Source organism: Calypte anna, chromosome 3 (assembly GCF_003957555.1).
Source record: "Calypte anna isolate BGI_N300 chromosome 3, bCalAnn1_v1.p, whole genome shotgun sequence".
In the NCBI taxonomy this organism is placed as follows: Eukaryota; Metazoa; Chordata; class Aves; order Apodiformes; family Trochilidae; genus Calypte; species Calypte anna.
Window position 1 is genome coordinate 31,093,914 of NC_044246.1, and position 72,089 is coordinate 31,166,002.

The 72,089-nt window shown below is 41.4% G+C and overlaps 1 protein-coding gene across 1 annotated transcript; it reads right to left on the minus strand.

Annotated features, from left to right (window-relative positions):
* Positions 1 to 7,001: 7,001 nt before the first annotated feature.
* Positions 7,002 to 58,709, minus strand: PPP1R14C (protein phosphatase 1 regulatory inhibitor subunit 14C). The gene is made up of 4 exons (XM_030447624.1): positions 58,338 to 58,709; positions 16,648 to 16,731; positions 15,244 to 15,276; positions 7,002 to 8,320 (listed from the first exon to the last, which is right to left on the minus strand). Exons 1-4 carry the CDS (start codon positions 58,632 to 58,634, stop codon positions 8,246 to 8,248), a joined length of 489 nt encoding a protein of 162 aa, XP_030303484.1. The 5' UTR covers positions 58,635 to 58,709; the 3' UTR covers positions 7,002 to 8,245.
* Between the last annotated feature and the right edge of the window lie 13,380 nt (positions 58,710 to 72,089).

Consider the following 72,089-nt stretch of genomic DNA (forward strand, 5'->3'; position numbering starts at 1 on the left):
TATAAATAAAAACTGTAAGAAATACAAGTACTAAATTAATTAGGAAGCAGTTAACAAGATCATAAGTGAAGAAGTCCTACTATTTTCAGGAAGCGCTCAGATCTTCATATGTGAGAGGTAACCAGAAAGGGGACAATTTAAACAATTATTTCACTCCAGCCTGATTTAAAACTGCTAATTTTTGAAGAGCTAACATGTATTTTTAAAGACATTGTCCTTGTGCCAAGGACAGAAAATCCAGCCTCAAAGTGATTAAGTGCTGAGCTGAATGTACAGCTTCATAGACAAAGAAATAATCAATACAATATGCTAAGTGGCAGCTCTTGACCAAAGCACATCAGAGGACAAAAGAAAGAGCAGGCACTTAAGGTAGACTATTAAAATTCAAAGAATATACCATTATAAAACACACACTACTGTGCTACCTTGATGATATGGAAACAGAAACACCTTCAAGACAACTATAAAGAGGGGAATCTTGCAAACAAGTTACAGCTTACGTTGCCTTTTTCCAAGATGCAATCATCTTGGGCTTGTTTTTAGTCTAAACCAACACCAGAAAAATTCCCCAAAGAAATGCATTAAAGCATTTCTGATTACTCTGAAGCTCTATTAAAACAGCTGGAGTTTAGGAGGCATGAATTAAATGGGTCCAGATAAAAGAACATTAAACTACTTCATTTTCCTCTCAAAACCAGACGTCAGTTGGCAATAGCATATGTACAGCTATATCTGTTTAAAAAACCTTGCTTTTTAGGTATATATCAGAGGAACAAAGTTATTTTTATGTTTGTGTTGGCAACAAGCCCCTGCCCCTCCCAAATGAAAAATATTCTTTTTCCTAATTTCAAGGCTGAAAAGCTGCAGTATTCCTTTTCTGGCAGTAGACTACACACATCACAGCCACTGCAAGAGAGAGAAGGGTAATGATACATCTTACCAGTTCTCTGCCTGACACACTGGCTTATTAGCAGCCCAAACATAGGGTTCAGAGTTGAGAAAGTTAGCTGGTACATAACTACACAAATATGTTTCTATCTACATTACACCTGAAGAACCAGTACTCACCTCTCCACTGGGCCGCTGCCTGGACACAGTGCAGAGCTCAGTGGAGCCTGATGGGATGAAGGTGATCTCTGTGATACAGCACCCAAGTTTAAGAACACAGGGATGTTTCTTTTTCCAAAGGACAAAGGTCTCCATTTAGTGAGTTTCTGTGGCTTTTTTACTTGCACTATGCTCTTAGGTTTCTAAACAAGAACATTTATAGAGCCCTGCAAGTGCTACTGAAGCATCTTGGAGTGTCTTGGGACAGCAAAATAAAAAAATAGGGCAAAAAGTGAATAAGCTCCATCAGTGCAAAACTGTATTTCAGAAAGCACTAACATTTGCAGCATCCTTTCTGGTTTTTGGACTGGCAGCAGAGCCTCTGTGGCAGACATAGCACCAGACAACACATTCACATTTCCACTGAGTAGTCAAGGTCCTTAAAAGAAATTATCAAGCTGTTAAACTTGAAGGAACAAGAGAAAATAATGCAGACTGTAGACAAATGCACCATGACAGTATTGGAGGCAGCAGCTGCTAAAACTGACTTAGTAACTACTGCTTTTGAAATTAAGACTGGAGAGAGACAACAAAACCATGTAGTTCATTGAAGACTGTTGGAAGAATGAGGTACCCACCTGAGGGTCCACTGAGGGCACAGCTTAAGTTGTGATCCTTTACATTCCTACAGGCATTAGCTGGTACACACACCATCACCTTCTCCTCACAGTGCTGAACAGGTGTAGTGAAATGAGGTAACCAGGTGCCACTAATTGCCAGGTAGTGGGCATGAGCTTGTGTTAAGCCCACCTGTGCCTGATTAGGGCAGGCCCCAACTGCGCATGAGCAGGACTGGGGGGCCAATAAAAGGTATGGTTTCTACTGCCGTGTAAGTACCACTTGCCAACCAATTGTGCCACCAGAGCTCACCCAGGGGTGAGGCTCAAGTGGCGCAGCCGATTGGCATGTGGTATTTATACAGCAAACCCAAGCAATGCCAAGGTTGTGAGATCAGGAATGAGCTGAGCCTGTGTCTCAGGCCTCACCTTTTATTGGCCCCCCAGTCCTGCTCATGCGCAGTTGGGGCCTGCCCTAATCAGGCACAGGTGGGCTTAACACAAGCTCATGCCCACTACCTGGCAATTAGTGGCACCTGGTTGCCTTCTTTCATTACAAACAGGTACACTGGAAACAACCCACAAAGCAGCATCCAGAAATCCTCTCTGCTGTTGCCACTCATAAGAGTTCAGGACACCCCTGAAACCTACATCTCCAGCTTACCCCAATAAGTCAGTTCTAATGCCTTTGCCTCACACAACATCTGTAGGCTTGAGATCACTTTGGCTCTCTGTTGCTGGGCAAGTCTGGGGCATCTGTTGGTCTTTTCATTTGCTTTACTTTACAGCAGTAAGTAGATATTGCACAGATAGGAAGGCAGGCCCTGGCCCAAAGCCAGGCTCAGGCAGATGTCTGCCACATCTGCACAGCCAGCACTGTCACAAATTGGCTTCTCATACCAGGGACAGCAGTTACTGATGGGAGTTTCAACATACTACCTCTATTGGGATTTCCTCTTTGTTGTAGAGCAGTATATTTAATAGAGGTTATGCAGTCCTGGTTTTGCCTCAGGTCAAGCAACACGAAGGGATACACCAAGTCTAGGTAAGCACAATCCTGTCACAGACTTGCATGCTCTAATTCTTCATATATCTGGTAGTGCTCACCACTCCAAGTCCCATCAGGATCTATCCACAAAACCTGTCTGACACTTGATATGAGGTCCTCAAGTAGGAGGTAGGAGACCTCCTTGTGGTCTTGTCTCCCTGTGCCTCCACAGGGGGTGGGGAGGCAAGTCTGTGTCCTTGAAGTGGATCAGCTCCTATATTTTTTGGTAATTAGTTATTTTCTTCAATTCAGTCCAATTCAGTACTGTACAGTTAATCAAACACACTGAAACCTCTGCTAAGCCCTATATCTCAGGATATTTTTTATTTTGAACTTGGGGAAAAAAAGAATTCATTAAATAAATAAGCACCATGCAGGGAGAGCAAACAGATGTTTAACTTGGCTACCAAACTAAACCTATTACCTGCTCTTCTAAAATAAGTTTCAATCTTAAATACATATTAAAAAAATAAATAGTAAATTCGTTGTTTCTTTAATTATAAATAGCTAATGTTATTTTTTGTTGGAAAATGAAAGTCTATAAGTAAACTCAGAATCTGGTCATTATTTCTATCAGTAAAAAAATAGAGCAGATAAGAATCCTGTCAGCACTAGGAAAGATGATTATAGTCACTTCAAAACTTCAGGAACACTGAAGGAACACTGTATTTATGCTGTTGACACAGTTCCAAAATGGAAAGAATAGATTTTGAAGCACTAAGTACTTTACTTCAATTTCTCTCTGGCTTCCATCTGCAACTTGATTACATTCACACTTACCTTTTGCTTACTGCCAAGTAACAGAAAGGGAAAGTAACGTGGAAGCCAATTAAAAAAATAGTAGAGAACTGTACATAATACATTTAATTGGTATTGGTGATTTGACCACTCCATAAGCATAATACCTAAACATAAACTGATGTGTATTACTTAATTCATCTGCTTTGCACTGTTCTAGAAAAAAATTGAAGCAGATGTAGAGTTTTAAGGCTTTTAATTATCTTAATTGAACTTAATAACTCATCTAATGAGAACTTATGTAGAAAAGCATCCAATTTAATTTTGAATATATTAATAGATCATAATCTTACCTATCCCCTTTGTAGCAGGCTCTTGACCCTCACCCATCAAGGTGCTCTATCTTCTTCCACACTCAAAGTTTCTTTTCTTCCTTCATCTTCCAGGCACTGCTCCTTATGCTTTTCTCCAATACATAAAAACCTTTACACATCTCATTTTCTTCCCATAGAGAAATGTATGCAGGAAAGCAAGACTCTTCTGTTTTCTTAATAGCTAAACATTTCACAGAGTTATTTTAGTGACTCTTTTTTTCTAGACTTCTTAGTATTTGATTTCTCTACCGAATCTTTCCCAAAACCTCAGTATTATTTAAAAAGCATTGCATGCAGTCATCCAGTACCTGTTCAACACCTGTGCCTGATCCTGGCAATAGCAAACCTTATGTAGCCAAGAACAAATTAATCCTTTAGTTACAGCACTTAACGGAGATTTTAAGTAACAAACAACAGTTCGGAGCAAGACCTGAGTCTTCTCCCAGTTTCCAAGCAACAGACTTTCTGCTGATGTGCCCACATTATTCCCCCAACACCCCCAGAAGTGTATATTTACATTAAGGCTGTCTTAAATCAGCAAAACCATCACAGAAATAGAACACCGAGTAATTAAAATTTTGCATACACTACTATGCCCACCAGGGTAAAGTGCTAAAGACTTTTACCAAGACTCAGTGTCAAAGAGTTTGAAGCACACAAAAGCAGCAGATATTTTGTTTCTGCTTTCGTTGGTCATGTTCTCTGGCAAAAGAGAAAGCTTTCCTCCCACATTTCCCCCAGATATTTCCTGCATGAATGGCAACTTTAGAAGTAAAACCCTTCCATAGGAATAAAAAGGGGGAGGGGGAAAAAGACAAGGCTAGCAGGAGAACATATCATCTTTCTTCTGCACTATAGGAATATAGAATCCTGTCACTGCAATATCATGAGGCACACCAAATACGATTACAAGCACTTTCCTCCTTTTTCTAAGCCAAGTGGAAGATCAACCACAGGAGACATCACACTGTCAGCTCCTAATGTAAAACACGCAAAGGTTAATTACACCATGAAGCAGACCCCAGAAACAGAGTCTTGCAGGCAAATCTTTGTACACTGGAGATGCACTTCAATACCAAAACAAAAACCCCAGCTTCTTTAGACAGATGTAATAAGGAACTTCAGTTCCTTCCACTAGGCACTTTAAAAGCTCAGAGGAAATTCTCATTACAGCCAGACTTGGCCTTTCATATGAAAGCTTTCCAGCCAACACAGTGAAGAGCCTGGTCTGTAAGTTTTCATTTCAAATTGTCCCAGTAACAGTGTGCTATTGATATGCCCCTTAAATATAGCCCAGAGCCAAGAACAGCTATGCTGTATAAAGACCTAGAGCACAATGAAATCTTAGATGAATGACTTAACCCTCCCTTCACTTACACCAAGGCCAAGATTATCTCCATCAAGTAAAAAGTAGTGAGGACAACAATGAAACCTGAAAGTCTGAAATCATGCCAGATGCACACAAAAGCTCCTTAGAGTTTGGTTTCACTCACTGACACTTCTAAGACAGTGAAACACAGAGCAGGAGGAGAGGAAGTCCTTCACAGAGATGACTGTTTCATGTACACAAGATGAGACAATAAGGACTGCCTCAAACTCAGTTGTCTCTAGAAGCATTGATTTCAGAAGGGGTAGATTGCTATCTTCCACAATTTCTTCAATGCAAGAGGAACTGGAGTAGCAATACAAATGGGTGATGCACACAGTTTGCAGGCCCTTTTAGCCAAGTAATATAAAGGAAAAATACATGTGTGGTAGCATTTAGTTGTAGAAAGTAAGAGAACTGGTGTAATTGCCATTACAGATATTTCTGATCTTGCATACCATTATTATATGGGAAGAAACAAAACTGTATTTGCATTTTTAGATGAAATCATAATGAGCCTTGCTGATGTGGAAATTGTTAGAACCTTGATCTTCAGGCTTGAGGGTGTTTCCAAACACTACATGCAAAATACAGGCAGCTGTAATAGTCTCAGAAAATGAAAAAGAAGTATTGCATGCTCTCAGTTGTTTCAGCCCATGTGTTAAATGCACATGAAACGACTTATGACTCCAGGTACAACACCCATGGGGGAACAGCATTTCAAGAACCAGCTCAAAACTCTGAATATTAGTAAAAAGTCTCAAATTGAATTGTTTGGGGTTTTTTTCCCATTTTAGGCATAATAAACTTGGTGCTTACAAAAGGCTCTCAATGGTTTACAAACCAACAGGCTTTCCAGAAAAAGGTCTGCTGGGAGACTACTTGCCTAGTCAAACATCAGAAGCTTGCTAGTAACCAAGACTTCTTTATTTTAATGCCACAGATTCCTGCCTCTAAAGTTGAGTGAAAAAATCTAACAAAAAGGCCCCTTACCTCAGGAGTTCAGGAGGCTTTTCCTTAACTCTCTTGCCTTCAAACAGTTATGTTGACCCAAACTTGGTCATTCTGATCCTCTGCAAAGAGCAGAAACCAAGGACAGAAAATCTCCGTGTGGCAAGTGAGGTCATGCATATGGCACCTCTTCCAGAGGTAAAGACATCCTTCTGGTAATGCTGACAACAATAATTTGAGATCTCAACACAAGAACTGATGAAATCACAGGCTCCTCCACCCCGATTTCCCTGGAGCACAGGTTTCACTTCACAATTTTAAAAAATTTTGCTGGAAGACTCCTTGGGAAACCAGAGCTGAACTGTAGCTTCAGGGAAGTACAAGATTTAATTGTAGGATGCTGCAGGCAAAACAAACAAATCTTTTCCTGGGGCTGCTGGAATTTCTTGAAGAGAATTAAGAGGGGTGCAGAAGGGAAGAAATAGAATGTCTCTTGCTGAGACACCCTCCTACTACACCTGCAGTAAAGAACTATCACCCAGTGTAAGCCTTCTCCTAGTCTCACCTCTGCTGGAAATAAAAAGAGGAGGAATTTCCAGTCTTTTTTTTGTTTCTTTCTTTCTTTTAAAATTCCCCAGGGCACAGGGAAGGAAGGCCTTATCTGCTGAAGACTTCTGAAAGTGAGGCTAACAGGCTTCAGGTGCTTGGTTAAGTGATACTGGGTAAGGGTTTTTGTTGCACACTAAAAGCCAGTTAGGGTCTATAATAGGGTCTATTCCCATGTACTTACCATCTCACAGGCTTCTCTTTCTGGTGGGACAGTTCATTTAGCAACCTACTTAGCAAAGTGTACAGGTAACAAGTCACAAGTTGTTCCATTTATTTGAGTAAATATCTGGTAAATAAAATCATCAGTAAACATTACAAAATTAAATACATTAAAAAAGCTTGCCAGTATACATAAAATTCACAAACATGTACTTCTTTTGAAAAATAAAATATGTTCAGAGCACCCTTGATATAAAATGCCTGACTAGTGTCACCTACCAGCATATGGTAGCTTACTGAGCATTTTAGTTAGGACATTTTCCAGGAGGGAGCAGGAATCTCTCTTCTGTTCTTGCTTTTACAAGTAAGAGAGCCCGAGTTACGAAGTCTCCCCACTTCTCAGGGCAGAGCTGTAAACAAAGACTATAATATTCTTTGCCTACCTTAATAGGAGAGGAGTCTGCTTTTGATTAAGACCACATCACTAAATGCAGACCAGTGCTTGTAATAAATTTGGGTAGCACTGCCTTTCCTCCAGTGTGAAGCAGCTTTTAAACAGTGATGGACATGTATCTAGATATGACTGCAGGCCCTTTCCAGTATAGGTTACCACAGTTCCAAGACAGCATGAGGTGGAGAAGAAATGATCTGGCAAAGCATCTGTGTCAATCAAATAATTTTAAGTCTACAAATTAAGCCCTAAAAATTCCCCATTCTCATATGCTGCAGTCTAAGCAAGGAGATATGATGAAATTCTTCACTGGGCTGCTTTAAAGGTATTTAGAAAAATGGCAGCACTTACTTTAGGAATCTAAATCGGTACCTTCTGGTAGCAAATTTGCAATAACCACCATTTAAATAATTTACTGTAACTAACCTTTCCTTCCATCCATGTGAAACAGTATTCACAACCCACTTTATAATTTATGTACAGACAAGCACAAGAAACTTGACATCCATGAGTTAAATGTACAACCAACTTAAAAAAACATCATCCAACTAGTTGCAAGGAGAAGTCTCCTAGCTCTGTAAATTTACAAGATCTTCTGTTTCACCATGTAGGTTTGCTGCCCCTCATCACTAACTCTTGGATTCTTCACTTGCTTCAGTAATCCTCAAATGAGAGTTGAGCAGCATTCAAATTGTTGATATCCTTGATTTAAAAAATTGACACTTAAAAAAAGAAGCCTTAAAACACACAAAAGAAATTCCTTGAGTCAAAACTGAATGAAATCAAAAACTTGTGGAGAAAGACAACTGTTTGAATAAAGGTCTTGTATTCAAAGTCCCGTTTCCCTTGCCATGTCTTTTACAGAGTGCTACTATTTTGAGCTATTTATATACTCTTCTTTTGAGGGGGACTGAGTTTCCTCATTCCTCTTATCCGAGTTAGCAGCTCTTTGATAAATTCCTAGGAAAAAAAGATTAGAAAATATGAGCAATTTTTATGATCCCATAATACCATCATTTTGAGTTAAAAAAATATGATAAATAAAATCAAAGCAATCTAGACATTTTTATTTAAGCTTCTACTGCTAAGCTGGAATTTTTCTGCCCTGATCTCCGGGAACCTTATACGCATCACGCACTGGAGGTATGAACAACAACCTTTTCCTCTGCATGAGGGTTTAAGCTGAGTTGCTGGACATCTAAGGACTTTCCTACACAGGGCCTTCTACCAACTGTTGAATCAAGCAAAATCTGTGTCTGGATACAATGCAAATAATCAAAGCAGACTTTCCCAGTTTAAGCCTGCACCAAAGTAAGCAGTCCTGCCAATAAAGGTGTTTCTCTCACCACTCCCCATGCCTGCATTAGCATTTTGTTTGTCTGCATACCCAGCTGGAACAGAAAGCTTATCTGGCTAAAAACTTCACCATTTTTCCTCTTGCCCTGCTAACTTTCTGAGTTGGCTCAGCTCTCCAACCAGGCTCATCACTCAGCCCCACACCAACACTCTTGTCAGTCTGAGGCAAGGCAGGAACACGTAGCCAGGGGTAGCACCACTGGCTTGTGCTGGGTGAAATTACTGTTGGAGTTCAGAGAATGACATTATTCTGAAAAAGATATATATATATATTCATGGACCAAGTCTTTACTGGCAGTGATTTTTCCCAGTTTCAGCAGATTTTTCTCTTTTTAAATAGTGGGGGAATTACAGCTAACAGATATTTGCTTGAAGATTTCAATATTAACACTACCATGAAACTGCTTAGCACTGACAAGATCAGCCAAGCTGTAAGGGTAACCTCCTAACCCGATCCAAGGTAACTGAGGATGTTCTTAAGGCAGGAAAAAGACACTATATTCACTGAAGTAGTACATGTAATAATTGAAAATGTTTTACCCCTCAGGAACTATTTTTCTTGAGATAAAGGTCTGCAGTACCAAACAGTAATACCCAACAAGTGCATTGTGCATGTGGCAGACATTTTACATCATGCTGTAGTGTTGTTGTGCACACCCTATGGGTCTGCAAACCACAGCACTGGTTCAGTACTTTCCTGATTTAAGTATCATTTTGCATCTGAAGCTCACATAGCACTAGCAGTCACTAACACAGCTGTTCTCTGATGCTTGTGTCTTCCCTGTTTTGCAGCTCTCCATCGAGGAAAGGCAGCATTCTAGAAAGGATTCACATTTTCCCTCTTGGTGGCAAGAAAGGGGACTTAGCATCATTTTTTAAGTCTTCACTTTTTAACTAAGCAGTTCAGCTTTATGATATACAGAAATACCCATTTGTTTTCTTCAAACATCACTCAACATTTTCAGTTTTACTTCTTTTGGACATCTTAGTTGATGCTAAATAGAAGGCTTAACATCTGCATGGATCTCAATTTCATACACAAAAATCATTTCACATGGAGCATTTTCTTGAAATCTCCTCTAGAAGATAGGCTAAGGCTTAGCACTGTGCATTTGAAAGCTGATCATGTACCAATCTATGCTAAAAGTAGTTCTGTAACACAGGTTGGATTATCTACTTATATAATACATATTACACTCACAGACTTGGAAAATGTTTAACAATAATTTAGCTAAAGACTAAAGAACTTTAGAACTGAGCTATTCACTGGAGGACTACAGCCAGAAATACACAGGTCACATCTACTTTTAATAGAAGAGAAAAATCTCACACCAGCACTGTGGCCTGGATAAATGGGGAAAGAATAAAAAAAGCAAAATGTACACAAACTCAGTTTAAATTATTTAACAGAATTTTCTGCAGGGAGGCACCTTTTAATATAGTTTTCTTAGAATTATTGAGAATCTTGGTAATTTATAATACAAAATCATTGTTTCTAGAAGATGTCTTTTTAATTAAAGGCAAATTCAAATGAGAGACAGACTAAATCTATAGTTCATTTGAACTTATCTATACTCAGCCTTAGGCATGTCTTCTCATTTCTCTAATGCTTTCCCTTGAATCAAAGTCATTCCTTTCAGCAAAAACATTTGTCTAATAGAGAACAAAAAAATAAAGATGACAAACAAAGGTGAAATGATAATAAAAAGGAAAGAAATAACTTTGCTGCTTTGGAGGTGTGATTCATTGTTTTAATGAGCTCATCTGACAATGAATTCCAAGTCTCCCAGTACATTCTGGAGACTTGACTCTGTCTCTCCAGATTTCTCTTCCACAAACAGTACACATGTAATAGGACTAGTTCCTAAATCAAAATGTAGATTTTCCAGTCTTCATGCTTCACTAGAGCATGAAATGAATACTAAACCAGTTTTCCTTCACAGCTTTATTTCCCCACATACAAGTCATAAAAGGTTTCCTTGACTGTTTCCTGACTGGCTGTTTCCTAGACAGTGTCTGATCAGTTAGATATAAAAAGTAAAGTCATCCTGGAGAGCAACCCCCACAGACACTTTGGGAAGAAACTAAACAGTAGCTCAAAAATGGAATGGGAAGGGAAATAGAGGAAGAAAAAAAGGAAACCCTGCTGCTGAACACCTTCCATTCCTCAAAGGCTCAAACCTGAAGTTAATCATACAAGAAGAGAACTGATGGGATGGATGCTTCAGGAGAACAAGGCCAGAAACTTCCTTCTAGGAACAAGAACTGGTGCAGCATTTCTGTGGCCTCACTGAGCACTTCCATGAGCTCAGGCTTTCCAGTGACACCACAGAACCACCAGTGCCCAGAGGAGGACAATACCAACAGTTTAGCCTCTTGGGCAGCCCTGTACAAGGTATTGACTACTTACCACCAATGTTAGCTGTGGTCAACACATGCATTCTAGTTATTTTCCAATTAGACAGTATGCAAACAAGCACAGCCTAATTCTTTTCAAATCATCATTTGCTCATCCATTTTTTGTAATATCTATATGGATGTTTTATAAGTTGTATGAATGAGTACTTGCAGAAATGCAAACATGTAAGTTTAATTCCCTCTGATGCTGTAGTACAATATAGGGCAAATCTCAGCAGGCATGTACACAGTTTTAGTTCACTGAATGCAGAGTGATCAAATGGATAAACAAGAAATCATGTTTTTTCTAGAAATTCTTCTGCGTGCAGTGCTTGAAATTTGCATGTTTCTTAATGTTTTTTCTCTACAAAGTGTCTGATTTGATTCTGAATAACATGGACACATAATACAGTTACTGTAGCTTATTAATTTACCACCCTTCAGCTGAGCTGCAATAAATGACTGAGCTCATAGGCTCTCACAGATGTAAGGCAGTACAATGCACGGAGGGCTTTAGGATACATCTTTCTTTACTAGTGCTTGGAATGAGGATCCTCTGTATTGCTGCCTTGGAATTACATTAGAAAAACAAATACTAACATTAACTTGAAATAATTCATAACGTAAGAGGACCAAAAACCCTTTAAAAGTTTAGAGTGTCCATTTCAGAAAGGTTGAGCTTTCTATTAATGTCTGCATACTAAATGCATACACAATCAAAAAACATGCCCAAAATATTTTTTAAATGGACCATGCTAAAAAGCTGCATCACAAGCCTGAGAATTTGCTCCAGTTAGGAATTAAACTTGGGGAAACATATTTAAGCAGATGTATCAAGAGTCTCCTTGTCATTTTTCCAGTCCCACTATCAGAAGCTCTAATTCACATCACCACAAATATTTCAGATTTTTTCCAAAGCCCAGTCAAAATGGGTGGTCTTGCTGCTACCAATAGCAGAGATACAATAACATGGATTTTACCTCCTTCAAAGGATATGTCTTGACAAAAGCTTATTGATTAGACTCCACATCCCCTATGACCTATATTAAGATTCTCCATCACATAGCCAGAAAGGAGACCACAACTTGACAAAGGTCTGGATGGGATTTTCCACAGGTGATGCATGGCACTGAGTGAAGCACCAGTGGCTTGGACACATGGGTGATGCAGGAGGATGCTGCTGCTCCCTGCTCCTTTGCAGCCACAAAAGTTGAGATTCAAGAATTGGCTATGGCACTGATTTTGCAGATAGAATACTCTTTAAGTTGGTACAGTCTTAAAAATTAATTGCTGTGCTCTCACATCAAGCTTCCTCTTATGTCAAGACTGCGTGATATGTAAAGCTTTTGAACTAGGTATGATACTAAATATAAAAAAGCAGGGAAAGTGTAAACTGAAGAATACTTCCAGAACTGTTTAATTTGGCATGGTGGGAAGGCCATTATCAGGTGTCAAAGCACTCTCCACATTTGAGTCCCCAAAGCCCATGCCTTCAGTCAGGCAGCTGCTCAACTGCTCTTCAATAAATGCAACTTAGCTCCATGGAGCAAGGAGATTGCAGCTCAAGTAAATAGATAGAAAGGAGAAATAAAATGTGCATGGTGTAGTGATTAACACCAATAAAAACATACTCTTTACAATTTGCTAGTTACCAAATTTCTTTCTTAAGACACTGTTTTAATTATTATGTTTTTTCAAACAGCCAAGTCGGCAAATTGTGCCCAGAAATTATATTTAGTTTCTGGCATATGTTACAAAACTAACTTTTAATGACTGACACATCAGTCACATTGCATATGAATCTTGATTAGCAAATCAACCCTTTAATTTAAGGTTCATTAATGTAAACTTTAATAGCACCCAGAAATCATACTGACAGTGTATACGATTTCCTGATTAACCTTTAGTTGCTCTGTCTAGGTGAACTACATGACTCTTTACAAGGTTCCCACATTAAGAAAATGCAAAAATCTCCAAAACCAGCCATAACTGCTACCTTAGAAAAGCTTTACAATTTTAGAGTGCGTTCAGCAGTCTAGCTATTCTCTGAGGTCCCTTCCAGCCTGGCTAATTCTATGATTCTATTGGTCTAGCAACTGCTCCGGTGGGTCAAGGGTTGGACTAGATGATCTCTGAGGTCCCTTCCAACCCGGCTAATTCTATGATTCTATGATTCTATTTTTCCCTTCGAAGAAAGGTTTCATAGCAGTTCCTTGTAAGTTCCTGTCAGTTCCTATATTTGGCCAACTTATTAAAGAGGCTGAGAATTCCTTCAAATTCATACCCTTCAAATGATCTGGGTAACTCTGCTCCTTCTGAAGAAGAGTCAATCCAGAATACATACAAAAAAATCCCATAGTCTTTTCTTAATATTTAGTTCAAGTGGCAGACACTAAGCAAAACTGATTTAAGTATACATTTTGGTCGCTTTTGTTGCCTTTTTTTTTTTTTTTTTTAACAGATGGAATAAGAGCTTCAACTTATTAAGGTTTCTACCTGTACTATTTGTTCTTATGTTCTGAACAGTGGAGAAATCATATTACATAAATTTTTCCTTAGTTAGAGATTACTGGCTTTTGCAAAGTGTAAAACTCTTGATGCTAAAATCCCTGGCGCCCTTGATTGACTGTATTTGATTGGTCAAGAGAAATTCTATCAACTCACACCCATCCTCCACAAATCTTTAGAAATCCTTTCACAAACCAATTACCTCAGTATTACTGAACAGGTTAAAAATATGAAAGGACTGCAGATTTTCTAGACAAGATATGAGTCTTTATATTGCAAATTTAAGCCAACTTAAAGGCTCTTCTTAGTCCACACATGGCAGGTTTAAAAATTGCTATTTTTATGTGGCCTAAGTTAGCAGTCATGCAGTACTACTATGCTTATCATGCTACAGATGAAGAATAAAACCTGCTGTTGAAAGCAGTCCTGGGAAATTACTCCCATTTTGGCAACCATCCTCACAGAGGGGTGGATTAAGTATTCCTCTCAAGTTGGCCATCTCAAAAGATTGTCAAGGGAGATGGAGGTTCTCCCAGGTAAAGAAGTATCCTCCATTCCATCAGCAGAGGACTGAAGAGATAAGTCACAAGATCAGCATTAAAATCTCATCTGGACCCACGTGCCTTGAGGGCAGTAAAACTCACATGTCCATGATGGAGCTTCCTGCAAACTGCCAAGCTAACCTAATTTACCTGCATTGCACAAATATTTTCTGCAGTTCTATGGCAAAGGTTTCTAGTGAAAAACTCCCTAACATCTGTCATGTCCCCATGTCACACCTCTGAAATTTGTCATTGCATTACATGTCAGGCTCTAGAGCTAAGAAAAATAATTCATATTATTTGTTCAACAAAGGAAGAGAGGTAATTATTTGATTCTCTGCCTTCCCCATCTGCCTGTAGATAACACAGAGGTTCCTCTTGGCAAACTGCTCCTCCCAGCCACTCGTGACCCTCGCTTTCTCCCACCAGCCCATGACAAGAACTGTATCTGACTCCACATGCCCTATCAGTCTTCACACTTATCTTACAAAGAACAACTAAGGTTCATCATCATGCTTATGGACGTGCAAGTTGAAAATTGAGAAGCTAAACTAAATTAAAACCTGCTACTTCAGGTTATCTGACAATTGTATTCAAACCCATGCACAAAATAAAAACAATTACCTGATCTACATAACAGTTCCCCAAATAGTTTCACTGACAGATAAAATTAAATGACTTCACCCTGATGAGCACAGAGTCTCTCTCTCAAGTGCAAATCATGTGCATGTATTTCATGTAAATACAGTAGGGTTTTAACCATCTGATGAGAATTGTGTTCAGCACTTTTGTAACATGACAGCCTTATACATCAGTATAAGGACATTACATCAAGGAGGACATTACAGAAGACAATATTGATACTTCAGCTGTAAAGATCAGCACTTCTCTCACAGGTCCCAATCCTATTCCTGCTGTAGTCAAGTGACAGGTACAAACATTTCCAGGATATAAAGTCCCACCCCCACTAGAACGCCATTAATATTCCTATAGCTTATCATAAGTATATAAAAAGTTACTTTAGATTGAACATAGCTATACTTTCCACACTTGAATAGTATTTAAGAAAAGTCTTTTTACCTCTGTTGGTTTGTAGCAATCTACAAGAGTTTCCTAGAAACAAAATATGAAAGTGTCAGTTCCGTACAGAATATAACAGTGAACATAAACAAGTCTATAGTATGAAACCTGGCAAGGGAGTGGGGAAAGAAAAGCATGAACCAGGAATCACTAGGTGAAGATGGTACTGAAAACCAAGCATTACAGAAAGCTGCTTTTGCTCTCTAGGTGGATCAGAATGATTTGCAACAGGAGAGAAATGATGGCTTCTTCCTCCAGATTGGAAGTTTCAAAATTCCTCTCTCCAAGAAAACTAAGAGGAAACATCAAGAGCATTTCTCCCAGCAACACCCAGGTGAAAGGTGGCTTTCAGTGAGGGCACCACAGCCTCTGTAATGCAAATACCCAGCCTTGAGCTTGGTCAGCATTCCTAGCAGAGAGTCCTCAGCAGCTGGTTCAGGCCAAAGCAGCAAAACTATTTATGTATGCTGAGCATCCAGCGTGGGATCCTGCCCCATGTCTGAGTGGCTGGGAAGTGGGCATGGAGAAGGGGGTGCCCATAGGCACTGCTAATGGGCTGTGGGGCATCTAAGCACCAAGTCAGTCACCTCCCTGAAGTGAGCTGAGGGCAAGCCACGGGGCCAGGCTTCCTTCCTCTGTGTTACAAAGACCCTCATATTGGGTTTATATCTTGACTTAGATTTATCTATCTCTAGTAAGACAACTATGTGGTTTTTTTTCCTCTCATTCTTTCATTCATAAACTTTTATGTCTTTTAACAGAGAACTGGAGAGATCCTTCGAATTGTATAATTTCAGCAGACAGCTTCTGAATTTCCCTCCTGTTGCTGAACATCCTGTCCTTTCCTCATTCTTTTAGACAGTTTACTCCAAGATACTCAGGGTTCTCCAATTCCTAGCTAGTATTCACAGAGAAACCATTTCCAGTATCTTAAGAATAGGGAAGGCTTTCTAGTCTGTATATGAATGCATGTATATGTGTGCTGCTGTGAATTACAGAAACCATCTGGTCATTCTAACTGACCCTCAGCCACATAATTTTTCCATGTGACTGTCGTTTATTCTTTATTTTTAATGCTTTCTGTTCTTTATTTTCTTTATGTGTAAAAATCAGAATGTGTAATCTATTCCGGCATATCTCCCTCTGCTACTGGATTCTTTAAACTTTTATTTACTTCTGTTCCCAGCTACCTTCCAGAAATTTTCTCTCCTAAATGATTCTTATTACCTTCATTCAGTCCAATAGATTATGCTAAACTCAGACCTGGTGATGTCAGTTTGGGACAACACTAGGAACCTCTCAGTTCTAATTCTATGATTATAGTGGATTTAAACACATACAAGATAGGGATCCAGATGTATTAAATCAGCCACATTCTGATTTTAAATTAGATAATACTATTACCTGTAATTTGAGAGCTCTCTCCTCTTCATTGGCTGCATCAAGAAGGTCATCAATGTCAATTTCTACATCTGGCATCTCTTCTTCCTGAAAAGCAAAAAATCCCACTTAATCCATAGAAATACCCTTTAACTAACCTCAAAAGCAGTCAAGTGACAGCATGCATAACCCCATCTGCCTGGAGCCAGACAAGAAAGAAATCAGTAAGGGACTGTGGGTTGATTCCTTGCTCCTGAGCTAGCCAGAAGGAGGCCAAGATCCAGCAAAACAGGAGGTGACAGCTCTTAAGCAACCCTTCCCTCACAGTCAGGACTTGTGTTACTAATCCATGCCCAGCAGCAAAAGTCATGCTATTCTCACAATACAGGATAAAAAAATTTAAAAGGTAAGGGAAGATGTAGGTAAAAGCTGTAGCCACAAAATTACTTCGAAAACATTCTTAATTGGATTGCTTGTTTTGTTACACTGTGGAATATCTCCCTTGCTTAAAGTTGGCTTACAATGATGACATAAATGCCCCACATCAGAAGAACTTAGAGTTCCACTGTCTGCACTGGAGCATGAAGTCTAAGGCATAGTTTAGAGAATTTTTTGAAACCTCCTCCACACACACACTTTTCTCTTTGCATCACCAGCACATCAGGCACTTTGTTCCCAGAATCAGAGCAGCAGTCTACACATTTTGAAAGACCCCCGACCTCTGAAATGCCGATGACAACTCATCATTTACAAGAAGCACTATTTATTGCACTTACAATTATAAAAATTATTCTGCTGGTCATTATTTGCATCTTCTCATCATAAAAGACACTTAAAAACGGTATAGCAGCACCTCACTGCACATACAAAGCTCTCTGGTCTCACTCAACCTCCCCTCACACCAAGTCTCACCCACCTAGTGCCCCCTCAGTGCCACAGACACACGGCTCCTCTGTTGCCCCTGCTCTGCCCAGCCCAATGCATGGGCACTGGGAGTCTGTCCTCTCCCACAAGTACAAGATGCATATCTGCTCACTGACACTGCATCACCTGGGCACCTCCTGAATGAAAGCAGAGATCTGAAAGCATCCAAAGGGGAGGGTAAATTTGAGAATCAGAACGAAGCAACAAAACACTTTCTCCAGCAGCAGCTGTCTTCTCATACTCCACCAATGCTTAAAGATCCTTTAAAAAAGCATTCTAAAAAAATGTGGCAGTCCCAGCAATTGAAAAAAATTTCAACAATTGTGAAATAATTTAATAGCTCCAATAGCAACTGCCACAGGTAACACCAAAACTACTCTTATACTGAATAAAAGATGAGTTCAAACATTATCAAGGAAATTAACAGATTATCTTGAGTTAATCTAACAAAAGTTAATTACCAAAGTGCCAAACTACTTCTATCCTAAGCTCCAGCTAAAATGCCAACTGTTCAAAATGTATTTGAGCGTAAGGAGAAAGGGTAGAAGGATGATTAAGTTACCCATTCCCCACCTCTGAAGAAAAGAGTGCAGGAACTGAGTGCAGCCCTGCAGGCTGTTAGACCTGATGAATAAAAATACACAAAGCACACCCTTTGCCCAATTAGCAGGTTCACTCAGTGTGTTTTTTAGTCAGAAGGAAGTGTGGGCATTTGCTGAGATGAATCACAAAATATTAGTTATTGTAACACAATCTGGCAATAAGGGAGTGCTGTTTGACATCTTTGTTGGTGACACGGATGGTGGGATCATGTGCACCCTCAGCAGGTTCGCTGACAACACCAAGCTGTGTGGTGTGGTTGACACGCTGGAGGGCAGGAATGACATCCAGAGAACCTTGACAGGCTGGAGAGGTGGGTCCATGCAAGCTGCATGAAGTTCAACAAAGCCAAGTGCAAGGTCCTGAACCTGGGTCAGGGCACAAATAGAGGCTGGGCAGAGAATGGCATGAGAACAACCCTGAGAAAAAGGACTTGGGCGTGGTGATTGATGAAAAGCTCAACATAAGCTGGCACTGTGTGCTTGCAGCCCAGAAAGACAACCATATCCTGGGATTTATCAAATGCAGCACAGCCAGCAGATCAAGGGAAGTGATTCTCACCCCTCTACTCTGCTCTTGTAAGACTCCACTTGGAGTACTGTGTCCAGTTCTGGAAGAACTGCTGGAGCAAGCCCAGAGGAGAGCCACAGAGAAAATGAGAAGGCTGGAGCACCTTTCCTATGAAGACAGACTAAGAGAGTTGGGGTTGTTCAGCCTGGAGAAGAAAAGGCTCCAAGAGAGACCTAATAGCAGCCTTCCAGTACCTGAAAGGGTCCTGTGGGAAATCTGGAGAGGGACTTTTCACAAGTGCATGGAGTGACAAGACAAGGAGTAATGGTTTTTAACTGGAAGAGGATAAATTTAGATGTTAGAGAACAAATTCTTTAGTGTGAGGGTTGTGAGACACTGGCACAGGTTGCCGAGGGAGGCTGTGGCTGCCCCCTCCCTGGAAGTGTTCAAGGCCAGGTTGGATGGGGCCATGAGCATCCTGGTCTGGTGGGAGGTGTCCCTGCCCATAACAGGGGAGTTGGAAACAGATGTTCTTTAAGGTGACTCCCAACCCAAACCATTCTATCATTATAAGATTCTAATGCTATGGACTCATTAGCAATTTAAACAAAAGGAGGGAAAGGAGAGGAAAGAAGTCTTTCAGAAACTATACAGATACTAAGTAAAAGCCATCAGAATTAGAAAGGATAAAGATTAAGCAATAACAGAAGTGCACTTGGTAGCTGACTATCTCAACTTTACACTAATTCACCTATCACACTAAGAACCAGAAATTCCCTAAATAGACAGTAAACCTCCCATACATTTTATCTAAGCAGCTCATTATAAATACTGTTAAGACAGAGTGCCTGGAGTTATCATTGGTGCTGTACACTTACAAAAAATATGCATCCTGGGCCTGTGGAAAGGCCAATTGTGCACCTTAAAAGTGCTGTTCAGCACATTAAATATTTTGTCAGATACACATTTTGAACTTTTGCTTATCGGAGGAGCATTCAGGTTCACTGAAACCATGTTAAAAGGCAACAGTGGGGAGGAATTCTCTAAAAGGTACATAATGCTCTTTTGTTAGCACAACTCATTGAAGCTGAGCCCTCCTGAAATGTTAGTTTTACTCTGATTGGTACCAGTCATGTGTGAAAAGTCCTTGCTTCTATCCCTCTTCACTCTAACCTTATTCAAATCAGCTTTCTCCTACATCTTCAAAGCTCACACTGCCATCAGGGCAGAGGGCAACTGCACCAGTGATTCAGTAAGAGGTAAGACAGCCCCTCTTATGTTAAGGAAAACCATAACAAAAAGTAAATTAGGAATATTTCAGAAAAAAAGCACTACAGTTGTGTCTGACGTGCTGGCATGCTATTATGTTACAGTTTATGTAAAAGACCATGTGTATCTTCACAGCTGATTTCAACTCCAGTACATAACACAAACGGAGGGGAAAGTCCATAATGGTAACTCTTGCTCTTTTGGGGTCTGAATTTTCCCCCATCTTAACAAATATGCCTGCATGATCTCAAGAGCTTTATGTTAGGCATGAAAAATATGTGCTTAGGTCAGAAGCCTGAATGCCCCACAGCAGCTGAAATGAGAGGAGGAAGGAAGGAAGGCACATGTCTTCTGTTTGCCTGATTTTATTGGCCAGTTAAGTGTGGCTGACCCTACTGCAATTAAGCAGCTAGACTGGGACCTGGCATGGGAAGACAGTCCCATGGTTATTTAGACTGCATGAATTCTTTGTAGGCAAAAGACCCTGGGGCACAGACATGTAGTAAACAACTGGAGTTGTTTACTACATTATCACCTCTCCAAATGCTTGTTATTTAGCCTCTGGCAGAGGTATCACAGCCCCAGCAGTGATTGGAACAGAAACAGGTAAATAAGCCTGAATGAGACCGGGGAAACAATTTGAAAGCCTCTGAAACAACCTCCTCCCACAGCAGCTTGAGCCAACGAGCTGGATTTTGCAAGGGCAGCTGAAGAACACTCTGGTCTGCTGACCCTGAGGACAGCACCTCCAACACAGAAAGAGAAGGCCTAACATAGCTTCAAGTACTTACTCATTAAACATTTATCTGAGGCTTTAAAATTTAAAGGGTAACAGTTGCCCTGTGGCTAACTCCCCACCAAAAACCCAACTCTCAAACTAACCTCCTGCCTCTCATCCTCCCTGCCCGTTCACTGTGCATCATCTCATTTGCAGTGCTAGGAAATAATTATAGAACTGCTCAGGCTGGGTAAGTCCTTGAAAATCAATGAGTCCAGCCTTATCCTAACCCTATTACGCTATTTCTCATGAGCCGCTACTAAAACATGTTCCCAAGCACCACATCCAGAAGATTTTTCAACGCATTCAGGGATGGAGACTCAACCACAGTCTGTTCCAGTGCTTAACAACCCTTTCTGTAAAGAAGTGTCTCCTGATATCCAACCTAAATCTCCCCTGATACAACCTGAATCCATTTCCCCTTGTCCTGTCATCTGTCACCAGTGAGAAGAGACCAACCCCACTCTCACTACAACCTCCTTCAGGTATTTGTAAAGAGTGATGAGCTCTCCTCTCAGCCTTCCTTTCCCCAGGCTATACAGCCCTAAACCCTCAGTCACCCCTCAAAGGAAATGTTTTCCAAACCCTTCATCAGCTTTGTTGCTCTTCTTTGGACTTGCTCCAACACCTCAGTGTCCTTTTTGTACTGAGATACAAAAAAACTGAACACAGTACTTCAGGTGGGGCCTCACCAGTGCCAAGCACAGGGCCAGGATGACTTCCCTAGTCCTGCTGGTCTGATACAGGCCAGGATGCCATTGGCCTTCTTGGCCACCTGGGCACATTGCTGGCTCATATTCAGCTGCCTGTCAATCAATGCACCAAGGTCCTTTTCTGCCAGGCAGCTGTCCAGTCCCTCTCCTCCAAACCTGTAGCATTGCCTGGGGTTGTTGTGACTGAGATCCAGAACCTGACACTTGGCCTTACTGAATTCCATGCAGTTGGTCTCAGCCCAAGGATCCAGTCTGCCCAGGTCCCTCTGTAAAGCCTTTCTACCATCCAGCAGATGGACATTCCCTCCCAACTTGATGTCATCTGTAAACTTACTGAGGGTGCATTCAATCCCTTCATCAAGATAATTAATAAAGATGTTAAATAGGAGTGGCCTCAGCACTGAGCCCTGGGGGACACCACTCATGATTGCCCCACAATTGGATTTAACTCTATTGAGCACAAAATGGGCCATCCAGACAGTGGAAAATGAATTAATATATAATAGTCATAATAATAATATAATATAATAATAATAATTCACATAAATAATACAATGAATGAACAGATACTGAAATAGGTTTCACTGGCTTTAACTTAAGATTTTTCAATTTAGGAGAGAAAGTAGTTAAGTGCAGCAAGAAAAGTTAAAGCCACAATTTGTAAAGTGAATTTTGAAGCTACCTGAAAGGACATCAAGAGAAAGATGAAAGAAGAGGAGGGAAAGAAGACCATACAATGAATGGAAGTGTCAGACCATTTGAATCAAGGATTTCTCTCCAGATCCTGGAAGATGGCCAGTGCAAGTGATCAAAATCAAACTAGCAAATAGGACCAGTGCTTCCATAAGTAGCCATTTAATAAAATAAAATATTTATTTATTTATTTATTTTAAAACACATGCTTGCTGGAAATCTAATACAGTTAGCTCTAAACAAGTTTATCTGCAGATATGGATGGTCTGCAGATACAGATAGCACTGCCCCAGTGTAAGACATTGATTTAGGTTTCCAGATGATAAATAAAAGTGACATAAATTACCAGTACTAGAAGTCATTGGTTGCACATGTAACCTAGTGGGATTATGAATGGATTGCACTTATTACAGTTAAAAGAATACTACAAGATAGTCATTTGTATGAAACATAAAGGAAAAACCTATGTGTTTCTTGACTTACGGGTCAGGGAAAAGCAATAAATAATAATAATAATTTAAAAATCAGAATAAAAATAGTTTAATCCACCCAAGTCAGAATCAAAATGAGCTTTTCATCTTAAAGCTAATCCTAGTTAAGTGGAGAATCAAAATACAACAGCTAAAATAAAGCTGATTGCAACATAAAAAACCTGTTAGTTTCTACAGATTGACAGGAGGAACAGAAGATTAGGAAAGGATGTTAAAGACAGCAAGAAGAGACTCAAAAGTGCCAGGGTTTGGGAAACCTGAAGTAGGAAAAGGAATCCTCTGTGGTACAACCCAATTGCTAAATATTCTTATGTTTTCTCCAATACTAAAATATTAGCAGCAGTACTGCTGTATCAGCCATGATGATTTAGTGTTAGACACCAGAAAAAAAAAAAAAACAACTCATCTCTGATGGTATAGGTGAAGTGGTTCATACAACAGTGAGTATTAGTTTGCACAGTTGGTCATCAGTGAACACATTCAGGATGCTGCTCCCAGTGTGATACAATCCTTATGTCACAGAATTACCTTGGTTGGTAGAGACCTTCAAGATCATCCCGTCCAAGTCATTACATCCTATTTTCTCCCCCACTTACTTCATTAGCAACCATCCAGTTGAATGAACTCTCAAAGGCAACTGAGTGCAAGGTTTCACACCCCTGAGCATATGCCATCCAGTCTTGGCTACAATTAAGAGTTCAAAAAGCCTGATGATCATCATTTACCCCTGGCTTTGTGTCTATTTACAGAAACCTTCTCCTGTGCTGAGCTGGTCTTCAAACCTGACCTCACGTGGACCAAGTCAAATGCTCAGAAAGGGAAGGACACTAAAAGTGCACCTGTGAATAGAATGGCTTACAGAAGTGGCCTCACAGGAACACCAAGTGCATCTGTATCTACATAACAAGGTGTAAATGGCTGGATAAAAGTCAAACACAGTTGTAATTTATCTATACAGTCTAGATGTGATCTACCATCATCACTGGAGCTAACAGGGGACCCATAGCCTTGCACACACACCACTAGAGGGAGGTAACACTTTACGAACACATCAAGGGCCCCTGAAGCTGCTGGTAGAGCATGGAAAAAGTTTTCCATGACCTAGATTCAGCCCTCGGGTCATGAGAACAGCAGCCTAACTTTTGTCCTCAAGCACTCATTCGCCCCTCTGCTCCTATTCTTAAAACTTTAGTTCTCAGCTTTTATTCTCGTGGCTTAGCTGCCGCAAAATCCCACCTCTGCTGCTCCTGGTTTTTGGGATATTGATTCCACCTCCTCCTTTCTCCTCAGCTGGGGGCCAGAGGAAGGGTCTCTGCAAGCAGAGGAATGAGCAGCTCTCAGCTCTCAGGCACCGACCAGGGATCCCTGCCAAGAACAACTGCAAGAGCCCAACCCCGCCTCCTTCCCTGTAGTGGAAGCTTGATCGCTCAAGACATTCTTTGAGCTAATTGCCAAACGTTAACAAGTTTGGGCACATGACAAGCACAAGTGAAAGAGGAGTTTAAACCGAGAACACTTTCATAAACTGGTCACGGGCATCTCCAACACAAAGCAAGTCTGCGCCCTCCTAAATTTCCAAGATAAGGATACTGGAGTTTCAATTAAGCTGTTGAAAGTCCTCGTGCAACATGGAAAAACCACTTTTTCCTCTCCTGATTTTAGTCTCAGCATCAGAAATAAATAAACTCGTATATAAAAATCTTTCCTAGATATCCAGCTGAGGCAGGCACCTACTGCAAATCTCTACAGCTCAGCTTACTTCAATTCAGACATGTTTAACATATGAAAAGTGTTGTTTTCTGGTTATTAAGTCCAGGGTAATGCCAAGACCTATGCTTATGGGCCTCTGAATAGAGGGGTAGATTACCTAGGAATCATCAGTCTTGGCAATAAAGAGGATGTAACAAAGTTGAAGGGAAAGGTTAAGCAGCTAGATGAGAAATATGGCCAGACAGACACTCAATGCTAATGTCTACACAGGTAGGTACAGCTGGACCTTAGCTTGCTCAGCCACTTTGCTGAGACTGCACAGTAGTATTGCATCTTTAAGCCCAAGAGAATAAAGCCTTTTGGCAGAGCATTTACATTCAGGAACCATAGTTTATTAACACAGCAATCAGATTTCTAGACAAAAGCTTACCCACATCCACCTGGCTTAGAGAAGAGCAAGCTAGACAAAGCCCATCTGCATCTGCCAATTCAACCTTTGTTGATTAGTAGGTAGGTGGACAAATAGTCTGAGGCTGACAACAAGAAGACCACATCTTAGTCCAAGGAAATACCAAAGAGAAGACCTGTGGTGGAGGATACAACAGTGGCTAGATCTCTTTACATTTTCGAGACTGGTACTTTCTGCACAGGACATCCCTTCAATACATCACTATGTCCATACACATCACTTTAAGCAGCCAAGCGACTCGTGCTGAAGCTTCCAAGAGCAGGAAGCAAAGAAGACTGAGGCTCCTTCTTTAACTTTAGATCAAGAGCTCATTTATTCATCCTGGTGAAGAACTACATAGCTTTCACAGTACTGTCAACTGCACATATTTGAAAAAAGTATATAGGGCTGTGAAACTACTGTCACAAGGCAACTAACCTGATGGTCTAACACACTCATCTAGATGGACAAACTCAGGTATGCTCTCTAATAGACAGCAATAGAGTCGAAGGAAAAAATTAGATTAAGGGTGAAAAGAAGTTTTACTCCCATTTCACAAAAGCCATTTGCAAGCATTTTAGTGAAGTACATGGTTCCTTTTATAGGCTCTGTAAGATGTCCTAAAGTTAACCCTAGTTAAAAAAAATATGCTAGCACATGGTGCATCTGAAGCAAATGGTTTTCTTGGCTAAAATACAAAAACCAGAGGAGAAGGATCCTGTGAGAATTTTTGTATTCTGAATATTCAGAAACACTTATTACCCCCTTTTATAGTCTTTGGAGAGGAACGTAAGCCAAGACAGATACAAAAGGAAGAGACAAAAGCTGAAGTATAAGAGTAGCTTGGCCTCCTTCATACCCACCACCACCTCTATTATAATTTCCTTTCAGGTAGCAGACCAGTTTAAGCAGTATGTCCTTTATAGGCAATAGAGGGCCCCAAAGTTTGGATTTAATGAGCCCCCACAATGACAACTTGAGATTTTTAAATTTTAAAGGGATGAAGTTAAAAAAAAAGGACCTGCTCCCTCTGTGAGTTACATGCCAGGAGTCAGGTACAGCTCTAGCTTCAGAATTCAAATGGAAATGCAAAATATTCTGTCAGGGTAATGTACAGCATACACACAAAAAATTAATATTCAAGCTATGAACTTCATTAAAGCCATTAACAACAACTGGCATTTTTAATAAGCAGGGGAGGAGCACCCACTCAAGCCAAGTTCTTCCATCTCATTACCCAAGCTGCCTCTCTCTCCTGCCTCCATCACCATAAACCATTGCTGTTTGTTTCAGGCTGGCACTGCTACAGATTGGCCTCTCCTCTTGGCTCTCAAGCAACCGCAGAGCAGATGAAGTGGGCAGATGCTATTCCATTTACAAGATCCATTCAGAGTCAGCCCCTCTATAACAGTAAATATGCAACCAAATTTTTACTGTAAAATAGTGTGTAAGTATACCAAAATAGAAACAGCACAATCCTGGCACTTTAGTGATACAAAAAGAAACAACTCTTGTATCCTAATTTCAGTTGGGCTGCCTCTATCAGTGTGGAGGAATCAGGGTTCTGGACACAGGTAAGAACATCATGCCTCAATGCAGCTCCTGAGAAATCACCCTTTAAGGGCAAGTCTTTGTGAGAGAGGATAGGGAAAAGACCTCCACATCCAGAGCAAAGGAAGCACCCAGCTTCACTAAATGTCTTTATCCTTCCCCAGAACACAAGCCCGCCTGCATTGCCACTTGACTCAGAGACATCTGCAAAGACAGCAGCTGCCACTGCAGTTTTGCTTTGCCTTCAATTAGAAGGCTAGAGGGCAGAAAGATTATGGCAACACACCATCATTTCCTCTGGACAAACTCCTTACAGCTCTAGGCTGCCCAGATGCTAAATTTAAGTCAGCTGCTTAGGTCCTACACCAGAACATGGTTAGCACGTATGACATTTTATTCCATATAAGGGGTGCTGGAGAAGTGCCAACTGTGTCAAGAGAAAGAAGGGAAAGGGAAGGTTATGTTAAAGCACAGTGAGACAGGTACAAGCACCACCAAACTATTGACTGAAGTGAAATTACTCAGAGAAAGGGCCAATTCAAGAGGACAACTCAATAGATAGAGGTCATGTGACTAAATGTTTTTCAAATTGGAGCAATAAAAAACTGGACCACTCTCCAACTCTCTCTGCTGAACTGCAGACAGATGCTGCACATCACATCTAAACTGCCTTAATGCCAAATGGTTATGCCAACATGAGGCTTGGAATAAAACATGGTACCACTTTTGCATACGATAAAAAAGCGGGTAGTTGAAAAAACACTGACGTATTTACTTGAAGCTAGCACTTAATAATGTTAGTGGCTTGTAATAGGCAAAGCATCAAAATTTCCATGAGCTGTTTCAATGTATGTTCTGGCCTACCTCAAAAGTGATGGCAACACGATTTTCAAATGGAAATCAGGGGCTCTCTTTAATCAGTAAAGGCTAATCAGCCATTCAAATTCACTGTATCTTTCTGCATCAATGTGAGCACTACTGTCTGAGACACCTCTGTATTTCTATATACCATATGAGAATGTCGTGGTCATCTCAGTCAAATGCTCCAAAACTCTCTCTGCAGAAGAAGAAACCTTGGTCGACTCCACTACTCTCTGTTCTGCTTGCTAGCAGGGCCACAAAGCTGCTATTGAAAGAATTACATGTTAGGGGAGCTCAACTGTGTTTTATTGCACTTTAAACTCTGCCAACTCAGTCCAGGCCGGGCTTGCCCAGCAGACACGTTGGCTACTGTTGGTCATGCACACACTTGTCGAGTGTTCTTGGCTGGAAGGAAGACTTTTTGTGCTCTTTCAGAAGGACGTGTCTTTTTATTTAAACACCCTTAGAGACAGCGTGGGCTGGCTGCCAAATTTCCCTGCATTCTCCCATCAGCAGCAGGGAGGTAACTTTGCACATATGGATGCAGCCTGCAGCTTCATACACAGCACTGGAGGCTTGTGCAGGCACCTTGGCCAACAAAGATAAATAACAGATTCTTTTACTTTTCTTTACCCTGCTTCTGTTTAAGAATTTTTCCCCTCTCAGTTTTTGGGGTTTTTTAATTATATGAGAGCTAAGGAAGTAATTTGGAAAGAATCAACACGAGTAACTTTTCCTCTAATTAGCTGCTAAATGGGCTTTTGTAAAAGTAAAAAAATGCATGCACACTCTACTTAAGGGGGTTTTTTAGCAAATTAATTTCTTGGTATCCTGTGTTTTAACAAGTTTTCAAAAAAGACTGTAATGTAGGTGACTGAAAATACTTATCCTGGGCCCTGGACTTACTATTTTTAGTTTGGCATTTATCTGTTGCTTGAATGGGTGACTGAAACACTAGTCAGGGGTCACACATTTGAAGTGCTGTCTCTGGTCTGTCCAAACACAGTAGCTCTTGTATGAGCAGCTGTTTAGGAGCACTTGCTCAGCTCTCCTGCCACAAAGCATCCAACAGTGAGCAACCAAAATAGGTTCTGACTTGGAACATAACAGCTTCCAGGAATCCCACACTGGCCAAAAAATACAGCTTGGCAAGTCTTGCTTGGTTCAAGGTACCATCATTCATTTAACCACTTCCACTGGTTCACTTGGGAAATGGAAGTGAGAGCCAGATACAACCATATGGGTATTTGACAACATCAGAAAAATTGTGACAGCCCTTAAAAATCAGATGGTTTTAACTATGACACTGATGTTTCTGCCCAGTACAATGGAAACATGGCCACTTCTCTGGAACAGGCAGAATACCTCTTTGTGCTTTCCTCTCCTGGCTGGGAAATCCTTGCCTTGTCTACAAGGAAAAATCACCATGGCACCAATGCAGACTCAGCTGTTACCTTAGAAAAAGGCATCTTTCTCCAACATTTCTCTACAAACAAAATAGCACAAGCCAAAAAAAATAGCACACCCAAAAAAAAAAAAAAAAGAAAAAAAGCTGTTTCTCTACCACTCAATAATTTAATAAATATCTCATCTGATCAGTATCAGTCTGTATCAGTAAGATAGATGAAATGAGTAACTGCTTGGAGACATGAAGTGAAAGTTGGACATATTGGACATAAAGGTCAGAATATATTTTCTGCCATTCCTTAGTAAAGGTGTACTAATTCCTTTTAAAATGCAGATTTTCAGTGAAAGCATTCAGCTTCCTTACATTGAAGCACTGGTTTCCCAGATGGTTTGTAGACAGGTATTTCTATCTTGAAGCATCACTTCTCCTTTACACTTGCAAAAGCACCATGTCACTACCTGATACACACACTCACAGTTCCTATATGTCATCTCATCCTGCTTTACTTAATAACTACTTGCCAGTAAGTTTTAGCTCACTATGTTCCAAACCCCTTGTATTACATCCAAATGTTGCTGATTTGAAAGCAATTTAGGCTTTAGGCTTTGTTTTACAATACTGCCATTTGAAAGCTCCGAGAAGTCTGGCAAAAACATCTTCCCATTGATTTATTTTCAAGTATATACAGTCACTCTTGCCTAAGAGTCTCTGAAAGCAGGTTGTAGGGAGACACTGTCTCCACATTAAGAGCACATTCTTGCAGCCAGAGCACTGAATGCAAGAGAAGAGTTTACCATAAAGTCCAAAGCACCACCAGAAGAAAAGGTTCTGGTAAACCCTTCCAATTCCCAGCTCCTTCCACATTCTTCTACCCACTTCACTATGAAGCCCCCTATCCCAAGGGAAGTGAACCTTTGCTGACTGCCAAAAACCTGCCATAAACAGCCACCCAGCCTTATAAATGATGTTGCCATCCTGAAAGTGCAAACTGAGCAAGTATCATTTGACAGTCTGCAAATGATCTGCAACAACTGTTTTAAGAATGGATACCAGCCTAAGTGCCTTCCAAGGTAGCCTGCAGCATCAGCTCACAGGATCCTTAAATAGTGTACTTTTTCAGCTGAATTCTCACTTTCCTGTGGTCAGCCTAAAATTTGTACTCCTTCTCCTGCTTCAAGATTTACCTTTCTTAAGCAGATGTCATAAGTAAATATTAAATATTTTCCTCCACTTTTCAGAGACATAAAGAGGCAAAGTCAGGATTTAACAATTCTCTAATCACCTGAATTGTTGGCACTAATCACAGGCATGTGTGTTTCCCTTCTAATGGACATTTCAGGAGAATTAAGTGTTATGACTAATATAATATATTTCTTTTTTATTTGGCTGGCCAGCAGGTCAAGGAAGGTGATTCACCCCTCTACTCTGCTCTCATAAGACTCTAATTGGAGTACCATGTTCAGTTCTGGAGTCTTCAACACAAGGACAGGGAGCTATTGGAGCAAATCCAGGAGGGCCACAAAGATGATCAGAGGGATGGAGCACCTCAGCACCTCTCCTGTGCAGACAGGCTGAGAGTTAGGGCTGTTCAGCCTGGAGAAGAAGAGACTCCAGAGAGACCTTACAGTGGCCTTCCAGTACCTGAAGGGGGTCTACAGGAAAGCTGGGGAGGGACTTTTCACAAGGGCGTGGAGTGATGGGGCAAGGGGGAATGGTTTCAAACTGGAAGAGGGGAGATTTAGGTTAGATATTAGGAAGAAACTCTTTAGTGAGAGGGTGGCAAGACACTGGAATAGGCTGCCCCCTCCCTGGAAGTGTTCAAGGCCAGGTTGGACTGGGCTTGAGCAACCTGGTCTAATGGGAAGTGTCCCTGCCTGAGCAGGGGGGCTGGAACTATATGATCTTTAAGGTCCCTTCCACCACAAACCATTCTATGATTCTATGAATAAAAGATACGTGGCTCCATAACCATAGCCTGAAGAGTCATTTAAGGCATACTGAAGGAGAAAAGTATAATGTAAGGCAAGACATTTGTTGGTTTGGCTTGTTATAAAAGTAAAAAAACAAAGTAATTTTGAAGCTTCTAATTTACTCAGTTTTACTTTTTAAATGTTAAGGAGCCCATCATCTAGGACATGCTATCTTGCCAGCAGCAAACAAAAAAAAAAAAAGTAAAAAAAAATAAAAAAAGGATCTTTTCTCATTGGATAATAAAAATTTGTGGTGGGCTACGTGATCATGACAATGTTAGTTAGCCCAAAACAGAATGGGGTCAAAGAACTGAGATGCCCCTCCATTCCTCAGATGCACAAATAGGCAATATTTTCCAGCACAACTGTAAAAATTCCAGGTGCTCATGGAACAGCTGCTGGTCCTCATAAATCACTGTAGCTGAAAGATGATGCAGGCAATCAGAGCAAGTCCAGGACTAAAGTGAGTTGAACTTACAGACTGACAAACTCAAGAACAGAGAAATTGCAACTGAGCTAAAGTGAAGGCAAAGAATCATAACAAGCTGCTGAAGGATGAACACTACTAATTCCACCTCCCACTGCTCCCCTTCTTAACAGCACAACTCCTGTGAACATACTGAAGAAAACAACCACTTAAACTTTTTTCCTATGACTCACATACAGCTCTGGGAAGGGACTTCTTTGGAAAGCTACATCAAGCCTAGCCCTTCGTTACTGGGCTGGAGCCCTGGCAGAAGTGCTAGAGTCCTCAGTTTTAAAGTTAACAGAACAGTAATAGACGCCTCTTAATTATGTTAATTAACACACTAGGGGGAAAAAAAAAAAAAAAAGAAAAAAAAAAAAGTGGGGAGGGGAAGAATGTTTAAGATGAGTGTAATTTTCTTAAGTATCCCTTAGACGCCGGAAGGAGCCACCTTCAACTACCAGAGAGATAGCAAAGTTGATCAAAAAGGAAGAACTCGAATGCATGCTAAAGATACAATTTCTTAAATAGTTTCCTGGTTCTGTAGAACACACATCAGGACTACCAGGGATCCAAAGCACTTTGGTGTAAATCCTAAAAATCCAGAGCACAATCAGAGCAATGCTTCTGGTTCGCACTGAGTTTCTGGAAGCCAAAACAAGAGGTATCAGCAGGGGCTTTGTCTGCAACCGACTAGACACAGCTTTTCAGACAGAAACCAAATGAGTACTGCAGTCTTTAAGTTTTCTTCTTATTTACCTACTATGCAAAGCTCCCACCAGTTTAAGGCATACTAAAACCACAGCCAAACAGTAGCTTCATTCAGTTTGATATTATTCTGAATTGCAACACTATTTCACATTACATCATCCAATAGCATACTATATACACAGTGTATACACATATATACACACACTAGTCCTTTAGAGGCCTGTTAATAAACCACAAATATGCACCTATAAACACATATGGATGAACAGTTAACCGTTTCAGAAAGTCACCAGAAAAAACAGAGCCTGTATGTAGATTTCTGCAATGAAAGTATAGGTAGCAAGGCCTTGAAGAAGCATGGCTTGCTGTAGCACAGCAGAGCATATTAACAAGCCATCTGTTCATTATAACAAGCTCAACAGGATTCATCTTGTAGCTGTGGAGATGCTACCTACAGCACATCCCTTGATCAAGCAGACAGTTGTTGGGTACTGCCAAAGCCTTGCCACATCCCTTTTGGAGAATGTGTTACATGTCTCTGCCACCAGCACAGCCTGGATTTAAAAACTGCTTTCCCAGGAGGCTGTGCCTTTGAGCAGAATTAGTCACACCAACAAAGTGCCCAGAGTCAGGTTGCTCCAGCTAGAGATATGCAGACATAACCAACGCTGTTTGCTTAAAGCTCCCAACTTCTGCTCTCACCTCAGAAAAAGACACATCATGTTTCCAGGAACACAAGCACTGAAGAACACGAAATCTGTTCTCTGAAGAGATAATAGCTCTTGAAAAAGGCACAAGAACAACATTTCTCCCTAAGTCCTTTGCAAGCAAGATGACTAGTTTTTCCATCTCTTCCCCATCCCCCCCTTCTGCTTGCTGTGCTTCTCCTTTCAAACAGAGAAATTATGAAACAGCTGTTGCTTTTGCCAGCTTTGTGAGAGGCAAAGAGCAGCAGTCAGAAGTAGCAGCAGGGGAACAAGGCTGTAATATACTCCAGGTCCCATCTGTTGAGAATGGCTCACAGAAGACAGAGGGCAAGGAGACAAATAATGTACAAACAGCTCCTTCCTCACTAACTATCTTTCATTTTTTGGCTCAATAAGCAGTGGCTGCAGCAAAGGAAAGAACAACACTCTTCAAGTCAAATGTACAGCATCAATCAATTTAGTATCCTGATAGCATTCATGAGCAAGTCCTTTAATTAATATACTGTGCAGCCAGTATTTTGGCTTAGTTGTTACTCTGCCATGTGGCAAAGTAGACAAAGCAGATGGTCAATAAGCTCTGTTAAACTGTCAGGGCCAGCTATTATGAAGAGACACAAAACAGCTCTCCACTAGTTCCAAAATTTTTAAGCTAACTCTCAGCAATCTCTGTTCAGTTCCTTCCCCTAGAAAAATTGGCCTCAAAAGAACCAAGACTAAACTAACAATTTTCCGAGGCTCCAATCCTGAAACTTAGAGCATATCAGTCCCTACCCTAAGAGATGCTCCAGTTCATTAAAGTGTGCAAAAATGTGAGAACAGTCAGTATCATCTGCACTAGGTTAAGAAACCACTAACTTGTGAAATCAGCTGTTCTGCACCTTTAAAAAAACCTGTAGCACTTAAGTCAGGAGAGCTAGGATTGAAGTTGAACATTAACTCCTCAGCCTCTGGAACTTCAAACAGGGAGACCTGCCCTGAGCATGAGTCTGACTTAAAAGGAGGAATGAGTTAACAAGTCAAATTTCAAACTGCTTTTTGTTCTTCACCAAAAATTTGCTGCTACACTTCAGCTCTCCTCGGTTATTTGTTCAGAATGTATGCTCATGTTGTCAGGATTGAAGTGCTATCTGTGAGATAGGGTGTCTGAGACTGTTTCAGAGTTTGAGGCTGGTTCAGCAAGCAGCACCAGCTTTGCCAGGTGAGAGGAGCAGATTTCTGGCAGGGCACACAGCTACATCTTCTTTTGTTCTGCTAAAATACACTTCTTCCTGCTACGGTAGCCTCTGCTCACCACGAGACATATGGGTCCCTACCTATATGGGCCTTTGTTCTGAGGCATGTCTAGAGAAAAGTGTTTGCATTTTGACTAAAAATGCCTCTACCTCCCCTACCATCTCCCAATGACACCACGCTTTTCTTCAAGACCTTCAGGTGGTAGAGTTTAACTTCTGTGTGTCACCCCAGGAAAAGCACACCATATAATTCTAGAGCAGTGCACTATTATGACAGCCCTAATCCCAGCTGCAAACAGCCAGGAAAACACGACATACATGCAGCCCTGGGGCTCCACAAAGCTCTTCTGAAATGAAACATCAAATAAGGAGACTGATATTTCCATATTACCCAATCAAGGTATGATGCATTTTCCCTGAGGATGGGAAATTCTCTCTTCTTCCCAAATAAAAACATCTGACCAGGAGACTAAGAACATCTAACTCATTAGTCTCTTGTTAAACAGACCAACACCTTAAGCAGAGCAAACCAAATAATGAATGTGTTTGTTTAGCACAAAGTAAAAGTGAAGCTTGATCATAATTTAAAGCAAACTCACATCACTTGAAAATTCATGCATCTACAGTGATAGGCTTCAGTCCCACCTACACAGGGTATCATATTGACTACCACGATGCCATCATGTTTTGTTCCCAGGGCCAGAAGGAAAACAAGCACTGCTTCCTGGCCTCATACTGGCTAAGCACAAGACATACCTTCTACTCTAGTACTACATCAAGATAGAATAGCTACAGATGCTTAGAACTTTAAAGCTTTGAGCCTACTTTGCTTTAAGCCCCTTTGAGGCTAGAAGCTTAAATGTCTCGTTCAGGCCCCAGAACACACAGAACAGTGTTGCAAAAATACTGCAGTTAGAAGTTGGCTTGATGATGCCATTTTTTACTACATTTTAACATATTTACAGTAGCTGAAAGTGGTCCCTTAAGCAGCAAACTTTATTAAGGAGGCTTGAGAGACTATCAAGTGAGCTGATGGCCCAGTCTCTGCAAGCTCATGAAAGACAAGTTCTTGAAGAGTCCTTCTAGAAAGCCACCTTTGTGTTCACAAGCAACATACTATCAGTTAAACCTTCTGCCACCCAGAACCTTTTCAGGATCCAAAATGGTCTCATGTTTAGCATGCTACTTTGAGGCCACACACCTCAGACTGAGAGCTCTAGACTACCAACAGCTTTTGAATGGACACTGCCTTACAGTCACTCACCATCACTCCACAACTCAGCACCACATTTTTCAGGCACCACTTTCTCATTTGTGCTTGCAACTAAGTGGCTATCACAATAGAACTCTAATCTTCGTTGCCCGATCTTTCAAAAGATCCTGCAACAACCACCCAAGTAATTTTAATCACGAGTTTGCTGGCACCATTCACAAGCTGCTGGCAAGAAAAATTAAGGAGACAAGAGACAGAACAACTTTGTCTAAATTATCTCAAAATTTGTATAATATAGGCTTCAAATTTCTGTATCTTGAACTCAGCCTATACAATATATTTACAGCAATGAGCTAGGCCAGCTTTAGAAAGCATCAGGTAAGGCATGGGTTCCCTCCTTCTGAACAACATTGGCTAGTTTCTAGCCTCTGGTAGACTAAAGAAACCACTGAAAGAATTAACCCTGGATTCACAATTCAGCCACTCATTCCAGTAAGTTTTGCTTGCTTTCTGCTATCTTACATCTTGGAAGCACTTGGAGGTTAAGTTTTCTTCCTTTCTTCATCTTGCCTACTTTCAAACATGTTGATCACACAAAATTCACACACATGAAGCCTCTCAGTATGGGAACAGGCATACCTAACCCAAGAGCACCTTCATTGGATCAAAACCATTTCTGTTGGGCAACATTTTACAGCAAAGATACAAATTTTATTTTTTTTTTAAAAGACCAGGACTCACTAGTTGGTATTTCTCTTACCTGGCTTTCTACATCTAGCACTTTCTATAGTAAACAACGGGAGACTATAAAGAAAGGAACAAGAAATTATAACATAGAGGTCTGTCTCACTGCAAATTAATTTTACTCATGATCTCTCTCATGTACCTGCATGGAAGACCTTTATCCTTCCATTAGAGGAGAGGCTGAAGTTCACTGCTACTATTTTGACCCTGAAGGCAACATTTGGCATTACCCTAGTTCAGGAGAGCTGAAGCCAATGCCTTTCTTCAGATCTTGACAAACTTAACCAGTGTACCAGGGTAAATGTTCAGTCAGAGCATAAGATTAAGGACAGACTGTCTTAGTCTTGCTGATTGTATTACTCATATTGCTCCATTCTCCAAGAGACATGTTACAATTCACAATTAATGTAATTTAGTTTTTCCATCTGTTACACTGCAATTAAAGGCTACATTTTTTACTATCAGATCACATTAAACACATCAGAAGTTTTAAAGGTAGACACCACCAACTGGCTAGTTTGACCACCTGACAAATGTTAATTTCAGTGAAAAAACCCAAAGCAACAACAACAAAAATACCACATTTAGCATGGACAGATTTCAATTAATTCATTAACTCAATTAATTAATTAACTCAATTAATTAACTCAACATAGAGCAGTAATATTTTCTGTAGAAAACTGTGTACTTCCATATACCAAGAAAAGGAAGTAATATAATCTAAGAACCCTTTCTGCTCCAGTTCTTAAACATAACTTAGCTTTTTCTCTGTAGCACACCTTTGTAAAAGAACTATTTTCCATCCTTCCACATTTCTTCACCTTTGAAATGAAAAATAGGATTGGAAATGCAGGAGAAAAATAATGTCAAAGAGTTAAATATTTTAAGCATTACAATTTACAATAAAATGGTAGATGTAGAGGACAGTAGTGTTCTCATTGACACACTATGCTCAGCATATACATTCAAATCCAGAGTCTTTGGGTTGAATCATCTATAAGAAGCATAACATCATTATCACACAGGTTATAGATAAGGAATTAACTCCTAGGAATTCAAAATAATGTCCTTCAGTGCATATAATCCAAATAGCTGCAGCAGCCTATTTCCATACTGAGGACAAAAATACAGCCATAAGCCTTCTGCAAACACAACCCCCCTTGAGCCTGACCTCACTGTCACAGGATGGAACTGATGCCATCAAAAGGAATCCAGAACCACTCCTGCCCATCATTAAAGTACCAGTTGAGTTAGTCCATGTTTAATACAGAGCAGTTCAAAGGAACTTCAAATTCAAAGTATGATACTGAGCTAAACAAGTTATTTTTAACTGGCTACCTTTCTTACAAATAATACAAAGTCTAAGATTTGAGGCCCTTGTAGTGATCAGCCTGGACACAAAAATGTGCATAAGGGAGACTTCTATAACCTTTGCTTCTCCAGATTCTCACAGGCTTGTTTCTATTTCCAGATCTACAGATTTTTCTCAAACGAGATATATTCCAGGAACACCAGAGACAACAATCAAGTCTTCAAACATGAAACTGCATGAGCATGCACACAGGGGCAGGTGGAAAGGAAGGGAGTAAGATCAAAGTCAGACACTCCCTTTCACTCCCTGGGGGAAAAAAAAGAAAGAAAAAAAAAAAGATAAGAGAGGAAGCTGCTCCTGTCTCATATTTCTGTTGTCAATAGTTTTCAGCACAGATAGTATCAAATCCATCCTGAAACAGTTGACTTCCACAAGACTTTTTGTAAGAGTAACTAGAGTTCCTCTAGCTCCCAAGGCAATACAGGGAATCATTTGGGGCCTGGGGGGGGAAGCAGTATTTTGGTGACCTGTGTTGTCCTTTTGTTTGTTATTTTATGCTGAGGAAGACAAAAGAGCAATGACTGCCAATGAAATAGCACACCAACAAAGTATATTCTGGGGATGATGAGTAGCTTGAAAATAGTGTCACATCAAAGTCTGATTTGTTAATAACAAGTTATTTTCTTTAAGACAAAATCCACTTTGAAGGGAATGTTGTCTCCCATAAAATAAAAATAAATTAAAAAATGGCACGATGACCTGCTATGAGTAGCAAATTTCTGTCTAGTGTGCCAGAGCCCAACATAGGAGCTGCCTACCACATTTGTGGTTGGCTTCCTCCTGTCTGTGTTTACATGGAGCAGAAACAAATACACAGATTAGAGAGCACCAGAAGATGGAAGCACGGGTTTCCTGTAGTTCATGTCTTGATTCTCAGGTGCCCAAACAAAGCTCTTCCCTTATTAAAATTATATAGGAAGCTATAACACCTTACTGTGGGATTCACTACCATGTAAGAAAGTATCAAAACCTTCCATCAGTAAAGATACTGGATCTCTTAAGTTTTGTGAAAATAGGCAGCTAAATTCCAAAGTTATCATCATGCTTTCATACTATCTTTCTGGCCAGTTTCAAGCAGTGTTATAAGAATTAGCATGGCAGAACACACACACACATTGATTTTTCCTGCCAAACACTTTTAGCTTGCCAGTTTAGCTTAATAATGGAAATAAATAGACTCAGTGCCTTTAAAATACTACCAAGCCTCTTCTAGTGTCAATTCAAAATGGTATTTGCCAGAGATGCAGCTCTCAGGATTTGTATTTTCATGGGCTCAGCAAGCTGTTCTGAACTTGGGAAAAAAGTGTTTATACCCATAGAAATAACCTGCTCCTGCTCAGCTTTTAAGTACCTCATAGCACCAACTCAAAAGGCTTTCTGTAGTAAAAGAGGACCCTTTTAAAATTAGTAGTGGTAAACCAGTGCTTGGGTAGATTATTTTTTTTTTCCCCAAAAAAATTAAAAGCCTGAGCCCTAGAGGACTCCCCATGTAGCATCATGATTGCATACACCCTCTCTCTGTGCAACCTGCATTACCAGATTTTTTCAAACACTCTTTTTAGGCATTCTAAAACCTGTTAGCATACCACATTAGCCACAAGCTGCAAGGGATGCACATTTCTTTAATATTTTCTCTAATCAATGAACAAGGAAAGAGTAAGCATAATCAAACTGACAGGTGGATTTTGAAAATCACTTCAGGCTACAGCTAATAATAGAATACCCAATTTCAAATTAAAAGTTTGGATGAGTAGTCTGATGCCTGCAGATGCTAAAGAAACACCAGAGCTTTCCAAGAGCTGGCCAGGGAGAAAGAGCTTGCCAAAATACAGGAGCAGCAGGAGAATTTTCTCGTGCAGTAATTGACCTGAATCCAGCCTCCCGGATAGACCTTTTCCCCCAACTAAGAGGAGCTGGACTGCACACATACACAACTTCTAAAGGCAAGCTTTGCTCCAGCAAACCCAAGCCAAAGCATTCCCAACCTACCTCAGAAGAGGCATTGGCTGGCTCTAGGTCATACCATTCAGCACAATTAACATGGTAACATCAGCTCTTTGACATTGGCTTTCACTTGGTGCTCGCCACCTTAATAACTCAAATGGCCAGAGAAAGTAGAACTTAAAATTCACACTGCCACTTTCAGGATGTCCCCAGCATGGTTAGATAGTACAAAATTCCCCCAAGAACAGCAGCAATCACATAGGTGGAAACCTGCACATCATTTTACTGTGCTTCACAGTCAGAGCAATAGCTGAATTGTCTGACTCCCTCCTATGAGACAGGACTTGGACACCTTAGGCCATCTCAATAGAAAGGATTAGGGGAGGGAGAACTGTTTTCTGAGAATAAAAGAAAATGTTCAGATGTTTGTATTTGTAGATGTTTGTATATGTCATTTGTATATGACCCTGTCTGAAGACCTCACTTTAGCATCATTGCCCAAAGCTACCGAGTACCTACTTTTAATTGTCCTCAAATTCTTCCAAACCTGGGTGGTTTGGAAGAGGAAAGATGGAGCAACCTCCTATAAGCCATGTTCACAGCTTGTAGGAGGTACATGTAAAGGACACCTTACCCATATTCCTCCCACAGGCAGGCAACATTGATAGAGCATAAAGGTTCAGTCCAGTCTTGTACACATGGTGCAAAGCACAGAATTCATATCCTACATTCATAATAAGCAGTGCTTCCTTCCATAACAAGAGTTCACATGATAAAATCTACTGAATATGGAGCTGGTGCAGCAGTCATTTTCTTGACATTTTGGCATAGCAGAATACAGGCACCCAAGGAGCATTTTATGATCAAGAAAGAGTCAAATCCAAGCTTTTCAGGTGGCCTATGGGACAGAGAGTTAAAACACGGTGGCAGAACCCATTGACACTCACTAAAATCTAATATATTCAAAGTCTTTTGTTTGAAATCCACATTAAGTACAGCTGCAAGCAGGAGATGAGCTGTGCCAAGAGTCCTTTTATGTGTATTCCACTTTAAAAACATTTAAGGTCCTTCGTAGAATGCCTTTGGCATCTACCACTGAGTAAAGACAAGCCAAGTCATAAGACACTTTGTAACACAAAGATTTTCAAAACCAAACTACACAAACCAGCAACACAATTTTCCAATCCAAACAGATTAAACAATTATGTACTTAATTAGAAAAATTAGGACACAAGTTTCACCTTCTTTCTACAGACCAGAATTCATTTCTTGCTGTGGTTTAAAATGTAGCTCTGGATGACTACTGATGTGAAAACAGTAAAGGAAAGCAGGTGATTTTTTTAAGTTCCTGCATGTTTCTGTTCTCAGCAAATAAACAAATAGTGCACACAGAGAAAAAAAAAAAAAAAAAAGCTTTTTATAATTTGAAGATAACCCAGGATGTATGGGATGTATGCACTCAAACAGGAAATATTCATATGATATCCTAAAATACTTCAGATAGAGACAAAGGAGAAATAATGGCTGGTTGAGCTTCCAGTCTACAAGGGAGATTCCAAATATACAGAGGAGCAAGCGAGGGTAAAATAAAGCTGCAGTTAAAAATCACTCACCCACTGGTAAACACAGCTTAGCATCTTGTGTTATATACACCTTCAGCCCAGCAATCCAACTCAGGTGATAAGAGTTGTTTTGAGCACTGGGCCAGTTTTACACCAAAGCATCTTCACATTGCCCTAGCAGCCAAGGCAATGGTATCCGTTTTGTTTGGGTTTGGTTTTTTTTTTTTTTTTAATTCATAAGAAAAACTACTCTGGTCTCCTTGTAACACTGTTTTACAGCTTTGGCCTTTACTCATGCATTGCTCCTAATGAGCTCCTACCCACACAAGTAGTTCGCCAAGTACTTGGTGCTCCACTCCCAGCCACCCTGCCCTATTGCAGCTACAAGCAAAACCCTCACTGCTGCTGACCTGTGGGCTGGTGTTCTTCCACCTTTTGATGATTATAGCCCTTTGATTACAGCCCTAGAGCAATTTCAGTCATTTGATGCTCTCCCAGCATATCCTCCTCCCTTCCCCCTCAAAACATGCCCCAAGGACAGACAAGTTCCCGCCATGCACTGGGAAATAAAGAGCAGCAACAAAACTATGGGGATAAGACACCCCCAGTCCCATTTGCCCCTTGCTAGGACTGAAGTGCCTTAAGTACACAGTGATCCAGTCAGCTTACAAGTGCCTTGGACCTGGGAGCCCAGGTTAGCCCACCTGCTCTGCATCTGCCACTCTTTTACATGCAAGGACATCAACACCCCAGAGGAACACCAAACTCACCCTGTACACCACAGGGCTTCCAGAGAGAGCTTCCAGAAGTTGATAGTTTGGTTTACAAAGCGTGTTCTCAAAAAGCAGGAAGAGCTCTACATTTAGGAATTTCAGACTGTGAATGAAAGTAGTCCTGCAATTAAAGTAGATGAACAAGTCCAACAGTGGTGTGTTACCACGAAGTATGTGTGTGACGTTAAGCAAGTCACAAAGGGGTTGTTTCCACCTCTGACGTTGAGGAAATACTTACCCAGCCCTTAGTTCTGAAGCTTCATTAATTAACCTTTGAACACTTGAGACTGACTGCTTCGGAATTAAAGCAGTGCAAATATTTATCTGGGAAATTGGAAGAATAAAATTCAGTGAGTAAGAGTCAAACTAAAAGTTAACCTTGGTTTTAGATACCTCTTTTCCAGTTGCTTGACTGTCCTCAACTGCACAGCCTCAATGTTACGTTAATGGGCTTCTTCCTTTTTAACTGCCTTTTTTTTTTTTTTTTTTTTTTTTTGACTTGTGTGTTTAATACTGACAGTAAAATGGATCATTAGGATTGGAAATGTTCATCTCTCTGGAGCTGAATAGGATGGAGCAAGGTAAGTTTCTGTTTTCAAAATTGACATTATCCTGTTTATAGTTTTCTTTAAGGCACCATTAACAGAGAATCAGCCAAGACTGGCTGACATTGCTGCAAATAAACAATTATTCAAGAACTTTAAGCTTTTTTTTTTTCCCTATGAGAATCTTTGCAGGTCAGGCAGTAATCAGAATCTTAGGAAGATACAACCAAAAGGTCATCAGTTCCTGTATTTCATTTATTGTGTTATCTGTCACTGCACTTCCACAACAAAGTGATTTAAGGGGGTTGCATGGCTGACTTCTGAAGGAATACTGGATCAGAAACATCTTTCCTCCTTTTAACACCTCCAGCCAGCCCCCAACAGGACTACAGTTCCTCCACACAGAATTCACAGGCTATTGGCTCAGCCCACCTTTTCTTCTCCCTTCCCTTGTCCTTCTCTGCCTTGTACAGCAGCACTTCCATCCTCAGCACTGAGAGCTTGTGGCATGCAGAATCTTTCAGCATATCAAACTGTTGCGATTTGAGGAAATTAAGAAACATCATTCCATAAATTGACATTTAATTGGGCTTCACAGCTGAACAGAGTAATTTCAAAAAAATGAGTCTTTACATAAAAACTAAACTCATGGTGCAGCAGATACCTTAGAGGCCATCCATCCACTTGGGCTATGATAAAACAGCTGTGTCTGCACAGACATCTTCAAACATTCAGTTTCCAACATGCCCTTTAATATACCTCACAGCCCCTTTTGTAGACCTGGAGCTCTTTCCACAAGGCCAAAATTCCCACATTTGCCCACATCAGCCTTAAGAGACACCCAGGACCAAAGGCTTTTATAAGAACACATCCTTAAATGAGCTCCGGTCACAGACAAGTCAGTTCCAGCAGCCAAACTCACTTGAGCACCAGGACCCTGGGGGGCACCACCAGCCCTGAGTGCCCCTGCCTGCATCCCCACAACCCAAGACCCCACATCACCACCCCAGCACTGTCAGCCACACCCTTAGAGATGCCACAGCAGGGCAGGTCTCCAGCTCCCCACAGCCCTGCAGGGCCAAGAGCCCCACCAAGCCAGGCCCACATCCCATCCTGGCCTCAGCCCATCCCCAGGGAGGTGCCCAATGGCTGGGGCTGGCTCTGCCTGGCCCAGCAACCTGCATGGCATGGCTGTGAGATGAGCACATGGGACAACCAGCAGCCCTGCAAGCCCTGAACAGTGCACAAAATGGATGGTGAAAAGCAAGGTCTCCCACCAAAAAATATATTCTTGCAGCCAGCAACAAAGGCATCCACAGCTGAACTCTGAAACACCTCTTGCCCATCACTAGAGAGCCAGCTGCAGGGCTGCTGCTGCCCTTCCTCCTGCCTCCAAAGGTGTTCAGGTTTTCTTCCCTTCTCTGCCAGCCTTGTCAGCAGCATCACTGATCTGTAACTATGTTCTAACTAAAAGTCAGCTTCAACATCACTGCTGCTGCTCCTCACTGAGCATCACAAGATTTGAGAGGGGAAGGACTGTATGTTAGGGCAGAGGAGAGATCATGTTCCTTTTCCCCAAGTTCCCACTTTATTTCCTGCAGCTTCTCAAACAACATGTCACAGTAACACCAAACAGGCATGTCTTTGCATATATCAATTCTCCTCCTGTAACACATCCTCTGCTTGCTGTTATTCTTCCCCCTCTCCTTACCATAGAGCACACAAAGACTCCTCATCTATAGCAGCAGAGCTCAAAGACAGCTGCTCTGGGCACAGCTTTTCTGCAAGCCCATCTTTACCCACTCACAGATGGCTTTCCTTCTTTTTTGCCTTGTCTGTGTATTTCATAGAGCCATAGAATCATTGGATTGCTCAGGCTGGGTAAGTCCTTCAAGATCGTTGAGTCCAGCCTCATCCTAACCTTACTACCCTATACCAAATGACCCAACTACTAAACCATGTCCCCAAGCAGTACATCCAGGCAATTTTCTATAAAGAAGTGTCTCGTGATATCCAACCTAAATCTCCCCTGATACAACTTGAATCCATTTCCCATTGTCCTGTCATCCGTCACCAGTGAGAAGAGACAAGCCCCACTCTCACTACAACCTCCTTTCAGGTATTTGTAAAGAGTGATGAGGTTTCCCCTCAGCCTCCATTTCCCCAGATTATACAGCCCCAAACCTTCAGTCACTTTGGGGCATTTAGCTTTTAATGCAACTTTCTTCACATTGATTTGCTAACCTATGGCTTGAAAACCTAACGAAAACCAAAAAAACCCCAAACTAAACACACACACCCCCACAAAAAGTAAACAAAACCAAAACAAACAAAAAAACAGTAAGAAAAGAAACTTTGACAACCGCTAAAGAAAAAATCATACAGGATGGAGTCAACATAAAAAATGAGTCAGTGTGGGAGGACAGTCAGACATACTCTAACTTCGCTCCTTTTATGCTTAACACTGTAACACTGCAGCTGTGAAAATCAGAAGGGAAGAATCCTGCTTTTTCAAGGCAACCTGTCTGCTGGAACACAGCCCCAGTGGTCCTGTGCAGTACTGTGGAAATAATTGTGTGTATAGTTCAGGTTTTGCCTTTTTGTTAAGATTTTTTAAAAAGTCAAAAGGATGAGAAAATAGTGCTAGTCTGGATTAACACCAGATGTCATAATGCAATAGGATGAGCAGGTCACTTTGAATCTAATGTTGAAAGACCATAATTTTCTAACACTAACTCTTTGTACCACAGCTGAAGTACTAAAATTAAGTAAGTGTTAAGCTGCGCTTGGTGAGTGGAAAATTGCTTCTATTACAAATTTGCCTCATAATGTGCCTCTGAGAAGTACAGACTGCAGCAGATCAGCTCAAAACTGTCTATTATTTAATTTTTCTATAGTTTGTATATCAGACATTTGGACCTGGTGGTTCGTGTTCCATGAGAAACTCATTATGGCTACCAATTATTTATCTTGCAGGACACCTGTCTGTTCAGAAAAATCAGAGGGAAAGACATTTACAAAGGCAGTATCACCAGTCAGTGACAGACTTAGAGAAGTGCAGCTGCAGAAATGTACCTGCAGACACTTGCCCAGAGCCAATGCACAAGTTACAAAAGATACTGGACAAATTTTTGTCCCAAAAGCAGCCTCTAAAGCAAGAAAAGCAAACTTAAAACTACTGTCAATCTCATTGTCAGTACAACTTCTGAAGTTCTCTCCACTGCTGTGAGCATTCAAAGTCTAACAGTGAAGAGGAAGACAAAATAGGACAAGCTGAATCTGGGATGTAGGGCTCAGGAAGAAAGCAGGCTACTGAGCAATTACTTATATTTATCAAATTGGCACCTTCTGCTGCCCCAAGTCCTGCTGCTAGAAGCAAGCCAGCAAAGTTTAGGTGAGAAGACATATACACACTTACCTGGATCAGAAGTACCCACTAGTGAAATAAAAAACATGAAAAAACTTAGAAACAAAGCAGGCAGCCTGACACAGACTTTCTATATATATCCTACCATCTACCTTATTCCTGCATCTCCAGGTTCACCCAACTTTCCATTTTCTCTTTTGCTTCTCCAATTTCTTCAGACCTGGTCCTGATAAGCCAACGCTTCCCACTGATTTAGCACATATCCTTCTACTACCAATTACAGAGATAGATGAAAGCAAGCTCTGGAGAAGAAAGGAGTATTTTTGCTCCGCTAATCAAAGATGTGCTGTTTAGAAGAGCACAGAACTTGTTCTCCACTTGCTGACAGTGCAGAAATAGGTGGAGAAAAGGGTGGGAAAATTCTCATCTCCTCAGAGCTCTATCAACAACTACAGCCTCCACACTTTCTAAGACAAGGGTTCCCAAAAGAGACTCCCAACCCCTCCATCCTCATGATCACTTAAATTTTAGAGCAGTTCCCAAAGCAGAAGATGTGTCCTTGTGGTATGCATCCTAAAAGGGTAAATTATCCCAGAGCCACAGGCAAGAAAAGCAGGGATGAAGCCATCAGGTGGAAGTGTGAGCAAGATGCAAGGTGGAGCAGCAAATTCTCTGGGATTCATGCCACTGCTACTAAATTATGTAAAACAAGCACCACAGGAAATACAAGACTAAGTGCCAAGAGATTATGAATTTTGAGAACTCTACCCCTCATGGTGCCCGTAACTTCAATAATAAAGTCAATCCCGTGATACAATGGCAGCAGTACTCTATCATATTTATCACAACACAAAATAACATCAACTGGCAAGATCATGTGATTATGGGAAAAGAGTTTCCAAAAAAACCTGCTTCCCCAGAAAGAACCGTCAATAATAATAATAATAAAGCATGTCTGGCATTCTAGTCAGGGGTAAGGTTAATTAAAAAAAAATACAAGATACACACTGCTCATTATGCAGAAAAAGTAAAGAATCCTGCACTCTGCAAGTGTCATGTCATTTGTAAGCATAGAGAAGGAACTGCCATCCAGTCACTGTAAGGTTTAAACTTCATTTAGCCTTCTTTAGTACCAGACTCTGGTATTCTAATGTTTTCATAACTGAACTGTCAAAGCAACTTAAGCTTATCCAAAAATATCCATAACATGCTGGTTAAGGAATTGTTGTCTTATTTGTGCTTCTCTACATAAGTCCAAAAGGATCACTAGAGTGTGAAATTACTAAATGAAGAGGCATTGATCACAAACTACACTGAACACTGGAAGAGAGAAGCATTCAGCACTTCTTAACTATACCCATGACACAGATCCAATCCCAGCAAAACATTTGTTCAAAATCAAGTGCTGTCTCCAAAGCAAATGTACTGTATTCTCGATATTAAAACAGGACATGCTAAGTCTACACTTGGTTGTCACTCCAAAGCAGAGAACCCATCATGGTTTTTGTCATCATACACTTTCACAGGGCAGAAATAGTTTGGTATTAGCCAACACGTGTTGTATTGTATGCTAAATCACTGTACACAGTCATCCTCAGGAGGCACAAGAAGTAAAGCCATTAGTAGCCTTCTAAATGGTGGTATTTTGAGCCTTACACCAGAGGAATGACTTTCTACATAGCAGTCACAGGACATCCCTACCTACCTGACTCACAGTAAGCAGGTCACTATCCACCTCCAAGTAACAGAAGCTCAGTTGACCTCTTCCCTGCAGCTTGTACATAATTCTGTATCTGGGAAGAGTGCAATCATTTGGTAACAGCTAAGCCCATACCGTGTTATTCCACACTATGGAAAGCAATATTTAAAAAAAGAAGAGCTCGTTCTCACAAGCTGCACTACATGGAAGCAACATTTGAGTGTGCTCTGAGCTCCGCTGCTAGTCAACACAGGAGGAAAACACAGAGCATTTTCTACAGTTAAAGGTTACTGCACCCTATCCTAACATTTTCATGCTCATACAGCTTGGAAAGCACAAACGATGCTTGGAACTGGCTTTCTAGCATTGGAAAGATCTGTTTCCCTTTCAGAAAGGAATACATTTCATACAGCTCTAGCTTAAGATCCCTAAGTGTTGACCTAGCACTCCAGATGAGTTTTGACATTCATCAAGTTTTCTCCTTCACTCACACCATGGTGGTACCACATTGTCCTAGGGTGACCCTTGGTGACTGTGGCTTTTCCATGCTAGATCAAATCTGACAGATTGCTTTATGTTAAGAGTTGAGGTGAAAAAGACCCTAGGAATACACTTTAAAAAACCATCTCCACCAAATAGTATCAACACCAAGTCCTCTGCACTAAGGGATTTTAGGCTAAAACAGCAGTGCAATTAAGTAGGTTCGCCTCTTGGGGCACTTCAAGGATTAATTACTCCATCAGAGTACTTGAAAGAACACAAGGAAAAAAGCACACGAGATAATGAGACCTCTAAATGGCTCTCCTCACCTCAGCTTTAGCAGCCCTGTAAAATAATCTGCTAGTCTCCAGTATTGATTTTCTCTACACCAAGAAGCTGTATGTAATTGACTTCTGCAATAAAATTCATGTGGTATGGGTAATCAGATGTCCTAAACACTCATGGTCTTTTCACTGGATCTTTGTTTTACCAGGCAATTAAAGTGTTACTGGTTGGAATATGACAGTTTCCAAATGTCAGCATTTCTTACTCAAAAATATTAGGTCCTGTCAGATTTTATGCAGGAGACAAGAAGTCTGTCTTCTGCTCTGGGAGAAATTGTTTTATGCCATGGTAGTAAAACATCTCCTCTTGCCCCCTGCAGAATGTAGGAATAACAATCTTCTTAATGTAGAAATATAGTCTGCAAGAGATCTGGAGAGATTCTCATGGTTGGTAACAAGTCATTCCTTCAAGCATAGCAGTGTGCTTTATACAGTGATATCCACTAGACCTCTCCCTCCCCCAAGATGCTAATTTTGAGCAGCAGGCAGACCAGGGACTGGCAGTCAGTGCATTTTGGCAATGGTCCACTGGTGTCAAGAATTATCAGCAGGAGTTCTAACACGCTTTAAAGCAGACACTCCTCTTCCCCAAGGGCCAGAGACACCAGTGCACTCCCCAGGGAAGTCCCTGGACTGTGAAAGATGGAAGAGCACCTGAGAGATCCTTAAAATTATTTCACTAAACAGGTACAAATCTAGAAAGTAGAATAATCTGCTGTGACTATTTCACCAAGAAAGAAGACAAACTGTAGGAGAAGGGAGTTAAAGACTGTATGGGACCCCTATTTGATTACAGTTCTTCTTGCTGCTGGATTTCCAAAAATGTATTTTGGCCCACAGTCCTGCCTCCTTCCACTTGCTATGTCCAGTGCACTGCAAGCTATTAACCCAGAGCAAGAGCCAATGATTCTAATAAAATGTGTAACTACTACATTTGATAAGGTGCAACATACCATCTTGAAATTAAAAAACAAAAAAATTAAAAACCCACAAACAAACCAGGAAAAAGCATTCAGACATTCAGAGACCTTGAAAAGCATTCAAGACAAAAGGGAGAGGCTGTTCAGGTGTTCACTTTTACAGTAGTCCTGGAAGCCTTTGTTGTAGGCAACCTGAGACAAGACTGCCTCCAGATTATGAAGCAGAGAATTGCTGTCTTGCTTTCTCATATAAATGCATTCTTTGTTTATCAGAATTACTTGAATACACCAAAGTAAATCTGTGCAAGAGTTTGCTCTTGTTAAGCAAATAGCAACTGGATATTTATAAGCAAGTCAGTAAATCTTTAGCTAAGTAGACCAGTAAACTTGCACTACAGTGACAGCTGAAGTACGAGCTAAGATTTTTCTGGCTGCCAGTGAGTTAGTCCCCACTAGCACTCCAACTCACATTAGTCTCTACACTCAGAGAGCATTCAGTTTTCAATAGTAAGGGGAGGCATTCAACCACAATCCAAATTTAGGGAGTTCTGTTAATTGTCTTAAAAACAAAACTAAGCAGTCTTGCCTCAGTGCACCTGAAAAAGGTTAGACAGTAAGCCTGAAATGGCATAATTACTATTACCAAAAAAACCCAAAAGGACCTAAGAATTTACTCCAGAACATCTTAACTTCTTTTCTGACAAAAAAAAAGAAATGTTGCATGTGCTTCAGGTATTATGTTTTAAAATGTAAAAGTTCAAGGCATTCTTTTCATTTAAGGTACGTGTGTCAAAATGTTATGTATCAGTCACCGAAAGCAGAAAAAATCTAACATGCTAGAGTTAATTTATGTATCTACTTCAAAGAAGTTATTTTTTAGCACTTGAGTGATAAGTTAGAAGTCTTAGCAACTAACATCATATGTTTTCCAAGTACTGCTAAATTAATTCCATTAAATACTACTGAGCATATTTCTCTCACAGTCCACAGATACCTACTGAAAAGACAAATTATATTATGAGTGACCTACAGAAGAACCACCATGTCTTGGTACCTCTGCCCCTTAACTGTGTTCATCACGTGAGCCCAGTGATGACCAGAGTAAGGACAATGAAGTGCATTTCCAACCTATTTAAACCTCACCCTGGAATGAAAGTCCAGGCAAACCTATACCAAGCAAGCATTGGCCTTTTGTCTGTTTCTGTATTTTATGAATGGGGTAGGAAAGAGCCTAGTGCCTAAAAGGTTTAAAAGATATATTCAAATATATGGCATAATGTGGGAAGAAACATCATATAACTGAGTTTTCCCATTTTTAAAAATATACCAAATGCAAAGAGCTTATCTGCAAATGACAAAGCAGAACCTGTGACTGAGGAGATCCCTTGCCAATTCTGTGTTCTGTTTTAATCCTATTAAAACAGTCTGATTAGAGGGTTTTCATTAGGGATTGATTGTGCCATCATCTGCATTTATGAAGTGCAACACACAGGACCAAAGTGAATGATAACCTTCTTGGCAGCACACTCAGAATGGTGAACTCAGTCACCACTGGAAGCGTCACCTGTAAAACAGCATCACTGTCCAAGACAGACAGTTTACTCACCACTAGGCCACTTCAGATCAATGCTCTGCTTTGTACCAGCTCTGTTCTACATGAAGATGAGTATTACATTGAATTAATTCAAGCTACCAGGATTCTAATAATAAAAAACCTATAGCAAACTCTGATTTTTCTCTAAGTGTAGATCCACTAGATCTGAGCTCCTGATAAATACTACATAGATTGAAAGGATACAAAATGCCTTCTGGCTGTGATATGTGTGCTCCCCGAAAATAGTTTCAGATACCATGTTGAACTGGTTCCTATAATAGATACCATACTCCCTAGCAGGGGGAAAGAAAGACAACAGTTCTACTATTCAAATATGATCCTCAGAATTAAATACTTATCACTTCAAAGAAGATTTGATTTATTTCAGAATGTACCCCTGCCCAAACAATTCCTCATTCCAAGATCTTGAAGCAGATCTAAACCCAGGCTTAATTTATTCTACCTTTGATGTAGAGTCATACTGCTGCATGTAATTGAGATTTTACACACACCCCTTTCTCGAACATAAATATCTCCTAGAAATCTTGACTTCCACAGTTCCATGTGTCACACAAGGGGACAGCAAAAGAAACTGACAATGTTTTATGACAGGCAACCGAAGGCTGCAGTGACACAGATAGATGGCCATGTCTAATTTACTCAATTTGTGCTGTCAAATAGAACTTCCAGGAGTTAGATGGAGGGAAGGGGAAAAAAGAGAACTTAGTTTTCCTTATACTGCAGGCAAGACACAAGGCTGCTGGAAGAATGGGTTGATACTGCTGCTGCTGCTTTATCACCTGTGGTGACAGGAGACAAGGTGACTGTAACTCAGACACATAAATGACATATGGGTAGCATGCAGTTTTCACCAGCATCTCCTGCTTCACACACATGTACAGTAGTACACCAGCATCTCCTCCTTCACATACATGTACAGTAGTATGCACTACAAAATTGATCTGGGGCCCAGCACAGCACCCTTTGAGTAGCTAGACATAAACTAACCAAAAGGGAGAGTTATGAGAACACAAACAGCAATACTGGAAGCCTTTGCAAGGCAGTGGTCAATAGAAAATCAGTTGAGCTTCATGACAACCTTATCACACTACTTGTGAAAGTAAGCCTGATTTCAGGTAGAACATCACTTTATTTAGACACAAGATTAGAAACATTCTCTGTGCTTTTTAAGAGGAGGCAGATGTGCCATGAAATAAATATTCTCCTCAGTTAAACAGGGTAATTTGTGTTTCGAGCATTTGCTTCCCTAGCATGGTTTAGCTCTGCTAATACAAAGCTATGAGAATAATGTGGAAGACCCCCACTCTGACTTACCCTCTCAGAATACAGGGGTACAAGGGAAAAAGAGGGCACAGGACAGCTCAGTGTCTTCAACAAAGCACAACATAAACACCTATCTATGGACAGATCATCCATGTTGTAATTTAATTGTGCTACAAGTATAGACACATCCAAGTTAGACACAGGTCCAGAAGAATGCAGATGAGTTTGTGTGATGAACTTGAGAGGGACAAAGGGGTAGACTAATGATTGATTCCCCCCTTTCAGTTGTATGTTCACTGCATAGTTTGCAACATAGTTTAGAAATTTTTTTTAATCCAGCTTTTTTTCCATTGTATCCATGTTCTCTCTTCCACACACCCCCCATTCCCCACCCTTGTTACCCTGAATAATCAAGCAATGAATCTATGTAAAGCAGTTTGCCTAAAGGCAGAAGAGTCTTTGTAGCCACAATGGTTGAAAGCTACTTTTTATAAGAAGTACAATTACAAAAAATTATGTGAGGTAAGCAATCAATTATTTCTTTGCCTTGTTATAAAACAACCACACCTGCTGCTTCAGCAAAGAGACTGGTTGAATCTTGAACACAGAGGGAAAGGACAGAAGATTTGCAGTGGAATAACTGATTAAATACGAAGATTTATATTGCGAAGCTTCTAAATTAGAAGTAAAGAATATTGCTGCTACTTAAGATAAAATAATGAACCATGAGCAGTGCAGAAATGACATCCAGGCTATATAAAGCTCGAGCAGTAGAAATATAATTTTCTTGAACTCCTTTGAGATGTAGTACAAATTTTGCATGTAAAAAGAAGAAAAATAGCTGAATGGTGGCACATTTCCTACTAGATTAGGATCTTTAGAACCTATCTTTAAGTTTAAGGGTTTAAACCCCCATGAAGAGACAAAAGGCCCTGGTTCCACAACCATCAAGTGCTTGGCACCTTCACAGGTACTTAAGATCACTCCTCTGAAAGAAGCATCATGAATTTTACAAGGATTGTTTAACAGCAACATGCATTTTATAGGCCATGTTGGGCTTCCTATTTTCGAGTCTTGGGACCCAAATGCCTTTCTTCTGTTGCCACATATTGTAAGTCTTAGCTACATCCGTGTCACCCATGTCCTTTGTAGGTCTCTGGTCACAGCAACCATTCCACTGACATGGGTACATTAAGCAGCATCTCTGCCCTCATGAAAGGGCTCATAAATTCATGCTGTACACAGTGGAGATTGGATATTAGTAAAAGTCCAAAAGAACACAAATAAATTTCCAAGCAATTTAATGGACCTTTGAGTGCTTCAAGGCATCTTGACTGTGCATACATAGGAAGTACTCTATTTCCTGCAGACTTGTATCCTTTCAAGGAGTGACACTGTCTCTAATTCTGAAACTCCTCCCAGCCTCTTTCCATTTTTGATTGATTTAGAGAGGAGTCCACGTGCAATTACCATTTGTGAGATCTTGGTCCAAGTTAGAAGGAGTCTATCCAAAGAGTCAGAGAGTCAGCAGAAGTTGTGTTTTGTAGTGTTTTATTCAGTGGATTTCCTTACCAAACTCCTCTCTGGGAAATGAATAATGAATTTCAAACATTACCTCACCATAGCCTGAGGAGTAAGTAGTACCTGATCATACCATCAGGTCCACATCACTACATGGCAGCCTTAGCAGCGTGCTGATCAGGCTGGTTTAGAAAGATGTTTTGGGTGTGGGAGGAAGTGTTTGGCCCTGAAGTTCTTGCACCATTTTATTCAGCATTCATCCAAACCAAAAGCAAACCAGACCACTGGTAACTATGGCAACTGCCTCAGACACAAAGGACCTGTGGGGTGTGTGGAGTCACTGACCCATGAGACAGTGGGCTGGAGAAGTGGGATGACCTTCTCCATATCATGCAGAAGGTCAGTGCCCCATATAAATACAGTTCCGAATAGCAGGGTGAGAAACAGCTGCAACCAAGTCCATCAAATCCCATAGGATGTGCCTCTTTGGCTGCAAATCCACAGAGGAACCAACACCCTGTACAGCAACTAGTTATAGAGCACACACAGCACTGCTCTTGACAGACCATCCATAGGCATCAGTCTGCAACTGGATTCAGGATTGAGAAAATAGTTTGGAAACCTATTCAAGGCAGCTAATTCGTTCAGAGCTTCCCCACAACCCTTCCTCCCAACCTACCTTTAACACCATGCCACTAGCTTTACCACTACAGCCAACACAGCTGTGCAGCAAGAGAAGAAACAGAGGGCTAGAAGTTTTTCCTTTTGTGATCTGGCTCTCCAGCATGAATAAGCACCTTCCTCTTGACTCCTGTCTAGCACCAACCAGTCCAAATTGAAAGGTATACAGGCCAACAGACTCTGATGCTGTATTAGGGACAAGCTGTCACTGTCAGCATATCCCAGCAGCTTCGGGAAGACTGTCAAAGAGGGTGTCCTCCCACACCACAGTCACAGAGCACCCAGGGAAAGGGATCCCAATCCATAATCCATGCAGGACCAAGTTAAATTGTTCCTTTCCCTCCCATACTGCACCAATACTTTATTATTGTTGTTATTATTATTATTATTCACTAATGGCCACAAATTGGCCCTGTCAACACAACATTTCTTATGCACTTCAGAGCTTCATTCCATTCTTGTCATTGCAACACCCATATCAGGAAGTGAAAGAGAATCTTACATATGACAATTGCCCATCTGGCATGGCTTGGTACTTACTCTTTAAAGAAATGTTTGCGGTGCTTTTATGGGCAGCTCTTTCAGTTATATTTTCTTGTATGTTGAATTTTCAACAGAATTTCAGGACATTTTGCCTGGAATGTCAAGTGGGGAAGCTTGGAAGTTATCCCCTGTTACTTTCAGACCAACATTGTATCCTTACTAAACACGGCTTTCCATACATAAATAGACATACTCTTATTAAAAAAATTGTTATCCAACTAAGTCTGTCGATATCTCATAATCCTACATTCCACTCTTCGAATCTAAGGGCTCATTTGATTTGCACATGCATGTCTCTACATTAAAAAATACTTGGCAATAAACCCATAGCACAAACAAAATCTTTCTTCATTGTTTACTAATGCTGTGCAAAATCTGTCTCCTCTCAGTGTGCTCCTTCTTTCAGCATTCTGCCATTTATAGCAAATGCTGTCATTGTGGGTAGGCAGGACCCCTGAGCATAGTAATTCACCTGTAAAGTTGAACAGTTTCTGGGGACAAATCCAGATATATTTTCCTATATCAAGTTGCACAAGTTTGGCAGGTGCAGACAACGCTGATCAGACATCTGGAAAACTAGACTGTCATCACTTTCACACTGCAAGTGAAACAAGTTGCAAACCATGAGGGAATGAATAGTGATGATGCAAGTTGTTCTGTGCAGCATTATTTAGCAATTCGCAACCAATAATGGATTTAGCCCAAAGTATGAAGCATCCATCTGTGGAGAAACTATTTTTACAGACAGGATACGTAGTAAAGGTCAGCACTGAAGTCAGTTTAAGTCCTGCATTTATGGCACTGTATTTTCAGTATACTAACCTGTGACCACAACCTCAGTTTCAGCAACCAAGGCAAACAGTTATAAAACTCCTTTTTTTAAATTAATTAGCTGCAGGAGCAAACAGCCAGTCTGATGTACATCTGAAGCCCTTGACCTGACAGGTTCTGAGCCAAACAAATCTTGATAAGAATCTCTGGTCCTACTAAACTTTTCCACCTTAGTAACCACCTTTACCATTCAGACCAGTGTTTATCCCTCAAGTCTGAATCACTCAGATGTAACCTGTCTAAATTTCATCTTTGCCTCAAGGATCCATGGTCAGCATTAAAAATTGTCTCAAAGAGCTCTTTCTAAAGTGCTTCCCACAAACTCCATTATCCTGCTTGGCACCCAACTTTTAAAACTACAACGGAACTGCTAAAACCAAGATCCACTAGAAAAAAAACACCAACAAATCTGTCTTCTTATTTCTCAACTTCATTTCCTAAACTATGTCACCAAGCCAAGACAAGCTTAAAGCTGACTTAACTTGCTCGTACTTGAGATACATGTTTATCTTTGAATAAAAGGAGTATTCCTGCAAGTGCAAACTTACTGAAGAATCTCAGCACAATTTAATAGAAAATATAATTTAAGTGGGAAACAGTGGGCAGGCACTACATTTACGCAGTCCCGCAAAGAGACACCCAGGTCTTCTTGCAGACTTTCAGTGCACTGCACTGCAGTCACACTCTACTTTCTTATTGTTGCTGTTTCCATGAATGGAGCGCATTGCTCCTTAGAAACAAAGACCCAAATCAGAATAGATGTGAAACACTGACACTGGTTAGCTCTTTCAGAATTACCAGTTCCATGGCTATTTCTGACACTGGGGAGGATTTTGGGTTGTTTCACTGCTTAAGTGTCATTGTATCAGGAAGTAGTGGTAGATCTCCCAAACACATTCAAGTGAGAAACTCTCACTCCTCAGCCTGCCTTCAGACAAGGTTATTAACTGTCTGCATGGGTGATTAAGTTTCAGCCTGAGAGCTACATCTGAAAACTTGAAAGTAATTCAACTAAATTCAAGCAAAGCATCTTGCATTAAATTACTGATGTCTTTAATCACTACACTCATCATGCATCTTCAACTTTATTCTGATAGTATATTAATTGCTTGACCTTTCCACTGTCATCCATGCTGATACTGGGTAGAATTCATGTGTAAAAAGCAGAGAAGCAAAGACAACTTAAACATTTTTACTTCAATCTTCAAAGCTAAAACCATTTTTTGCCTGTTGCATCAAAACATTTTTTACCTTTAAAGTAACCTTAGAAACCAAATCACCATTCTTTTTATGCAGCCATATATGGTCCCCATCTCAATTAGGAGCCCTCCTGCTAATATAGACCTCCTTCCATTTCAGTCAGCAATCACAATGAGGAAAATGATGAGAGATTTTTTTTTTTCCCTCCAGCAAGCCAGTTATTTGTTAGGATGAAGAACAGCAGTAATTCCTCTGGAACCTTAGTTTGGTTCCATATATAACATCCTTTCTTACATATATACTAATTATACTTGCATATCAAAAGCACACAGCACAAACAGGCTTGGTGTTTTTTGAACAATGAAAGTCAAACCCGAGTCTGATAGATCCAGTAGGCCAGCTACTAACTACATTATCAGCTCATGCAAACAAAACCCTCAGTTCACCCAAACGATTGATTCTAAGTACTTCTGGCCTCAAAGAAGTCCTTTTATCCCTCAGGCTGTGTGGCCTAACAAATCATGAGGCATGAGAGGCATGTCACACCAAGGCGAAGAGTAACAACTGCTTATTTTTAACCACAGTTTCCATTTATATCTCTCTTTCCCTTAGCTCATGGATGTTAACAGTTAAGGAGGTTTAGCTCATCACATGCACATATTTTATAAGGGCAAGTCCTTCTGACAAATTTGCTGATAAACTGGTTTTGAGATGAAAGGAAGTGTCTTTAAATGTTTGTATCATGTACATGCTAGATATTCAGGCCTGGTTATTTAGGCCTTCACATCCACACTTCAGAGACTGTCAAGCTCTTGCCTTCCTAGCTCCAGAACACCCAGGAGCCCGTGGACAACAGGTCAGCTGCAAAATTCACTTTTGACTTCAACAAATTACACTTCAAAAGTCACCAGCAAAAGTGACTTAGACTACTGATGCGAAATGCATGTGCAAATTTCAGTTTACATTTAACCATTTTCATCCTTTGTAACAGCAAACACTCAAGGTGAGAGGGAGGTAGGATACCCTGAGGACTCGAAGGTCTACATTACTAATGAAGCTTTGACAAGACAAAGTACCGGTACTTCCTTTCCTTACACCATTGTCATCTGTCTAGGGAGGCTCACAGTTACCATTCCTCTGAATAATCTTGAAAATTCCTCCCGTTCACCTGTCCTTCACTGAGGAAAAATCATTCTTGCTACACTCACTTTTTTTTTTTTTTTTTTTTTTTTTTGCACAGAATAACAGAAAAACAGCTTTGATACCAACAAATTAGATACAACATTCCCCACCCTCAGTATCTTCGATTCTTATCCAAACGATCCATTTATTAATCGCTCACTGAAATTTCCTGCCCAGGATAATACAAAACCACGGTCTAGTGGGGACCCTTACCCGCACCGGAGTCCTTCCTCCACAACAGTCGCCCCCGCACAGCCCACACAGCCCCCTCCTCCTCCCCCTCCCTAATACCTCCCTCTCCCCTCCTCGGGCGGCACCTCATTCCGGCCCGGCCAGTTCGCGCCTAACGGGGACCGACACCCCCCATCCCAGCCCGGAGAAGCAGCGCAGCCTCCGCGCCCCGGCCCGCCCTGCCCCAGGCTCCTGCAGGGACAGCGGCTCCCGGCCCAATGTCACCCCGGGACAGGCACCAGCGGGAACCTGGCATCCCCCACCTGCCGCAGCCCCCGGGAGGAGAGGGGCCGCTCCGTGAGCTGGCCTGTGGTAGCCGCCGCCTGCCCCCAAAGGGCGGTCCCCTCCCATTCACCTCGGAGGACACCCTTTCTGCGGGATAGGACACACCGACCCCCCTCACTGCGGGACAGGGGACACCGTCCCCTTCTTCCCCGCGGCCAGGCACCACGGGGCGGCGGTAGGGAGGGGGCGGCAGGCCCGGAATGTCATTTGGAGGTGGCGGTGACAGCTCGCCCCTGCCCGTCGCCGAAACGCGACTCGGGGCGGGAGGAGGATGCCGAGGGTGCGGGAGGCAGCGACAGGAGAGGGGAATGCGGCGACGGCAGCCGCGCCGGGGACCCCGCCACCCCGGCTCCGCACCTCGCAGCCGTAGAGCTGCCCCAGCTGCTCCACGATCCACTCCTCCAGCACCAGCCGCTTCCGCAGCTCCTTCCGATCGTATTTCACCGTCACTTTCCCCTGCTGCTGGCGCCGCTGCTGGACCTGCACCGCCGCCGAGACCGAGTCCTCCCGGGAGGAGCCTCCGGAGGAGCCGCCGCTCCCTCCGCCGCCTCGGGGGCTCTGGAAGAAAACGCGGTTCCCGCCGCCGCCGCCGCCCGCTGCTGCTGCCGCTGCCGCCGCCGCCGCCGCCTCGCTGCCCCCGGTCGCCACCGACATGCTCCGCTCCGCCGCGGCTCTCACCGAGCCGAAAGGCGCCCGCCCGCCGCTACCGCCGGGCCGCAGCAGCCACCGCTTGTGCGTGTGCCCGGCTCCCCCGCACCTGCCGTTTAAAGCCTCTCATGGCACCGCGGCGCAGCCGGCCCCGCCGCCGAGGGGGCTGAGCCCAAACCGGAGAAGGGAGGAGACAGCCGAGGGGCGGTACTAGTCGGCCCAGCACGGCACTGCACAGTACTGCACAGTAGACGACGGCACGGCGGAGCACTCTCGCCGCCCCGGCCCGCCCCGCCCCTTCGCCTTGGCCCCGCATCCTGACCCCAGATGAGCGGAGAGCGGAGCGCGGACCCTCCCGACGGAACCGCGGTGCCGGACCGGTGCTAGGATGGGGAGCGGACGGCTGCTCCTCCCTGTCACCGGTGCCGGAGCAGCGTGTGTCGGCGGCGGGGAGCCAGGGGAGGCTCCCCAGAGACTTCTGCTGATGGGTAGTTTACGGCTTTATTTTTTATTATATTTTTTTAAAGGAAGTGCAATTTTGTCCCCTCATGCACGCAACGTTTATAAATAGTGTATCTGAAGCATCTAAGCCACTGAATGCGATGGTTTCTTCTCTGTGAGTGTGTGTGGGGTTATATGAATGATTTCAGGGCAGTGAACCCAAATAGAAAGCAAGTGTGTTGAGCTATGTCCGGTTGGTGTAACAATTAACCATTTGCAGATGGCTGTCTTTCTGAAAGGCACCGGCTGGCATCAGTGTGTTCAAGCAGTTTGGTGTCTCAGGAGGCACTGGGTGAAACCATGGATGATGCACGACACTCACCAAAAGGAGACTGTGCAAGTGAACAGCCAACGTGACACTGGGTGGTGTGGGGCTCCGGACAGTCCTGTTAACAAAGAGGTTATCCTGTGACAAGGGGCAGAAGCCAATGCCCAGTGGAAGTGCCCAGTGTCCCAAGGCTTGGCTATGGCTGTGGGGACCTTCACACACTGACTTGCGGGAGGATGTCTAAAGTCAGCAAGAGGTAGAGGGGAAGGGGACATGGATCACCGGGCATAATCACCTAGGTATATCTGTTTCAGCCAAATCCTTGCTGCAGTCTGGCATGCTGGTGTGTTTGCAGTGGTGTTTCAGCCTCTTCTGTCCTCTGAATTTGACACACCACAGAATAAGAGGCTGCCACTGAATAATGAGGCCTTTGAGCCTCATTAAGCTGTTAAGGAAAAACTCAGCTTGTGCCCCTAAAGAGATCATCATCTAATATGATCAAGACATAAAATCTTATTAGTGGCTTTAAATGCTATCATAGCTTCAGATTTTCATCTAGAAAAAAGGACATGTTCAAAAAAGCACCACTTTTTCAAAGCAAAGCATATAAAGATAAGCTCCTTATCTGTGCATAGGCACCACACGATTTTTGGAGACACTGAGCAACTGCAACTGGGCATTGGTGCAGATCACACTTGAAGCTTGGGTTGCAGACAGAGCTCGAGAGAAAGCCATATCTCACAAGTTTGAGTTTATCCACACAGCCTGTCCTGTTCACTGGACAGTCTTCTCTGTTGTTACCCAAGCAGATCTCAACTTCCAGCTGCAGCTTGGTAGTGCTGCCTGCCTGTCTTCTATAAATCTGGGCTTGGGTAAATACAGCAGGAAAATACCATCATCAACATATTTTTTTTTAGAGAAACCAAAAAGATGCACAGGAGTTTTTGAAAGAGGGGAGCAGCTGTCATTTAAACTTTTGTGTTTGGTATGGTCTATAATTTGGGTATTCAGCTTTGCATGTCATGTTGGAAGTCTGGAGCTGATGCTCTCAACCACAAAACTTGAAACTTTCCTGTTTAGAGCAGGAACATTTTGATCTTTAAAGGCAAACTTCGGTTTTTGTTGCTGAGAAAAAATAGATCAATGCAAAAGAAGGTAAATACTGCAGAAGAGACTTTTAGAAGCCATACTAAGCATCATGCCTGCAGTTCCATGGGTCATAAAGCAGGAATGTCTCAATTGTCACCACAACAGGATATTTTCTGGAGCCAACAGAAAGTGTAATGAGGTGTTCCACGTTGAACCTAAGTTGGATGAAAAGTACTGAGATTTTTATTCCCTGCTGTAGCAAATATCAGATATACAGATGGCTAAAATATTTGCATTGACTCTGAGTGTGAGAATCCAGAAAGTCTCAGCTGAAGGACTTTTTCAGTACTGTTATTAATAGGACATAATAATCACTGCAGACATTTAAAAGTTGGCACCCACTAGTCAAATAGCATTTCTGCTACACACTTAAAGCTGAAAATGAAATACAGAGAATTAAAAAGCATGTCCTCAGAGGTTATGATTCCAAAGTTATAATTCTAACATAATACATAGTGGTTGGTAAACGTGGGCGGATGAGAAACTGGTAGAACTGCTGGCATTGTCATAAGGCAGTTTTACGTGTCATTGGGTTTTCATTCAGTTTTTAAAGCAAGTGCACTCCTCAGGAAGCCAGGGAAAAAAGTGCATCCAGGAATCTTTCTTGCAACAATTTTGCTTCATTTGAAAGAAAGATCTAATTGTTTAAAAGTCAAAATTAAGCAAAAATCTTTAGATCTGCTAATAATCTAGGAATGGGCAATGCAGTCCTGAGTGAGCAGGTTCTGTACTTGACTCCTGAGTGTCTGGAGGCATATGAGAGCATTTCTTGAAGTTTCCTCTCAACTACGTCTCCATGCCACAACTGAACTCTTAATGGTTACACCCCTAACAAAGACAAAAGTTAAGGTGACATAGTGGGGAACAATCCTTCCCAGCCCTTCAGCACCACTTTCAGAACTACCTCGAGGAATTAATTCAGGGCATAAGAGATAAAGCTTCAAAGGCAACTGTTTTCCAGCAGCTTAATCACAATCACAGTGCTGCATTTCATCTAAAGCTAATGGTTGATCAATAAAACCAAAAGGCAGATAAAACACAACACCACAGAAACACTGTGCTCTCTCAATGTGATCATGCCCAGGTTTGTGTCACAAGAACACTGCATTGGGAGGCAGGATAAGTAAAAAACAGACAACGTGAATAAGGAAACACCGGAGTTGCATCACCTACACTTCCCCATGTGTCTTTACCAAATAGTGGATGTGGGAATCTTTTGTGAACTTAAGTAGGATAAACTTTCCCTGCACATATTGTATGATCCTAACTTATTTTCCAGTCAAAGAAAATATTAAAGGGTTTCTGAACTAATTTTTCAAGAAGCTTACAAGGTAACCCTTGAGGGTTCAAGCACCTGAGCATTAATTGCCTACTTACCTCTTTAGTAATCCTGTTTGACAGCAGGTATATTATCTCCATAAACAACTGACACTTCCATCAGCACTGGCCACAAATGTCAGTGTTGACTAATTGCTCTAGCTAAAAGGTTTTTCTCTAGGCAAGCTTGCTATTTAGGAAACAAAGTTTAGGATTGTTAACTTCAGGGACAGTGTAAATCCCCATTTTACTATGGTGTCAAATACTGTGCTGTACAAAACCAAGACCCCTTTGTTAGGGTGCTCTCTGCAAGTTTTCCTTCTCAGCCTTTGAGGCTGCTCAAACCCCTTTAGTTTGCCTCTTGTCCATGGCTTTCCACTGCTTGATAACATCTTCGCTTAGATGTTTCCATGCTCTTTTCCAAACAACTTTTAAAATAAAAAGTTGCTGGACTCTGAAAGAAAGAAGTAAGTGTCATGATTCAGTTCAGTACCTGTTACCTTCCTAAGGCATTTGCTCTTTAAGGGATTAATGTGCATGTAACTTTGGCATTTTCTGCTTCACACTATGTGCTCAGGAAGAAATGAAAGTCAAGTGAAAGACTCGTAGGTTGGTCAGAAGTTGGAGATTTGCAGCAATACATAATTGTTTGAAACTGCAAAGTATGCATCCCTTGTGATTGTGTTTCCTTATTGAAATGCACATCAGCCTTTACATGCTATCAGAACCAGAAGAATCATTTCATGTTTGCATTCTTTGGCTTGCTAAAAAAAAAAAAAAAAAAAAAAAAATTAAAAAAATTCAGCTGGAAGTTGCCAGGGAATCTCCTGCATATGTAATTACAGACTCCTTATTTCCACAATGCTAGACAGCCTTAGTTTACTGGCTACCCCACCATTTCAGAGCTCTCTGTGGCATCGTGGTGAGCTGTCAGACTCTGCTCCAGGCACACCAGCAAAATATGCTGTTGCAGGGCTTCTCTTTTGTGCAATTATTGGAAACTTCCATCAACCAGATAGTCTTTCTTGTGCCTGGTGGCTGCATCTGAGCAGTGTGAAGACACTGTCCTGACTCATTTAATGTTATTTCTGTGCAAGAAAAGTGTTTCATCAGTGATAGGCCTTGATACCCCAAATAGCTCAAGGGAGGTGTGGGTATTGGGGTCACACTTGTGCATTGCTCTTTCTGGATCAGTGTTGCCATCCTCCCCATCAATAAACAAAAGCATTCTGGGAAAATACTGCCACAGTTCACAAACCACTGCAGAGCTAAGCTTTGCTTTTCATCACAGCAGTAGCCTGTGTGTGTCAGACAGTGTATAAGTACCGTTTTTGTGTCTCCTATTTGAATTTAGCTTGGAGCTATAAGCTGTTAATGGGCTCTGTGTCTCTCTGATTTTTTATTTTGCATGTCCTAATTAATGCCACTCCCTTTGACTGGTAACTTCCTTGTCTCCCCAGACATATTATGATTTTGTTTTCATTTTCAGTCACTTTTCATCTGTTTGTGATATTGATGTTCCATACCCCAAAGACTCTGTTTTTGTTGATCTATCATTCTCAGCACCACTGACTTTTTGTTCTTGCAGGCATCTTTTTTGATGCTCCCAACCCCTACTTTTTTTAGTTTGTTTTGCTTTTACTAAAAAGCTCCTCAGAGTCTGGCTTTTACAAATATTTGTTACCAAGGGCTGCTTTTTCCTCTTTGTCCTTTCTTGCAAAGGAGAGATCACTGTCTCATTGCTCAACCCCCAGCTGTAATACCTGTGGTCAAAGCAGTAGTTCTAAGACCAGTTGTTGGAAAACTAATGACACAAAGCAAATATTTGTTACATTGGAATGTTTGCTCTGGTCCCTCTTGCTTATGATATAATCTCTTTACAGTTTGAGACTCTCTGATAAAGAAACTTTGAAAAACTTGAATTTCAAGAGGAGATCACTGGGTACTCATGAGCTACACAAGCCAAGCTACATTCAGGTACAAGGTAAATGACACACAAGAGGGAAAAAAAAATCAAAGGGAAAAAAAAGTGTATGCATACACTCATTATTTCCTACAAAGTTAGTCTGCACCATGATATCCTCTTCCTGTCTTGGAGCAGAGATCCAAGCATGGGCTGTGACTGTAGCCTCATTTCTTCCTTGTATCCATTCTGGCTGAATGGAGTGAAATGAGGCAATCAGGTGCCACTAATTGCAAGGTACTGGGCATGAGCTTGTGTTAAGCCCACCTGTGCCTGATTAAGGAAGGCCCCACAGGATTAGGGGGCCAAAAAAACCTCAGGCCTTTTATTGGCCACCTTATCTTGCTCATGCGCAGTTGGGGCCCGCCCTAATCAGGCACAGGTGGGCTTAACACAAGCTCATGCCACTCCCTGGTAATTAGTGGCACCTGGTTGCCTCATTTCACTACAACTGAAGACTGTGATGCCCTAAAGCCTGACAGTGGTGGCAATTCCTCTGTTATGGACTTCCTCCAAACTCTCGCCTTATGCACACAGTGCAGGACCACATGATACATCTAGGTAGCCACCTCCAGACAAGAGGCTAACTAGGACCCCTCTATACTAGCTGTCCACAAAACCCCCTTTCTTTCCCCCATCCCTGACTCCAGCTGCCCTGCCAGTGTCCTTGGGAAGAAACCTGCCCTTTGGGCGTCTCCTGGGTGCACATCTTGGCAGTCTGTGTAGGACACAGGTGCCATTCGACTGTGGCTCTCCCCAGGTGTTCTTTCAGCAGTCTTGGTGAGAAAGGATGCTCCTTTAGAGCAGGAGATCTCATAGAATCAGAGAATGGTTTAGGTTGGAAGATACCTTAAAGATCATTTAGCTCCAACCCTTCTGCAATGGGAAGGGACACCTCCCACTAGACCAGGTTGCTCAAGGCCCCATCCAACCTGGCCTTGAACACTTCCAGGGATGAAGCATCCACAACTTCCTTGGAGAGCCTGTGCCAGTGTCTCACCACCCTCATAGAAAAGAAGTTCCCCCAAATATCTAATCTAAATCTACCCTCTCTCAGTCTGAAAACATTCCCCCTCATCCTATCAATACACACCCTTGTGAAAAGTCTCTCCCCAGCTTTCCTATAGGACCCCTTCAGGTACTGGAAGGCCTCTATAAGGTGTCCCTGAAGCCTTCTCTTCTCCTGGCTGAACAACCCCAGGTCCCTCAGTCTGTCTTCATAAGAGAGGTGGTCCAGCCCTCTGACTGTCTTTGTGGCTCTCCTCTGGACTTGCTCCAAGACCTCCATGTCCTTCCTGTGCTGGGGGTTCCAGAACTGGAAACAGTACTTCAGGTGGGGTCTTGTACCAACAGGATAGAGGGGTAGAATCTCCTTCCTTGACCTGTTGGCCATGCTTCTTTTGATGCAGCCGAAGTTCTGGTTGGCTTTCTGCTCTGCAAGTGCACATTGCCAGCTCATGTTGAGCTCATCAACCAACATCCTTCTCCTCAGGCATGTTCTCAATCCATTCTACACCCAGCCTGTAATTGTGGTTGGGATTGTCCCTACCCAGGTGCAGGACATTGCACTTGGCTTTGCAAAGAGATTGGCACCTCTCAAGCCTGTAGTGTCCCTCTGGATGGCCTGCCTTCCCTCAAGTATGTCGACCACACCACATAGCTTCATATTGTCAGGAAATTTGCTGAGCGTGCACTTGATTCCACCATCCATGTCTCCAATAAAGACATTAAACAGCACCAGTCCCAGTATTAACCCCTGAGCAGTGCCACTTATCACTGGATGCCCACTTGGACATTGAGTCACTGACCACAATTCTTTGAGTGCGACCATCCAGCCAATTCTTTATCCACCAAGAGGTCCATCTGAAAAGTCTCTCTAATCTAGAGACAAGAATGTAAAGTGGATGATCTCTGTGGAAGGGCTCCAATTTGCAAGGGCTGGCAGTCTGGTTGCCCACTATTTGGTCTCAGAAAGCAGTCAGAAATTCAGAGTGCTCCTAGGTATCAAGGGCTGTGCTGTCATGGTACTTTGTGTTGAGGATAGGTAGCAACTAAATAAGAAGGAGGTAACCTCTGTTTACTTGCACTTGCCCTCAATAACATCAGCAATTCCTGGTAAAAATAACCTATGATTGTTCATGTGAGCACTACCACCCAAGCTGTCACTTTTATTTAGAAAGATGCGGACAGCATTCCTTTTTTCTGGAAGGGATTAGCAGGCAGGTAGGCAATCAATAAAAGAAAAGATTTGAAGAAAAGCAACACCAAAGCATACCATGAAGCAGGGCTAGACAATTAACATCTCTCAGCCTCCAGTGATATTGATTATGGTTTTGCCCTTGAATCCCACTATGCTTATATAAAAGTATTAACCCTTTGGTAAAATACAAAGGGAGAAATGAGTGATACAGATAAACTACTTGTATTGGTCAATAAAAAGAGGAAAAAAAAACCATTACAAGAAGGTATGTGTTAGAAAATGAGACATTCACAATATCTAGATTCATAATATTCTGGATCAGTCATCTCCCAGTCTGGTACCTGTCACCTCTGCTCCACCACTGATTTCACTTGCACACAAGAAATATTGAAGGATTATAAACAATTATTCTGTACAGCTTGCTGGGGTTGTTTCTTGCCAGACTACACTGCCTGGGAAGCAGTGAGTTCTACCTATTATTCTTGGTAACTGCTGGTGATTGATGGCACTCAGGTGCTTGGATCTGGGGAAAAAAACCCCAAAACAACACAACAAAAGAAAACCAAACTGAAAAATATGAACGTTAGACAGAAAGCAATCACATTTAGCAATTTGGGTGCCCATGGTCCTGCTTTGCCTCACGTCCCCTCATCCCTGCACCTCAAAGCAGTCTCCAGAAGAATGAATGCAGAGTGAGCCCGAGATTGAGTGAAAACTGGCATGGGTAGGTAGCAAAAACCTGATGCTGTTCTTGGTTCTTGTACAAGAAATATATGCTAAACTCTCCAAGTTTCCTCCTCTGGATACAAGGAACAGTACCAGGCTGTTCAGCAAGGAGAGGGCCTGTGGTCTCACTGGTTATAACAGGAGATGTCAAGAGCACAGAATTGTTAAAAGCATTAAGTAATTGATGCCATCCCAGTGCATGTTCTTTCAAGCTAAAAGCTATTTTAGTGGAGGAAGCATAAACAATCAAGAAGGCTTGTTGGTGAAAGCTATTATCTATGTTTTGAATAGAAAAGAGAATGAGGGCCAAAAGTAGAATAAGCTCTATTGCTCAGGTGTTTTTCTGGAAGATTTTTACAACAAGTGATGAACACACTTTTCAAACCTTAGGGATATTTTAATTTGCCCCTCAAATCTAGTAAATGAAGAATATGGCAGATGCAGGCACTGAAGAAAGGAGTCAGCAAAACATAAAGTAGCACAAAAAACTACTTCCTCAGTTATATGTATATCAAAGGATGCAGTTCAATAGAGAAATATGCAAATGCTCCATATTCATCTGGAATAGCCAGCTGCACAAATACATGATTGGAAAACTGAAGTTTGACAGTAGTTCCACCAGTGAGGACCAAGAGGATGTGGATCACAGACTGCCCATGTGTCAGAGACATGCTGTGGTGAAAAAAAGCCCTATTACAGTGGGACGTACAGGGCTCCATATATATGAGACATGAAGCAGCTTCACTGTGTGAGATTCTTCAAGTAAGGCCCCTGTTAAGAGTGTGAGACTCCAGAATAGAATCGATCAATTTGGCAGACATCAGAGAAAAGCAACTGGAATGATTAAAAGTCTAAAAGATATTCCCTTTCTGTAATAACTCACAGGAAAAGACTAAAGGAAACAGAAATTTAGTTTATAAAATGCTGAAGTGTCAATAAAGCTGAGGGAAATAATGCTCTCTAGATCTCATGTGGTGAGCTCAGGGAATAATAAGCTTAAACTCAAGCAAAAGAGATTTTGATTAAACATGATGAAAACAATTCCAGCGATAGGGAAAGAGAAATGGCAAAATACACTGCCAAGGGAGCCTGTGGAATCCACATCTTCGGGAGGTTTTCAGAAAGAAAAAGTTAATTATTTGTTGTTAATTTATTTATCTACAGGGAGAGTTTCTTCAGCTTGAAGGCAAGGGGATGAATCAGGAACCTCTTAGGGTACACCTATTCCTGTAAGCTCTTCAGAGCCAGGAGCAGGCTTGAGCACTGGTATCCAACTACACCCTAAGTAACCAGTGGTGTCCCCATTGGAACTCAGTCCTGCACTGGTCACTGTCCTGGGGACCTAATCTCCAAAGATTTTCTCCAACATCCAGTATGGGCAACACCATCACATTGAGGGAGAAAAGTATTCAACTGCATCATTATATTTGTCCTCGGGGCAAAACAAAAGGTCATGGCACTCTTTCTTGTAAAGATATGGCCTAAAAGTGCCCTCCAGCCCTAATTTCTCTGGGTATTTCTGTATCAAGCTATTTTTAACAAAGAGAATCCAAAAGCCCTCTCTGAATATGTGCAATTTAAATGAATAAGCTTTTATGTGTACAACAACCATCCAGCTCAGGGGTATTCATGCAATTCTGCTGCACTTAGCAGCTCTGTATAAATAATACATGAAAAGAAATATTCCCTGTGTAAGCATAAGATGTCCATAAATACAAAACAGTTATAATAATTCTTTGCAATATTACCAAGATTAAAGTCTCATCATCTTAGGTAGTTTTACAGATCTGTAGAAAGAATCACCCCCTGTCCCAGACTTTGCACGGTATGGATTGGAACAACAGAACACAGGTTAAAAGTACATGGTCATGTAAGGCATTTGGTTACATAAATACATTTTTTTAACTGTGAAAACGAGATTATCCATAGCAATTTTCAGTATAAGGCACAATTTACCATATCCTCCACCATTTAGATCTAAGTCATTTACCCGAGGTTCAGCTCAGAAAGGTTTATACAATAGCATGACTGGTTCCAAATTTAATTTTCCTGTATGAATTTACACATCAGTTAATCCATCAAATGCCTGTCTGGATTGCCTCTATTTAACAAGCTTCAAATATTTCTATGATTTAGGAGCTTTTACCTACAGGTGTTGTCCTGTGTTTAACTTTCTAATGGAGGGAAGTGGAACGCTGTCAGGTTCAATAAACACAAGTTACTCTTCTTAACTGTGACCAACTTTAAAGCTATTCTGTCATTCAGAACTTGCAGGCTTCTAAGCAACACTGAGAGTTCGAGTATCAGCTCTTCATAAACCCATTTCCTAAAGTGAAATTCAGAGACATGTTGCAAAATGGGCCCATATATTTATTGTAGTAATGAAAATACCATCTATATCAGATGATTTTCAAACCACCATAAGAAAAACACCACAGGCATCAGCTAGTTAGTAACCTCTTAGTGCACTGACCTGTTTGATGTTCACAGGAGAATTAGTCAATATCTTAGCCTTAGACAGAGTACCATTAGTAATTTATGCATTAATTTTATTACATAGCTCGAACTCCATCTGCCCCACAGCCTGCAAATACCGCTCCATCACACACTACCACATAAAAAGATGAGTTATAAAAAATAAAGTTATTAATTCTATTTATATTTTGGTCCCATGCAATGTGAAAGGCATAGTATTGAAATCTGTTTGCAATTAAAAAGCAGTAGTATTTTACTATTTTTAAATATGGTATCCTACCTGATGTTAAATTAATCATTAATCATTTAGGTTATTTCTAATGATTCTTATTCCTAAGCTCCTCTGTCTTGATTCTCAAAAACTCACTATATTGACCTCAAAGAAGAACCCTTGGCAATAGAAGAAATCAAATGTGGATATACACTGGCTTCTGTGGGTTAATACAGTAGTAATTCGTCTTCAAGAACAGACAATAAAATGTCCCTGGAATGATGTAAATGGGAAAAGACTGCAATCTCTCATGGATCATCCTGAGAATGAGAGAGCAAGCTTAATGAATCAGAGGAAAAACAGACAGAAATTGAATTTTATAATATACACCTGCTAAATGTTGTGTTTTCTGATGATGAGGCTAGATCTAATGCAGCTGTTCTAGAAAATGTAAAATGAAAAAAATACACTGGAGAGGCAGAGCAAATGGTAAGTGTTTTGTGCTATGTGGAATGGTCCTTCAGCTCAGGAATGCTGCTGTTGAATTATCTGTCTATGCCTATTTTTTGATATATAAGTGTACTTGGCACTCACATTTTTTCTAGCAACGGTGTGTTGATATCCATCCAGCTAAATTATTCCTGGAATGATACAGAGCACAGCTTCAGAGCACTAGGAAATTAGGCAATTGTAGGTAGTGTTAATAAATCCACTTTGACTGCCCTCCCCTTTCATGAATTACTCCCAAGCCATGTTAGGTAGCTACATTTTCAACACAGTGCAGGAGGCACTTCAGAAGAGCAATCCAAAAACCTCCTGCTTTTGCAGAAGATGCCCAAGCTGAGTCCAAAAGAGTGAACCTTGTTCAGAGATGCCTTGGCTGGTTGTGAACAAAAGCTAAAAGCAGCATAGCAACATAATTGCAGCCTTTTCTAAATAAGCCCCTCTCCTCATAGCACAGCTAGGTTACATATTCCTAATTTTCTTATGAATACTGTCATTAAATTCTGTTCCTCATAGCAGACTCCTCTATGTTTTCAGTCCTCTATATTTTTGGTAAAGTCAGCTGAAGTGTTTTCTCCTTTAGTGTTCCCATTAGCCGCAACAAATCTTTCTCTTGCTGCCTGTGCATGCTCTGACTGACAGTTCAACACTGACTCATGACTGAGAAAAGATTAAGACTTTAACTTGGCAGGTTATAATCCTCTGCCTCCAACAGGAATGCCTGCTGCCTACAGAGCAAAGTAGGGCTCTGATATCTTACAACTGCCAGTATGTGCCTAAGGAGGCACGATGGCCCTGCCCGATGCAATTCAGCTTCTCCTGATTAGATAGGGGGAAAAAATACACACATACCTAATCAAAGCATGGGAATTATTTTATTGGGTTACTAGTGCACTTGGAAAGTCGATGGTAACATTTATTAAATAAGTGTTTGGTCACATCCTGGTAGACAAGAAGATGACCATGAGCCAGCAATGTGCCCTTGTGGCCAAGAAGGCCAATGGCATCCTGGGGTGCATTAGAAAGGGTGTGGTTAGTAGGTCAAGAGAGGTTCTCCTCCCCCTCTATTCTGCATTGGTGAGGCCGCACCTGGAGTATTGTGTCCAGTTCTGGGCCCCTCAGTTCAAGAAGGACAGGGAAGTGCTTGAAAGAGTCCAGCGCAGAGCTACTAAGATGATTAAGGGAGTGGAACATCTCCCTTATGAGGAAAGGCAGAGGGAGCTGGGTCTCTTTAGTTTGGAGAAAAGGAGACTGAGGGGTGACCTCATCAATGTTTTCAAATATGTAAGGGGTGAGTGTCAGGGAGATGGAGTTAGGCTCTTCTCAGTGGTGACCAATGATAGGACAAGGGGTAATGGATGTAAATTGGAGCACAGGAGGTTCAAGTTGAATATCCGGAAAAATTTTTTTACTGTAAGGGTGACAGAGCCCTGGAACAGGCTGCCCAGGGGGGTCGTGGAGTCTCCTTCACTGGAGACATTCAAAACCCGCCTGGACACGTTCCTATGCGAGGTACTCTAGGTGGCCCTGCTCTGGCAGGGGGGGTTGGACCAGATGATCTTTCGAGGTCCCTTCCAACCCCTAGGATTCTATGATTCTATGATTCTATGTGTAACCTGGCTCACTTCATTAAGCAAGATGTAGGCTGGAAACTGCATCCTGTGAAGAGGCTGGAGCTTTTCTTGATTGCTGAACAGGCAGCATTTTTCATGTTGTTTCCAAATCATCACAATGATCTTTTCTCACTGTCTGAAGCTTTGTGTTATTGCACAAATGCTGAGCGGCTCCTGTTCTACATGGAGCGTTGCCAGCACTTTAATAGGTATTGCAGTATATTGTATACATGAAAAAAACCTTACCTTGAATATAATGTAGCAATACCATTACACAAAACACATCTCTTTCTTGTATCCTTGGATTCCTACCATCTGCTTTGCACATAACACTCATGCTTGTGGAGCAGCTTCCAGGATTTCGGCATTTCTGTTGCAGATGCCATGCTTCTTCCCTGCTGCAATGCCAAGATTTTCTTTAATTTGAAACACAACATACACAGGTTATGCACTATATGACAAAGCTGAAACCCTGTAATTGAAGAATAATGATTTCCAGAGGAAACAGCTTAAAAAGCCTGCTAGGGCTATATC

What these genes read in the sequence shown, in the direction of transcription:
- PPP1R14C (XM_030447624.1), bottom strand. Translation starts at nt 58,634, where the DNA reads ATGTCGGTGGCGACCGGGGGCAGCGAGGCGGCGGCGGCGGCGGCAGCG. An exon ending in AGAGAGCTCTCAAATTACAG is followed by an intron (nt 15,277 to 16,647) that starts GTAATAGTATTA and finishes TTTTGTTTCTAG; the next exon opens with GAAACTCTTGTAGATTGCTA. An exon ending in ATTGCTACAAACCAACAGAG is followed by an intron (nt 8,321 to 15,243) that starts GTAAAAAGACTT and finishes TTTTTTTCCTAG; the next exon opens with GAATTTATCAAAGAGCTGCT.